The following is a 72089-nucleotide window of genomic DNA, read 5'->3' as shown; positions in this document are numbered from 1 at the left end:
AACTTGGTCAGAGAGAGGAGAAGTGACTTGTACAGAGTCACAGAGTTGATAAAGCTCTGTGAGGCAGGAAGTAAATATGGGATCTTGATGATCCAGGCCTGAGGTTCTACCCAATCTGCCTCCCTGCTGACCATATAACACAGAAGGCTAGAATCCAGTCCTCCTAACTTCTATCAGTTTATTGTCTTCCTAAGTTCATTGTTCTTTCCACTGCAGCATGACTGGAATGAACTAAAAGGAATCAATATAGAAAACTGATCAACCGCTACACAAACATTTATAAACCATCTACTATGGGCCAGGCAATATGCTAGGCACTCAGAATCAAAGGCAAGAAAAAGAGCTTTTGCCAGTTCTTGTTCTAATAGAATACAGGGTGATAGATGATAGATAGATAGACAGACAGACAGACAGACAGATAGATGGATGGATGGATGGATGGATGGATGGATGGATGGATGGATGGATGGATAAATAGATTACGGAGAAATAGATGATAGAGAGATGATATATAGATAGATGATAGAGATAGATAGACAGAGATAGAAATCATAGAGATACATATATACATGATAGAAAAAAGAGATGGAAATATAAATCAGAAAGAGGTAGAAATATAGATAAATAGGAAAGATAGATCAATAGATCAATAAATATAAGTATGCCACACATAATATACATGTGTACACACATGTCTCTATATTCATATTTATACATGTGTGTGTGTATATATATGGGAGTGGGTATGTATATGTGTGTGTGTGTGTGTTATCTTTGTAAGTTCAAATCTGGCGTCAAACACAACAGCAATGTATATGTATGTCAGTGTATATTCACTTGAACATTGCATATACATGTCTATATACATACAAACATGTATGTAGATGGAATATGTAAAAACTAATTCAGGAGAGTTGAGATGAGAGTGGAAACACTAGAAGCTAGGGGAATCAGCCAAAGCAAAAAAAAAAAAAATACACACATACACATTAAATCTTGACATTACATTGTTCTGGTTTTTTTTAACAATGATTTTCTCCACTCCTTCTCACTGCCCTAGAAAATTAGGGTCTTATGACTTAGACCAGGAAAGGACCTTTAGAAATCACCCAGCCTGATCCCTTCATGAAAGAGTGTGTAAACTGAAGCTCAGAAAAGTCCGGACTTGTCCAAAGGGTTCTTGTTGTTCAGTCATTTTAGTTGTGTCTGACTCTTTGTGACCCCATTTGGGGTTTTCTTGGCCAAAATACTTGAGAGCTTCACCATTTCCTTCTCCAGCTCATTTTACAGATGAGGAAACTAAGGCAAACAGGGTTAAATGATGTGCCCAGGATCACACAGCTAGTTAGTGTCTGAATCTAGATTTGAACTCAGGTCTTTCTGACTCCAGGTCCAGTGTTCTATCCACTGTTCCACCTATCTGGACTGTCCAAGGATATACAGGTATAACTAGTAGAAGTGAATTTTGAATCTTCTTCTCTTATTCCAAAGCCACTGTTCTCTACACTGCTATTTTGCTTACATGTAAAAAATTATTTCCTCATCTATTTTCAGTCATGCTTTTCCTCCTGTTCTATCCAGAGAGAAGCTCATGCTGTCTTCCTTCAATTTTACCCGCTCATTCCTTTTCTTCAAGGTTTTGTAAGATAATGAAGCCCTGTTTATCTCAGCTGTCACTTCAGAAGCACAGGATGGCTCACCTCACCAGTTGTAAAAGGTCATTTTAATTATTTCATCTTCCTATTTTAAATAGTTCTTCTCCAGGTTGAGAGCTAGTTAAAAGACTAACCTCGATTTTTTACTAAATTAAAGGTTCAAAGCCTGAGGCTAATTATGCTGCTTATGTCTGATTGTAGTGAAATGAATATGTAAAGCATATTTATAAAACCAGAAACCCGGCTCGATATCTTTGGCAATATGCAATGGTCTTTTAAAGGAAGAAAGGAGGGAGTGGAAGGTGGGAGTGGAGAACTGCAATCGAATCTATAAATGATGCCCATGTACCCCAGCTTGGAAGAGACACTTAATTTGGTCTCCTTAAAAAGAGGCTTCATCCTGCTGCTTCTAACTCCAATAGAGAGCCTATGACAGTCTGAGAATGGGAAATGACAGACAGGAAGGCAAAAACCTATGGAGATTTTAAAAATAAATATCACATTTCAAAGAAGTTTAATTAGCATACCAGACAACGCTAACTTTTTGATCTGGAAAATAAGGAAGCAAATGATTATAGAAAAAAGAGATAGGCTATGTTATGGGTGTGCAGTAGTTTCACATCCTTATGTACTGCTTTGAGGAATATAGAATGGATAGTTGGTGGTGACTCAGTGGTCAAGTACCAGGCCTGGAGTCAGGAAGACTCATCTTCCTGAGTTAAAATCCAGGGTCAGAAATTTATTGAGGTGAGGGAATTTGAACTGCGCCCTAGAGAATTTTTTTTTTTTTTGTGAGGCAATCGGGGTTAAGTGACTTGCCCAGGGTCACACAGCTAGTAAGCCTTAAGTGTCTGAGGCCGGATTTGAACTCAGGTACTCCTGACTCCAAGGCTGGTGCTTTATCCACTGTGCCACATAGCTGCCCCTTAGAGAAATGTTTTTAAACTTAAGTTTGGGCAAGATGAAAGATGGAAATTATTTTGAATTAAGCCATTACAAAGTTTTAAAATGTATCTTTTAGAAGGCATTTAGGTGAATAGAGCACTGGGCTTGGAATCAGGAAGTTGAGTCTTCCTGAGTTCAAATGTAGTCTCAGACACTTACTAGCTGAGTGACCCTGGGCAAGTCACTTAACCCTAGTTGCCTCTGTTTCCTGAGCTGGAGAAGGACATGACAAACAGCTCCAATATCCTTGCCAAGAAAACCCCCAATGGGGTCAGGAAGAGTTGGACACAACTGAACAACAGAATAGCCCTTCTTATTTATGTATCTGTGCCTATTGCAATTACTTGAGGAGGTAGCCAGAGATATTGAAAGTGATAATGGGAATGCAAAAGTTAAGCAGGGATTTTCCCATCTGGCAAAAAGGGACTCAATAAGTTGCAAGGTGAAGTTAGAAAAGAGAAGTTTAAAAGTTTTGGCTTGGAATAAAGGAAAACTTTCTAGCAATCCCCACTCCAACCCCACCCAAAGTTGGAGACTATGCCTTCCAAAGGGGTGACCATCTTTTTTTTTTTTTTTGAGGCAATTGGGAATAAGTGACTTGCCCAGGGTCATACAGCTAGTAAGTGTCAAGGGTCTGAGGCCGGATTTGAACTCAGGTCCTCCTGAATCTAGGGTCGGTGCTCTATCAACTGCGCCACCTAGCTGCCCCATGACCATCTTTTTGATGAAAATCTGAATGACCACTTTGGTTTACTCACTTTGGTTTACTGTAGAGGGGTTTGGATGAGATGACCCTTTGAATAGATTTCAATTGATCCTTTTCAATTCCAAAACTCTGTGATTCCCTTGGAAGGGTAGGGTTCATTGATATGCACTCAACTGAGTCCTGGAGTCTCACTTAAAGTAAATCATGAAATGCTTAGTCAATCAATCCACCATAGGCGTGTCCCAAAATCCCTTTAGAATGTAGTGTTGTTGCAGAAGAGATATTATCAGAAAGGATTAAAAACAAACAAAAAACCCAAAACAAAACAACAACAACAAAACGCACTTGACTAGACCTCAGGGACTGTCTATAAATTATCAGACCAGAGAACTAGAATTATTTGAGTTTCCACTTGTCTCCAAAATAGGCTTTTTTTTTTTTGTGGGGCAATGGGGGTTAAGTGACTTGCCCAGGGTCACACAGCTGGTAGGTGTCAAGTGTCTGAGGCCAGATTTGAACTCAGGTCCTCCTGAATCTAGGGCCGGTGCTTTATCCACTGCGCCACCTCCAGAATAGGTTTTTTAAAAGTCCTTTTCCTTACTTTTAACCAGCTATAGAGTCCCCATAATTATTTTTATCTGACCAAGCCACTCTTTCATATTCATCCTTAGTTACCTATCCTTGATTCTATCTTCTGTACACCTTGTGTGTCTATGTGTATATGTGTGTGGGTGCATATATTTAAGCTAACTTGGTTAACAAACTGCTATGTTAATTTCTTTAGGCAACTCTACCCTGCCCCCCCCCCGTTTTGTTTTTCCTTTCTTACCAGGTTCCTCTTAGGCAGCTAGGTGGATAGAACAATAGACCTCATATGAGAACCAAAGAAAGACACTTAGGAGCTTATGAGCTATGTGACCCTAGGCAAGTAACTTAACCTATCTGCCACAGTTTCTGTAAAATAGGATAATATAGCACTTGCCTCCCAGTTGTTGTAAGGATAAAATAAAATAAAATATTTGCAAAGGGTTTCAAACCTTAAAACACTATATAAATGCTCGTTATTGTTGCTGCTTCTGCTGTTGCTACTGCTGTTGTTGCTGTTGTTAATTTATCAGTAGGATTTTATTGCTGAGAACTTTAGATCTTTCCTCATTTGACTTCTGGAGAAACTTAATTCATTGTATCTTACCTCTCCTTTCCCTGAAGTCTTTGAAAAACCTCCATTGTAATTGACAAAATCCAAATGTGGGGTATGATTCAAGCAATCCCCAACAATGTTTTTCTTATATTTATTTCCCCTGAGAATCTATAAGCAACTTGAAGACAGCAACTGTACCATTTTTGTCTTCCTGTCTCCAGCACCTTGAATTTTTGTTGTTCAATTGTTTTAGTTGTGTCTGACTTTTTGTGACCCCATTTGGGGATTTTTTTGGCAAAGATCCAGGAGTGGTTTGTCATTTCTTTCTCCAGCTCTTTTTACACATGAGGAAACTGAGGCAAATTGGGTTAAGTGACTTGCTCAGGGTCACACAGCTAGTAGGTGTCTGAGGCAAGATTTGAACTCATGAAGATGAGTCTTCCTGCCTCCAGACCTGGCATGCTATCTATCCACTGTGACACCTAACTGTCTCAGTACCTAAAAGTAAGTTATCTGTCAAATAATAGGAAGTTAACAAATGCTTATTTGGGTGATAAATTCCCCTAGCATAAATGCCAAAATGTCATGTTAGTCTCCTCCCAATGTTTCCAACTTTTCTACTTTAGCAAACAGTTCTTACCCTTTGCTCATAATCTTGTCCCAAATAGAAATTGTCTTTCTTCCTTTACCTTCTAAAGAACAACTAATCAGCAAGTAATATCATGGCTAATGATCTAGTGCAGTATTGGATGTACAGTGAGTATGCATGTGTGTTTGAAGATGTAGGAATCATAAACTGTTTTGGATTTTTGTTTCATAAGAAATTAAAATGTGTAATGATTGGAATGACGCCACCTGCTGGAGAGTTACTGTAGGAAAGCTCCGCCATGAGGAGAAGACATCTGAGGGGAAGCCATGCGGCTTTTCCTTGGCATTGGGAAGTGATGTTTGCTTGTGGGTACTATCTATCAAAGCTACCAGTCAATTAGCTTGGAGCTGTGTGTGTGTTGGGCAGCGGGGGCGGGGGGGGGGGGGGGATGTTCCCAGTTTCACAGGCAGCTTCTGGAAGGAAGGAGGAAGTGTTGGTCCTTTTTGTTCCTGACCTCACCATGGCAGGCCAGATGATGGGGTCTCATAGAAATACTTAGTTTTTTACCTTTGTCTCTGATCATTAGATCCTAATGCTCTTTAATAAATACTTAAATACTCTTGTTAAAGCTTCTAATTTATTGGCAGCCACTCATTAGATATTTTAGACAGTATATCTAGAATTTGAGCCCCTTACAAATGGTTTTAGAAATAATTATACATACATACACACACACACACACACAGAGGAAAAGAGAGAGAGAGAACTACATGGCATGGCACCTAGGTGGAACATTAGATGATGGAGTACCAGGCTTGGAGTCAGGAAAACCTGAGTTCTAATCCAGCTTCAGACACTCATTAACTGTATGATCCTGAGCAAGTCACTTAATCCCATTTGCCTCAGTTTCCTCACCTGTAAAATTATCTGGACAAAGGAAATGGCAAGCCACTCAATACCTCTGCCAAGAAAACCCAAATGGGGTCATAAAGAGTCATTCCAACCAAAATGACTCAACAATAACAACAACAGCATGTCCTTAACTGTATATCTCTATGTCCACAGAAATAAAGGTGCCTCATGGTGTAATACCTAGAGCATCTGTCTTAAAACCAGGAAGACCATCAGGCATTCACCACAAAGTGATGATTGACAAGTCATTTGACCTTATAGCACTCTAAGACTATGAGTTGAAGAGAAGGTACCAATGTCCACTGATAAGGAAAGTTTCTTCACTTGGTAGTTCCCAAAAATGAGAAATTCACAGGTTTAGTTCCTCTATACATAGAGGTGTTTTGTTTTTTTTTTTCACATTCAGGCTTCCAACATTCAAGAATTGGAGAATTTTGTAAGAACAGAAGTATGTTACATAACATCTGCCCCATTCTATGCCAATAGGAGATGCCATCTATACAGGAAAGAATAGGATTTTTCTCAGGCACAGAAAAATTGTAACGGGGAATATGCTAATAGGTAGGTAAAACTGGGAATTCCTTATTGCTGCAAATTGCTTTCCTAATGTAGATAATACCAGAAGATAAATTTGTTGTTGTTCAGTCATTTCAGCCGCATCCTATTTGTGACCCCATTTGGGGTTTCCTTATTGGAATTGTTTGCCATTTCTTTCTCCAGCCCATTTGACACATGAGGAAACTGAGGCAAACTGGGTTAAGTGACTTGCCCAGGGTCACACAGCTAGTAAATATCTGAGGCTAGATTTGAACTCTGCAAGAGAAGTCTTCCTAATTCCAAGCCCAGTGCTCTATCCACCGCCCTCTAAAAAAAAACTTCCAAAACTTTGCAATGGCTTAATTCAAGATTACTTCCATCTTTCATCTTGCTAAAATTAAGTTCAAAACATTTGTCTAGGGCCCAGTGCAAATCCCCTCACCTGAGTAAGGTCTTAGAGATCTCCTTTCCCTCCCCCCTCCCCCCAATGATTGCTCCTACCTCAGAACTCCTCTAGCACTTTAAATCCGGGCATTCATTTAGAACTTAGGATATGATGGCTTATGCTTATTTGGTTAATTAATGTTTAATATGATGTGAGCCTTTCAAGGGCAGGAACTTCACTTTACATATATCCATGTCTATAGCACCATATAGAGCAACTTAGAATTACTAGGCCAATTGATAAGCTTTTATGACCGACCCTCTATGAGCCAGGCTCCAGACTAGGCAATGAGGACAGAAAGACAAAAATGAAACAATCTTTGCCTTCAAGGAACTTATGCTATGGTAGTAAACCTGCAGTCAGAAAGACCTGAGTTCAAATCTGATCTCAGATTCTTGCTAGTCATGTGACCTTGGACAAGTCACTTAATTTCTGTTGGCCTCAGTTTCCTTATCTAAAAACTAGTAATAATAATAGCACCTACCTTCCAGGGTTGTTGTGAGGAACAAATAAGATCAAAATTGTAAAGCATTTAGCATGATACTTGGCACATACTATATAAATGTTAGCTATTATTATTGTTATAGATAATATATACATTTATGTGCATATATACATATATATAATATATATAATAGCTAGTATTTGTGTAGTGCTTTAGAGTTTGCAAAATGCTTTACAAATATTACCTCATTTAATCCTAACAATAACCATTGTGGATAGGAGAATGTTCTTATCCCTGTTTTGCAAGTGAGGAAATCAAATAAGACAAAGAATAAGTGACTTGCTTAGGGTCACAAAGCCACTAAGTGTTTGAAGTTGGATTTAAAATTTTATCTCCCAGGGCTGCTGTGAAGATCAAATAAGAAGAAAGGATGAAACAAACAAAGAAATTAATCAATTGATTAATCAATAAGCAAATAAATATGTTATATGTGATAATTGTATTACATAATTATATAATGATCTATAATTGCATAACCACATGTAATAATTCTATATAATAATTACATAATAATATAAAAATATAGACTTCCATGTGCAGAACCAATATGGCAGAGAAAACACTCAGCTGAACTGTTCCAACATTCTTCTCCAAACAACTTTAAAATAATGCCTCAAATTAAATTCTGGAGTGGCAGATCCAAGAATGGTTAGGGTGAAACATGCCTTCAGTCTAAGGGAAGTGAAATGGATAGTTCTGATTACATGAAATTAAAATGCTTTTGCACAAACAGAACCAATACAACAAAAATTAAAAGGAAAACAGCAAGCTTGGAGGGGGTAGAACTTACAGCAAAGGTCTCATTTCTCAAATATATCAGGAACTGAGCCAAATTTGTAAAAAATAAAAAATTAAGAGCCATTTCCAGTTGATAAATGATCAAAGGATATGAACAGGCAGTTTTCAAAAGAAGAAATCAAAGCCATCAATAGTCACATAAAAAAAATGCTCGAAATCACTTCTGATCAGAGAAATGCAAATTAAAACAGCTCTGATACCATTTCATACCTTCAGATTGATTCAAGCTAACATGACAGAAAAGAAAAATAAATGATGGAGGGGATGTGGAAAAATTGGGACATGGTGGAGTTGTGATCTAGTCTGACCATTCTGGGGAACAATTTAGAACTACCTCAAAAGATCTTTAAAACTATGCATACCCTTTGACCCAGCAATACCACTACTAAATCTATATCTCAAAGAGATCAAAGAAAATGGAAAAGGACCTACTTATACAATAATATTTATAGCACCTCTTTCTGTGGTGGCAAAGAAGTGGAAACTGAGGGTATGCCCATCAATTAGGAAATGGCTAAATAAGCTGTAGTATATAATTTTGATGTAATACTATTGTGCTCTAAGAAATAATGAGCAGAGGGGCAGCTAGGTGGTGCAGTGGATAAAAGAACTGACCCTGCATTCAGGAGGACCTGAGTTCAAATCCGGCCTCAGACACTTGACACTAGCTGTGTGACACTAGGTAAGTCACTTAACCCTCATTGCCCTAAAAAAATAAGAATAAAAATACAATAAATGATGAGCAAGATGACTTCAGAAAAATCTGTGAAGACAACATGAATTGACACAATGTGAAGTGAGCAGAACCAGGAGGACATTGTACATGGTGATATCAATACTGTACAATGATCAACTATGAATGACTTAGCTAGTCTCAGAAATCAGTGATCCAAGACAATTCCAAAGGATTGATGATGAAAATTTCTATCCACCTCCAAAGAAGACCTGATGGATTCGGATTGCAGTTTGAAGTATGTATTTTTTGACTCTCATGATTATTCTTGGGTTTTTCGGGGGGTCTTCATTTTCCTTTACAACATGACCAATATGAGAAAGTTCTGCATGACTTCACATGCATAATCAATAGCAAATTGCCTTCTAAAAATGGGGAGAGAAAAGAAGGGAGAGAATTTGGAACTCAAATTTTTTTAAAAATCAATTTTTACATAATTTGGAAATATTTAATATTTAGCAAAATAAAGGAAAGCTATTTAAGATATAAAATATGTATAACATTGAGCACCATGCATGACCCTTGAGGGCAGAGACTGCTTCTTTTTTTTATTTTCTTTGTATCCTCAAACACTTACAATGTTTTACATAGTAGATTTTTTTTTTTCAAATAAATCTCTGTGGAATTGAACTGAATTTAAAGCCCCTTCTGGTCACACTAGTTGTGTGACCTTGGACAAATCACTTAATTCACATCTCCTTGACTATTGAGTTTCTAGATGTGTGTACACATGCTTTTTGAAAATTCTAACCAGTCAATTTTGGATCATTGGTACTTCATTTGTAATACTGCCCTAGGCTATATTATAACTTGTATGTATTACTATAAGGAAAGTCCTTATCTCATTGGTAATTTAGAATCTGCAAGAAAAAGCATTTGGAATTTGTAATCTTAGTGAACAGGATGTCACCATTTAAAAAAATTAAAAAGGCATTAATCATCCTAATTGGAAATGGATTTCACTTTAAATGTTACAGTTGATGAATATAAAATTATAAGTCATAGAGTTTAAAACTAGAGGGGAGGGGCAGCTAGGTGGTGCAGTGGATAGAGCACCGGCCCTGGAGTCAGGAGTACCTGAGTTCAAATCCGGCCTCAGACACTTAACACTTACTAGCTGTGTGACCCTGGGCAAGTCACTTAACCCCAATTGCCTCACTAAAAAAAAAAAAAAAAAAAAAAAAACTAGAAGGGACATTAGAAGCTATCTAATCTGATCTCCTCCCTTTTTTCTAATTAATTAATTAATTAATTTTATTTTTTTTCCATAACATGTAAAAATAGTTCTCAACTTTTGTTTATACAAGCTTTCCAATTTCAGATTTTTCTCCCTCCCTCCTCCCTGCCCTAGACAGCAGGTAATCTGATATAGGTTATATACACATAATAACATTAATCCTATTTCTGCATTAGTCATGTTATAAGAGAAAAATCAGAGCAATGATGAAAAACCTCAAAATAGAAAAAAAACAACAGCACCAAAAACGAAAGAAATAGTATGGTCCAATCAGCATCTATACTCCACAGTTCTTTTTTTTCCCCCTTGGATTTGGAGATCCTCTTCTATCATGAGTTCCCTGGAACTCTTCTGTACCATTGCATTGGTGAGAAGAATATAGTCCATCACAGTGGATCAACACTCAATGTTGATGATACTGTGTACAATGTTCTTCTGGTTCTGCTCATCTCACTCATCATCAGCCCACGCAAGTCCCTCCAGGTTTCTCTGAACTCCCCCTGCTCATCGTTTCTTACAGCACAATAGTATTCCATTGTATTTATATACCACAACTTGTCCAGCCATTCCCCAATTGATGGGCATCTCCTCAACTTCTAATTCCTTGCCACCACATAAAGAGCAGCTATAAATATTTTTGTACATGTGGGTCCCTTTCCCCTTTCCATGATTTCTTTGGGAAAAAGACCCAAAAGTGGTATTGCTGGGTCAAAGGGTATGGACAGCTTTATCGCCCTTTGGGCATAGTTCCAAATTGCTCTCCAGAATGGTTGGATCAGTTCACAGCACCACCAATAATGCATTAGTGTTCCAATTTCCCCACAGCTTCTCCAACGTTTATTATTTTCCTTCTTTGTCATTTTAGCTAATCTGATAGGTGTCAGGTGGTACCTCAGAGTTGTTTTAATTTGCATCTCTCTAATCATTAGAGATTTAGAGCATTTTTTCATATGGGAATAGATAGCTTTAGTTTCTTCATCAGAAAACTGCCTGTTCATATCCTTTGACCATTTCTCAATTGGGGAATGACTTGGATTCTTATAAATTTGATTTCATTCCCTATATATTTTAGAGATGAGGCCTTTATCAGAAGTACTGGCCACAAAAATTGTTTCTGAGCTTTCTGCCTCCCTTCTAATTTTGGATGCATTGCTTCTGTTTGTACAAAAAAATTTTAATTTAATGTAATCAAAATCATCCATTTTGCATTTTATAATATACTCTATCTCTTGTTTGGTCATAAACTGTTTTCCTTTCCAAAGATCTGATAGGTAGACTATTCCTTTCTCTCCTGATTTACCTATGGTATCACCTCTTATGTCTAAATCGTGTATCCATTTTGACCTTATTTTAGTATAAGGTGTAAGATGTTGGTCTATGCCTAATTTCTGCCATACTATCTTCCAGTTTTCCCAGCAGTTTTTGTCAAATACTGAGTTCCTATCCCAGAAGCTGGAGTCTTTGGGTTTATCAAACACTACATTACTAGTTTCATTTACTACTGCATTTCCTGAGCCTAGCCTATTCCATTGATCTATGATCTCCTCCTTTTATAGGTGACAAAACTAAGTCTCACCTTCAATGACTTGTTAAGTAAACTGAGGTCAAGTGACTTTCCCAAGGACACACATATAGTAAGGATCACAAGCAGGATTTGAACCCAACTCCTCTGCCTCTCGAGTCAGTTTTCTCTAGACTGAGTCGCACTATGTTTTCTCAATATCTCTCCCACCTTTCTTCATTCCCCCTTCCCATCAGTTATTTTTCTCATATTCTGGGCTCTTACTTTTAACTCCCTTACACTTATCAGGGCTACACAGTCACTGTGGGCTATGCAGTGGTTACTGAGCCACTTGCTTGAGATCACGAAAATGTCTTCATTTTATGAAGAAGGAAACTGAGTATCAAGAATCAGTAGCAAATGGTGGTCAGAAAGCAAAGGGTCAGAGGAAAGAAACCCTTGTGCCAGTAGAGTCTGCAGGAAAAGGGTGGGAATCAGGCATTGCCAGCTATTGGAGGACATAGGAAGTGGTAGACAGACAGAAGCATGAGCTGAACTGAGAGATAAGCAACAGGAAAACCAAGACAAATGAGATCCAGTCAGAAACTGAACACAAGTCCACTGATGGAGGTCATCAGGTCCAGCAGCAGCCCCAATAGGGCTCCCAGTGCAGCAGATTAGTACATCCTCTGGCCATGCTCCTTGTTCTATAAAGGGAGAAAACTGTTAAAAAATCTGGGCAGGCACTAGATCACAAATCACCCCAACTCCAATCTTGATCAATGGGTACTGATCACTTCCTATGTAGAAAGCATTTTGGGGGTCTTTAAAAAAAAGTCAAACACTTCCTCTTAGTCTAAGGTCTGGGGTGTTTGTTTTCATGTGATAATAAGGATAATTGCAATAGCAAAAATAATAATATCATTTACATATAATTTTAAGGTTGCAAAAGACTCCCACATTCATTTGCTCTTCACAGTTCTGTACTACTATTATCCGCATTTTACAAAAGAGAAGACTGATCCTGGTAGAGGAAAAGTGACTTTCTCAGGATCAAACAGCTAGTAAGTTGTCTGAGGTCCTAGGACTGTTGCGATGATCAAATAAAATAATAATTGTAAAGTGCTTAGCATAGCGCCTAGCACTTAGTGAGCATTTTATAAATATCAGTTATTATTGTTGACATTAGTAGGTTTCAAACTCAGTACTTCCTGACTCCGGGTCTACTCTGCCAATCACACCTTGACAATCCTAGCTGCCGCCCTTGTATCCCCGATCTCTTCAAACTCCCCTATCTCCAGACCTAACACATTCTATCACAAACAGGACACTGAATTCTATTAAACAAGTACCTGTCTATGTTTTATCTATGATGTAGGGAAGGAGTGTTTAACCTATGGTCTGTGAGCTTTTTTCTTAAAAATAAATTTTAATAGCTGTATTTCAACACAATTAACTTCCTTTGGAATTCTATGCATTTTGTTTTGTGAATGTAATGTACATATGTGTATACATATATACATGTGTTTATATATGCATGTATACATACATGTCTATCCATCTCTCTATGTATATATATGTATATATACCTATATCTATCTCTACATCTACTATCATCTATCATATATTTCCTCTTCATCTCTCTCTCTCTATTTCAGAGACATTAAGTGTCTTGCCTGAGATTACCCAGCTATTGTCAGAAAGAGACTTGGAATTCAATTCAACAGAAATTTGCAAAGTTTATGACACTATGCTAGGTAGATACTAGGGACTCAAAGATTAAAAAAATATCTGGTCCTTTCTCCCAAGGAATTTATATTCTGGAAAGAATAAATTAAAAACCATTTATTGAGGGGGCAGCTAGGTGGCACAGTGGATAAAACACTGGCCCTGGATTCAGGAGGACCTGAGTTCAAATTCGGCCTCAAACACTTGACACCAGCTATGTGACCCTGGGCAAGTCACTTAACCCCAGTTGCCTCAGCCACTCCCCCCCAAAAAAAATTATTGAGTGTTTACTATATGCCTGGAACTGTACCAAGTACTAGTAAGGAAATTACAAAAATGAAAACAGTTACTATCCTCAGGGAGCTCACTTTTTTTTTTAAATGAGGAAGACAATGCATACAGGGAAACAGTGGCTAGAGACCATAAGACAACAATCTCTCTGCTTTAATCTATACATATAAGTGCTATATGTGCATATACATACATTCAAATCACTGAATCTTGGTTTCCTCCTCTGTAAAATAGGGCAGTTAGGTAGCACAGTGGATAGATTACCTTGCCTGGAGACAGGAAGATGTGAGTTCAAATCTTACATTTTCTAGCTGTCTGACCCTGGGCAAGACACTTACCCCTATTTCCCTCAGTTTCCTCATCTGTAAAATGGCAAACTCTTCCAGTATCTTTGCCAAGAAAACTCCAAATGGGATCACAAAGAGTCAGAAATTATTGAACATCAATGACAACAAATTGGGGATGATGTCCAAACTACTCTCAAATGAACTTAATATCTAACTCAGATACATTTGCGTGTAGGAAGATTTTCAGACTAGTTCTTCACGTGAAACCTAAAGAACATTCCAATGACAAGAATGCAAGGAGTTGAAATGTGAGATCAAATATTAATTCTCTCATTTTGGGGGCTTCAGTTCCCTCAGCCATAAAGTCAGAATGTGACTGAATGACCTCTAAGGTCCCTTACAGATATAAATCTGTGATCCTATAATTCTGCTAAAACTTGGGAACGCAAGAAATTTACCTTTTTTTTCTCTCCCAATTCTTCTTTCTGCCATGGGCCACGTCTTCCTCCATTGGCAGGAGCAGGTCTTGGAAGGATGCCAGTGAATTCTTATCAAAGAAGGAAGTCCTATGGGTCCTTGGAAGCAGGAAACTGTTTCTTATGCTTGGACACCTTATTACAAAGAAAGGCAGCCAACTTGTTGAGTGAGAAATACTCTGTGATAAGCAACCTCTGAGTTCTAAAGCTTTCCTCCAGGTCTTGGGAGAATTAAGCAAACAAATTCCTTGCTGTGCAAAATGTTCTCCATGAAACACTGGGGACTTGGGGGGGGGGGTCAGAAGAAAAACTAGCAAGTTGGACAGCCCAATTACCCTCTTTGTGTCTCTAATTCTTTCCAATCATTAAATCCTACATTCCTTAGGTCTGGTCTAACTTCATGGCGTTATTAATTCTCATCCACTTCACAAAAGGACACCATCAGAATCTCAGTTACTAAGTGAGAAGGTGAGTAGGCCAAAGGATGTCCTGGCCTTGAATGCAACCTCTTTGCCTTCTGGGTCTTTTAAGTCTAAGAGATTAACTCCAAAGCCTTTTCAAAGTGCCAGGCAAGCACTAGGCAGATGCAAATATCGTTATATTTGCAATCGAAGGAGCATCAGAAATAATCTTTTTTATTTGGCATTTAAATCCCTTCACAACCTGGCCCCGACTTACCTTTCCAGGCTTCTGGAATCCCTTCTGTAATTCCCTCCATGTACTTTACAATCCAACAACACTGGCCTACCTGTGGCTCTCTCACGCAACAGTACACCCCAACTCCTTGTCTTTTCATAGGCTGTCCTTTATCACAGTTTTTTGTTTGTTTGTTTGTGTCTATATCTGGCTTCCTTTCAAGACTCAGCTCAAATGCCAGCTTCTGTAGGAAGTTTTTACCTGGATCTCCCTCCACTCTCCTTCCCTCTGCGATTATGTGCTATTTATCCTGCAAATATTTTGTGTGTATGTGTATGCGTCTGTGTTTGTGTGTGTGTGTGTGTGTGTGTGCATGTGTGTGTTTGTATAGCTTTACATATAGTCTCCCTATTAGACTAAGTTCTTTGAGGTCAGGGATGGGCTTTCCCTTTCTTTGTGACATCAGTGCTTAGTACAGTTTCCACAAATGTTTGTTTTGAAGTCATTTCAGTCACGTCTGACACTTCCTGACTCCATTTGGGGCTTTCTTGGCAAATACACTGGAGTGGTTTGCCATTTCCTTCTCCATATTATTTTACAGATGAAGAAAATGAGGCAAGCAGGATTAAGTAACTACATCCATAGGGTCACACAACTAGTAAGTGTATGAGCCTGGATTTGAACTTAGGTCTTCCTGATTCCAGGTCAGGTATTCTATCCGCTAAGCTATCTAGCTGCTTTCCTATAGGTATAAGTGCTTAATAATTGCTTATTGACTGATTTTTCTATCTTTCTACCTCCCCTTAGAAAAGGGGTGCTGGGCCATCACCAGTCATTTTGTCCTGTCTTGCCATTGAACTGTGATGACTCTGGAGGAGAGAGTGAGACTGATGACTCTGCACAGCTCTGCCTCACTTAAATTCAACTCACTTGCAAGTCAAGATATGATGTCATTGGTCCTCTTTAAGAATGAAGGGTGAACAACAACAAAACAACAGAAGTGTTCTTAACCTTTGTGTGTGTGTGTGTGTGTGTGTGTGTGTGATGACCCCTTTTGACTGTCTGATAAGTCTATGAAGCTTTTCTCAGAATAACCTCTTCAAATGTATAGGATTACAAAGGATATTGATGATATTAAAATACAGTTAATTATGTTAAAAAAAAAAAAGTTCACAGACCACTAAACTGTGGGCTCTTTGGAGGCAAAGACTATTTGTGCCTTCCCTTATAATACCAATGTTTAAGCACAGGGCCAGGCACATTGTGAGCACTTAATAAATCCTTGTTGACTTTTGACCAATTAACTATTTTAGAAGGCATGACAGGATATAGAAAATCAAATGTTACAGATGAAATTGTCCTTAGATGCAATCTGCACCAAACCCCACATTGAACAAAGAAAGAAATGGGTTCAGAACAGGTAAGTGATTTGCATGAGGTCTTAGAAATCCTTGCAAACAGAGCTGGGCTACAATCACAATGAGGTGGAGAGAGTTCAAACCAGAGGACCATGGTTCCAATCTTGGCTTTGCTATTTGGCTGGAAAATACTGAAGTGGGAGGAAGGAGTGAAGGGTGGGGAATGATATGATTGTGGGGAAGAGGGGAGTGGTGAAGTTGATTCAAACCACCTTCCTAACCATTAGAGTTATCCCAAAATCAAATGGGATTGCTCAGGAGGTGGTTGTTTTCCTCTCATTAAAATTATTCATTCAGAAGCTGTAAGAGCAATCACTGTATATGTTATTTTGTTATTATCCTTCACACACACACACTTTTTTAATGGGTGGATGGAAGAAATAGGATCTGTGTTCAGCATCAGTGATTCTGTGAGACCTTTGGTCTCTTCACCTTCTTCATCTTGATATTCCTCCTCTGTAAAGTGGGGTTTATTGTTCTCTTAGCTTCCTTCCATTTCTAAATTATATGAACATGTGAACCCAGATCTAAGGAACTCAGATCTAGAAGGGACCTCAAAGCTACTGGGTCGACAATTCCTGAGTGGGAATCCTTCCTATGGAAGATCAAGCAAGTTATCATCACTCTCATTCTGAAGACTGAGTGAGGGGGTCCCCACTTTACTGTTCTTTCACACTGAAAGAAAGGGAATGTACAGAAACTAGGAAACCTGCCACAAGGTAGCAGCTCCATCACATTCCTAGCTTCTCCCTTCCCCAAATCATACCCTTTATGGCATGGTGTACCTCCAAGACGATGCAAATGCTACTTCTAACTGATGACAGATAGTGTAGCAAATAGAGTTCTAAACCTCCAGTCTCCTCTAATAGGTTGCCTCCTCTGTCATCCATCCCTATTCTGTTATTTATTTTCAATCTCTCCATAACTACTAGTGCCTAATAAACATGCCCATATCTCTCCCTTCTTCAAAAACAAACAAGCAAAAACCCCTTCACTTGATGTCTATCATCTTATATTTCTTTTGTTTGTTTTGCAGGGCAATGAGGGTTAAGTGACTTGCCCAGGGTCACACAGCTAGTAAGTGTCAAGTGTCTGAGGCCAGATTTGAACTCAGGTCCTCCTGTATCCAGGATTGGCACTTTACTGCACCACCTAGCTGCCCTATGCTATATTTCTTTTGCATTTTATGATTAAACTTCTTGAAAAAACACTGTTGATAATAGTTTTCTCCATTATTTACTCTCTTCTTAACTCCTTACAAAACAGCTTCTGTCCTCCATATTCCACCAAAACTACTCTCTCCAAAGTTACCAAGGCTCTATTGATTGCCAAGCCCAATGATCTTTTCTCACTCTTCATTCTATTAGACTACTCAGTGGCCTTTGGTCCTGTTGATCACTCCCAACTTGATATGATATGATTCTCTCTAGACTTCAGGACAACACTATCTCCTAATTCTCTTTCTACTTATTGGTCCAATTTTTCTCAGTCTCCTTTGCTGGATCATCATCCTGATCATACCCATTTACAATAAGTATCCAAGAGGCCTCTAGCCTGGGCCCTCTTCTTTTCTTGCTCTATACTATTTCATTCAACAATATCATCAGCTCCTATGAGTTTAATTCTATCTCCACACTCTTGATTCTCAGACCTGCCTATCCTGCCCTGACTTCTCTGGGAACTGCCCATTTCACATCTCCAAATGCCTTTCAGGTATCTTGAACTGGATTCCAGTAGACATTTTTGATTCAACATGTCCAAAACTGAACCCATCTTAACCATCCTCCCCTCCTAACTTCCCTAGTAGGTCCAGTTAGGCTATTTCCCTACTCAATAAATTCCAAGGATCCCCTATCATTTCCAAGTGCATTCAGATCCCTTCAAACCATAGCTCCCCCTGAACTTTCCAGTCTTCCACTTTACCTCCCACTATGCACTCTTCAATCCAGTGACACTGGTCTCTTTGCCTCTCCATGAGCAAGACATTACATAGCTCACCTCTGAATATTTCCTCTGACTGTGTCCCATGCCTGGAATGTTTTCCTCCCTCATTTCTGTCTCCTGGCTTCTCTGGATTCTTTCCAGTCCCAACTAAAATCCCAATTTCTACCCAGTCTTTCCCAACCCTCTTAATTCTAGAACTTCCTCTCTGTTAATTATTTTCTATTCATTCTGCATATGGATTGTTTGTACATATTGGTTTGCTTAGTGACTTCCTAGATAGATTGTTAGCACCTTGAGGGCAAGGAATTTCTTTTGATTCTTTTTGTATCCTCAGCACTTGACACAGTACTTGGGCATACAGTAGGTGCTTAATAAATGTTTATTGACTGACTCTCTAGGGACTGACAAATGAGAGTGTGATACTAACACTTGTAAAAATGTTTTTGCATGGCATAAATACATATATGCATGTTATATATATATATATTCTATGAATTGATATGTATATATATACACATATATCTATATGTGTATTTTGAGAGAGAGAGAGAGAGGGATCTGTGAAACTCTCTGAAGCAATGAAATTTAAAATCTTAGAGTTACCTATGGCACTGAGAAATTAAGTGATTTCCCCATGGTCCTTCATGCAATACACACACATATACATACACACATACAAATATACACATGTGTATGTGTATGTATGTATATAATACTATATACACACTGTATGTGTATATATATACATATTATATATATGCATGTATATGCTATATATTATATATGCATGTGTATATAGAGAGACATATAAATATATATAGATACAGATACAGATATGGATACAGATACAAATATAGATGTGGATATGGATGTGGATAAAGATTATATATAGAGAGATAGAGACAGAGACAGAGACAGAGACAGAGATAGAGATAGAGATAGAGATGATAGAGATATATACCAGAAAGTAGAAGACCTGCACTCAGGTCTTCCTGACTCCACAGCTGATCCTCTGACCACTGTGCAACACTGTCTCTCATTGAACATACTGTATCTTTAAAAGATTGTCCATCTCTATAACCATAATAATAACAATAACAACAACAATGATAATGATAATAATATTAACAAAGCATCCCCTTAAAAAAGAGTTACAAACCTAGCCCTATGCACTAATACTGATTTAGTGGTCCTGAGAAGTGATTCCTCAAATTCATTTTGGTGGCATCATTAGAAATGATGGGACAGTGAAATAGGCCTCTCTTTCTTTCCAGCTGCCAGGAGCCTAGCTAGAGGGTGCTTTAAATCAACTTCACTGCTCTGCCATTTGTAATACTCGTACACTAGTTTGCTATATGCAGGGCAATGAAAGGTGGCAAGCAAGTAGGCAAGCTATTAAACTGTTGCCTTGGCTTTTCCACAGCTGCAATTAATGGAGGCAAGTAATTTAGCAGCTGTTAAGATGAGGCTGCTTGGGATAGGCTGGTATATTTAACCCAAGTGGTAGACATAGCTTGGGTGCAGTCCTTCACCCTGTCGCTACCATAGTCACTGGGATTTCGGATTAGTGAAAACAGCATGTCTCCTCATTGCAATTATCATTCTGATAAGAAACATCATAATTCCCTGCTAAGAGGAAAGGAAGCCCCAGGAGAGGAGAAGGAGCCTGACCTTGAAGTGATATTATTCATGCCTCAGCACCCAACTAGTCCACAAGGGCTCCAGGGGAGCGATCAAGGTAGCTTTTTCTATCCTCACTGCCATGGGGTGTTAATACCCAAAACATTAAAGAGGAGATAGGACAATTAAAGACATCAGGGAGGAAAGAAAAAAGGGAATGAACCTCAAACAGGCTTTAAAAAAAGGCATCTGAACTCAAGGCTGACTGTCTAATGAATAATACTGTTGTTTTTCTCCCCTTGAAGGATACCATTCGTCCATTTCCTGGACTTTCTTGGAAGGTGGCTAGATCAAAGAGAGGACATCCTATCTGCAAAGTGGTTGATTTTGAAACCAACTTTCTCTTTGTTTTTTGTTTTGTTTTGTTTTTTGTTTTTGTTTTTTTTGGGGGGGGGAGGGTGAGATTAAGAAAACAACACTTCCTGCTATCAGTAAGATTCTGCCCCCTCCCCTGACATCACCATTGTCAAAAGACCTAATGAGTCAGAGAGCCCATTCTCCATCTCCAAAGCAGGATGGAGATCATTGGTGGGCAGGTAATGGAATGCTGCCATTGGAAAATAGAAGAAAAGAAATAAAGGGAAATAGAAACTCATTGTGAATCTGAAATGGGAGTGGGGAGCTTTACCTCTAATGTACACTACTTAGAAATCATTTGGCAACATGCCATGTTAATCATTCTGTTTACAGGAAAATTATGTTTTAAGTGTAAGGGAAAAATGTAGCAAATGGAGGGTTGTTTGTGTGGGTCTCCCCCCATCCCACATGTGCTTAATGGAGAGAAAGATATGGGAACAGTCTTTCTTTTGTGCTTAAGTGGAGTGATTGTAGAAAGGAAATGTGTCCACCCACTGAAAGAGATGTTGGCTTTTCTTTTCAGAGAAGAATAAACCGAAAGAGCACTGCAGACTATACAAAAGCTTCCTTCTCTGTGATGTTGAGATGTTGACATGGTCTGTAGGGACTTGGCTAGAGTTGGGCCATCACATACCTGGGTGTTCCTATATAGTAATAGGGAGGCCCCACTACCCTTCAAAGGATCATCAGTTTAGAGGGGAAGGGGCCTAAGAGGCCATCAGGAAAGTAGGAATTGAAGACAGGAAAGGTTAAATGATTTACCCAAAGTCATACTGTCAATAATGAAGAAGCTGAGGCAGGATTTGAACCCAAGTCTTCTTTCAGAAAGGGCATAAAACTTATGTGAGATATCATGAGAATTGGGGGGGGGGCAGGGTAATGAGGATTAAGTGACTTGCCCAGGGTCACACAGCTAGTTTAAGTGTCAAGCGTCTGAGGTAGGATTTGAACTCAGGTCCTCCTGAATCCAGGGCCAGTGCTTTATCCACTATGCTTCCTAGCTGCCCCTTATCATGAGAATTTTTAAGCCCATATCTTGACACTATTGACTTTGTCCTAGCTCACATCCTCCTTGCTTGATTAAATAGTTGTTAAAAACAAAAACAAAAACATTGATTAAATGCTTGTTAAAATAGGGGCCGCTAGATGGCGCAGTGGATAGAGCACCAGCCCTGGATTCAGGAGTACCTGACTTCAAATCCGACCTCAGACACTTAACACTTACTAGCTGTGCGACCCTGGGCAAGTCACTCAACCCCAATTGCTTCACCAAAAAAAAAAAAAAATGCTTGTTAAAATTCAGCTAAGTGCCATGATACATAAGAGTGCTGGGCCTGGAATTAGGAAGACCTAAGTTCAAATCTGGCTTCAGAAACTTACTGTCTGTGTGACCCTGGACAAGTCACTTATTATTTGCCTTAGTTTCCTCATCTGTAAAATGAGCTGGAGAAGGAAATGGAAAAGTACTACAGAATCTCTCCTAAGAAAACCCCAAATAGAGTCCCAAAGAGTCAGACATAGCTATAAATGACCAAACAAAATCAACAACAAATATAGAGTTACAAAATTTGAGAGCTGGAAGGGACTTCAGTAGCCAGATAGTCCAACTGGAAAAGAACTCCCACAACAACACATCTAACAAATGGACTTTGTTTGAAGACATCCAGAGAGGAAGAATTCATTACCTACCAAAGTTCCCCATCCTACACTGAGAAAGCTCTCACTGCAGATGCGTTTGGGGGTTCTTTAGGGGGAGATTGTTTACCATTGGGGTTAAGTGACTTGCCCAGGGTCACACAGCTAACTAAGTGTCTGAGGCCAGATTTGAACTCAAGTCCTCCTGACTCCAGGGCTGGTGCTCTATCCCCTGATCCACCTTGCTGCCCCTTCTTTTCCTCTTTGAAACAATCTAAAATTTGCCTCTTTTAGCCATTGCTTCTAGCTCTACCCTCTGTAGGGCCAAGAAGAATAAGTGAGAATGCTGGCTCTAGGTAGATGATCTGGATTCGAATCCTAACCCTGATAATGCCTTACTGCTTGTGTAAACTGAAAAAAGTCACTTAACGCCCTGACCTATTTTCCCCTCTGTCCAACGGAGTCAGGGAGGGAGAGACTAGATGGCCTTGGCCCCTTCCAGGTCCAAATCTATGAACCTCTCATTACATGCTCCTTCCTAGTCTTACTTTCCCCTGAGGATTTTAAGCTCCTTAAGGGCAGGAACTGTCTTTTGGGTTTCGTTTGCTTGTTTGGTTGAGTTTTTTTGTTTTGTTTTGGGGGATGTTTGGTTTTGGTTTGTTTTGTTTGCTTTATTTTATCCCCAGGACTTAGCACAGTGAAAGGCACATACTGATTTAATAAATATTGATTGACTGATTGACTTTTCTAGTCCTTGGAGATAGCTCTCATACCACCACTGATCCCCCTCATTCCTCTGCTCAGACACACATGTCTATTCAGGACCACAGCCCTCTGAAGGTGTGGTACTTACTATTCTGGTAGTATTCCTCCTGAAGTTCTCTAGAATAGAGCACACTATTCCATATGTTGCATAATTAGGTACAAGGAGTATTGAATTGTTTTTTTTTCCCTAAGATTTTGATAAACTGTCTTAATGTAGTTGTTTTCCTCTATATTCCTATATGTTTTATTTTATGCATTTAAAAGCATTTATATGAGAAAAGGGTCCATAGCTTCACCAGAATGCCAAAGGGGTCCAGGACACAAACAAAAAGGTTAAGTATACCACTTTTTTGTCCATGGAAATGGTATCTTTCCAGACTACATAGAAATAAAAAATAAAGTGAAAGAAAGAAACAGAGGAAGAAAGAAAGGAAGGAAAGAAGGAAGGAAGGAAGGAAGGAAGGAAGGAAGGAAGGAAGGAAGGAAGGAAGGAAGAAGAAGAAGAAAGAAAGAAAGAAAGAAGAAAGAAAGAAAGAGAAAAGAAAGAAAGAAGAAGAAAGAAAGAAAGACCGAAGAAAAGAAAGAAAGAAAGAAAGAAAGAACACGACGAAATAAAGAAAGAAAGAAAGAAAAGCCACGAACGCAAGCCAAGAAAGAGAAAAAGAAAGAAAGAACGAAGAAAGAAGGAAACAACTAGCATGTTTCAATCTTTTGTTCAATCCAATATCATTCATTCTTTTGAGGTGGATAGTATATTTTATCATTAGTTCTTTGGGATTGTATTAGATTATTGTATTGCTGAGAATAGTTAACTCATTCACCGTTCTTCATCAAACAATATTGCTCACTGTGCACAACATTCTCCTGGTTCTGCTCACTTCACCATGCATCAGTTCATGTAAGTCTTTTCAGTTTTTTCTGAAATCATCCTGCTTATCATTTCTTATATCACAGATTGTTTAGCCATTCCCCAATTTATGGGCATTCTTTTGATTTCCAATTCTTAGCCACTACAAAAAAGACCTGCTAAAACCAAATTTGAACTCAGATCTCCCTGATTGCAGGTCTGGTGCTCTATTCACTGCACCAGTGCCACCTATATTTGTGCATTTATACATATGTACCCACACATACATACATATACACACCCATATATATGTGTATATATATATATACACACACCTACCAATATGTGCGTATCATGTATATGCATAGATACTATATGCATGTGTTTTTTGTAAATGTATGTATATGTATCTATATCTACATACATATAATATGTGGGTATACATATACATTGTGTGTGTGTGTGTGTGTGTGTGTGTGTGTGTGTTCCTTAATATATGCTGAATGAATGAATTGTCAGACAGGACTCGAGTCCTCCCTACCATCCTCCAGTGCTTGAACTGCATACTCTTAGTAAGTGCTGGTGGGTAAGAAGTGTTTGTTTGTTTTTCATGGCAAGGGGCCTCTTTTTCAGGTGGCATTTTTAAGTACCAGAATCAAGTATATGACAAAAAAATTGCATATTGATAGCTTTTTTTTTTTTTTGCGGGGCAATGGGAGTTAAGTGACTTGCCCAAGGTCACACAGCTAATAAATGTCAAGTGTCTGAGGCCGGATTTGAACTCAGGTACTCCTGAATCCAGGGCCAGTGCTTTATCCACTGTGCCACGTAGCCACCCCACATGTTGATATCTTGAGTCTGAAAACTCCATAACCCAGGTTGGCTTTATGCCTTTGTAACTGAGGTCACTTCCTGCTTGTGTTCAAAATATTATTTCTCATCAATATCAATGTGACAGTGAAATGCAAAAAGGAAATTCAGTGGTCAAATACTTTAGCCTCATGTTCCCAAGGGACAAACTTTCACTTACCACTTGGTCAGGACTTCACCTATCTTAGTTTGGATTTTCCTCTTTAGGGATGAGAGTGAATGATTTGTTTAAGTTAATGGCATGACACTCAGTAGGGCATCGGAATGTTCTATGAGAGGGATATCAGCCTTGCTAACATATGATTATTACACTGTACTGGAATTTTTCCTCTTTGCCATTAATAATATTTTAAGTTAAGGTTTTCAAAATGGACTGTAATAACTTCTTTTAATAATTAAAATACTTGTGTCGCATGTGAGAAAGATAATATTTCATGACACCCTGGAGAGTTTGTGAAGTCGATTGGGCAAAACACTAAACTTAATGTCAGAACAATAACTTATAATTGTTAGGCACTTTCTGGCTTACCTAATAAATTTGTTTTTGGTTTTTGTATTAGATTTGAATCAAAAGACAAGTTTGAACTAAGGGATTTTTTTCCTGTAGCTATAATGTTGTAGGCACTTTGAACTAACTTTGTTGTTTTCCCTAGGAAAGCATACATATTGATATATATTCCTATGCATATTGATATTTGGGTTGTGAGTAAATTACCTTCAACTCTCATAATGCCTCTGCCAGGGGAATATAGATTACCTTGGAATTTCATATACTAATAAGACTGTAAAGAATGGAATCAAACTGGATGACTTTTGTTTTATGATTTTGTAGCTATACTACATATATATTTATATATATATATGTACGTGCATGTGTATACACATACATGTACATGTATACACATATGTATACGTGTATTATATACACATGTGTATGTATATATGTTTATGTAAATATGTGTATATACCAGTCAAAGATACATGTCCTTCTCCAGCTATTTTACAGATGAGGAAACTGAGGCAAATTAGGTTAAGTATATTACCCAGAGTCCTACTGCTAATAACTGTATGAGTCCAAATTTGAACTCATGAATGAGACTTCCTGTATTCAAGCCCAGTGCACTACACATTGCCATCACCTAGTTGCCCATATAACAAGGATATAGTGAAAATTAATTTCTCTGAATGAAATACCCCTCATCTTCATATGGAAATGTATCTGATGTTGATCAGGCAATGTGCCACTCAGGACAGGAGGTACTGCGTAACTTGTGCTGTGGTGAAACATCCATCAAGTCAGATTGTATGGATGGGGTTTTCTGCCCTTAGGTGACCAGAAAGCACTGTCAAGTAAACAGGAGCCAATCAAGTCCCAAGGAAAGCTTTGCTGCCTCTTAAGGAAAATTAGTCTGTCTTGTGGGGAAATGGGGAACCCCGGGCCCTATCACAGCATGGGAGCAGGTTCCTGTATAAAATGTAGTGGTAGAAAGACTGGGTTACAAGTCTGAAGATCTATTTCCATTTCCTCATCTATAAAATGAGGTAGCTAGACTAGTTGGCTTTCCAAGATCACTTCCAACTCTAGGTCTGTGATGTTACAATCTAAAAATCTTATGCTAATCACTTAACCTCTCTGATGTACAATTTTTTCATCTATAAATTGACAGTAGGTTATCTCCAGGCTATCCAATAATTCTAAAATAATAATAATAATTAATATTAATAAATAATCTGGTAATATATCTTTTTGCTAATATCACTGTTTTCTATGAAATCTTCCTCATTTCCTCTCGGTCCATAAACACATGGGCCTCTTTCTTTTCCTTGTCTACCTTCATGTTATACAATATGACTTTGTCCTCTGGGGTTCCCAGGCACCAAAGAGTATATACAAATGATGGTGGTGGTGGAGGAGATGAGAGCTAATATGTAGATAAGTATTTGGAGGTTGCAAAAGCTCTTTATATATCATAGTTCATTTTATTCTCATAGTAACTTTTTGAGGTTAAGGTGTTATTATTTCTCCCACTTTACAAGCTTAGAGGATTTAGGTGGCTTTAATTGACAAGTAGCTAAATGCCTGAGGTAAGATCTGCACTCAGACCTGCACCTCAAGCTTAAGACTCAATAAAAAAAAAAAGGAATAATAGTTATTTGATCACAGAAATTCAGAGTTGGAAGGGACATCAGAAGCCCATCTGGTTGTTCCAGACAATACATGGCACCTAAGGTAATTCTTTTTTTTTTTTATCCATTTTTATCAGTTATCAAAAGGAGGCTTTTATCCATCTAGTAACAGAAGTGTCCAACTTCCTAGTGATTTGTGCCCAATTAACAGGACTTGGGCTTGAACAATTGTACTAAATTACTTCTGGATTTGTTTTTGTGGCTCTTATTAACACAACTGGCCCTGTTTTTTAAGACCTAGTGTATGGGTAAAGTTGGAGAAGACTGCTTTTCAATGAATGAGAATGAAAACGAACTGCTAACTGTGTGGTAAAGGCACAGCTGCTAATTCAAAGATCATGCCTTTTCAAAAAACTTATATTCTAATAAGGGAAGACAAAATAGAGAGTTGGGGGTTGGAAACTGGGCCTGGTTTAGAATGACCAGGTAATGCATGACGGCCTTGGATTCAGGAAAGATAAAACCTAGACTTCCAAATCAGGTGCTCAGAGTCCCAGGAAAATTTTCTATATCCTTTTCAACAGAGATGTGAAAGACTCAAGACGCAGAATGGGGACTTTTTTTTTTTTTTAATGGGGGCAGCTAGATGGCGCAGTGGATAGAGTACCGGCCCTGGGTCAGGAGTACCTGAGTTCAAATCGGCCCCTCAGGACACTTAACACTTACTAGCTGTGTGACCCCTGGGCAAGTCACCTTAACCCCAATTGCCTCACCAAAAAAAAAAAAAATGGCCAATGTGGAAAAAAATTGCCTATTGGTTTCAAGGAGTTCATTTTATTTGATTTGGGTTTTTCTTACTGTCATTTTTTTCAATTAGGGAAGTGATTGGAAAGACGATAAATGGTTGCTAATTGAAAAGAAATTAAGAACAAAAAAAAAAGTTTTCTTACCTCTGGTTTTTCTAGGGTCTCTCTTGGATTTGCTTTCAATGACATCTTCCCACGTTTCTTCTGATACCCTAGAATTAAAGAAAGCTCATAGTTAAAAGGGAATTCAGAGGTCATAGACTCTAACCATGAACTGAGAAGAAATCCTCTTAAAAGGCCCCCAATAAGTGATCCTCTGAGGCTTCAATGATGAGGAATTTACCTGCTTCCTGAGGCAGCACAATCACTTTTGGATGCCTCTAAGTGTTAGGAAGAACTTTGTTATGTGTACCTAAAATCTGCTTCTCTCTGCTTCTCAGCTTTCCCTCTTTAATCTCCCCACTTTGGGCCACAAGGATCACTTCTCATCTGTCTTCCATAGGAAATTCCATCAAATAAGGGAAGATAGTTATCAAGTCTTCCTTAGGTTGAACAATCTCCAGTTCTTAAAGCCAATGTCTCATCTTCTCACTATTCCTGTTAGCCTCGAGGTATACTCCAGGCTTTATATAACATAATATGAGAGGCACTCAAATGCCCTACCTACAACCTCTCCTACACCCATCTTCCCTGATGCCTGAAAGTTAACTCTTCTCTATTAAAGCATTTATCAAAGGTCCCCATTAAGATGAAATTTTTTATAGACTCATTTCCTTTTCTGATCATATGAGTATTCATGATGAGGAAATTAGATGAAATAATCAATAGAGCTTTAAACTCAGAATCAGGAAGACCTCAGCTCAAATCTGGCTTCACAAACTTATTAACTGACGCAGGTTACTTTACTTCCCTGGTCTTTAGCATCCTTAACAGTAAAATTGAGGTAGTGATAGCAGCTGCCTCATGGGTTTGTTGTGAGGATCAGATGAGAATCATATTTAAAGTTCTTCACACATCTTAAAGGCCTATATAAATGTTAGTTAATATTATCATTATGATCTGACATATTATGTAGATAGATAATGGAGAAAGATACATAGATATGTAGATGAATACATAGATACATGGATGGATGGATAGATGGATAGAAGATGGTGGATAGATGGTGGATAGACTGGATAGATAGATGGATGGATGGAATAGATAGATAGTTAGATAGATAGATAGATAGATAGATAGATAGATAGATAGATAGATAGATAGATAGATAGATGATAGATCAGGTTAAGTATTATAGAGGGGATATTATTACAGGATCATAGACTTGAGCTGGAAGGTTCTTCAATACTCTTATTTAATAGAAGAGTCATCTAAGTCCCAGAGAAGTTAATTGATTTTCCTAGGTCATACAGATTGGTAAGTGCAGAGCCAGAATTTGAACCCAGGCCCTCTATAACTCCAAAGCCTCTAAACCATAACCAACACTAAATTTTGCTCCTGGAGCTCCTATCACATCACAAAAGATACTAGGAATTTGCAGAATGTAGTTTGAGAAGTACCACTGTAAAGGAAGCAAAGGCAAGAATGGTAAGGAGGTATTTTCAGGGAGATCAACATACTTTCAGTGATAATATTTCTTTCTTTTTTTTTTTTTCTTTTGGTGAGGCAATTAGGGTTAAGTAACTTGCCCAGGGTCACATAGCTAGTAAGTTGTGTTGTTGTTGTTTTTAATATCTCATTATTTTTTTTTATTTTTAAAAATTTTTTGGTGAGGCAATTGGGGTTAGTGACTTGCCCAGGGTCCACACAGCTAGTAAGTGTCAAGTGTCTGAGGCCAGATTTGAACTCAGATCCTCCTGACTCCAGGGCCAGTGCTCTATCCACTGCACCACCTAGCTGCCCCTTGTGGTAGTATTTCAAAGAGATTCCTCTATAAGAAATATCTTTTTCTCAATAACAACAACAAAAAAGATTAAGCGAGTTTGGATGCAGCAATCCTTTCTGGGTTCAGGAGTGTTAGAGTCACAGGCTTTGCCAGAAATCCTTCTCCCCAGCATACTAGAGAAATGCAGAAGCAGAAACTTAAGCACAGTTTCATCTGAGCTGCTGCCATTACTAGGGATTGATATTGTTCAGTGGAACTCACCTACTGAGATGCTCATTGTCAGTGGCTCTGACTTTGTATCTCTGAGTCACTGACCTGGTGCCGTTTTAACAGAGATAAAATAATGGTGTCTCTGGATGTTCACAGCTGTCTGAGCAGGAGGTTTACCAGCCCAGTCACTCACCAAGAGCAAAGAAGGTGGACCAGCATATGACAGCAACGCCTTGTGAGGTGAAACTTGACTCAGACTTGTATGATGAACAGTAGACATTCTTAGTTTTTCATTATGCTGCAATGACAGCATTGTGTTCAAAAGGTGCATGTCTAGGAGGAAGCAAGCTAGATTTCCTTTAGGAAATTGCAGGATTCTTTTAATGGGCCTCAAACTTCTTCCTGAAATAAAAATCCCATATTTTTAATACAACATTCTATTAATGTGATAGTAGCACAGCTGTGCTATATGGAAGACAACAGTCTGGAGATTGAAAAGGAGGATCACCATAGGAGCAAATAGAGAGGTGTATAGGATAAATAAGTAGGTTGTGCCATATTACCAGCAGGGACTTATGAGGAAGGAATATAATAAAGGACAATATCAAAGGAATTTATGAGTCAAAAAGATGATAGGTTTATCACATATAGAGAATGAGGGATAACCAATGAATGGTGTTCATTCCACATTGGTATCATTGTATTATCAATTAAAATACGAAGGCAGGGGGGCGGCTAGGTGGCGCAGTGGATAAAGCACCGGCCCTGGATTCTGCAGTTCCTGAGTTCAGATCGGCCTCAGACACTTGACACTTACTAGCTGTGTGACCTTGGGCCAAGTCACTTAACCCCCCATTGCCCATAAAAAAATAAAATACGAAGCAGGTCCCGCATTTCAGGGGGATTCCCTGCAGTGAATGGTGTGGGAAGACATGAATAAGAGCACTCCAGGATGGTTTGAAATCTGAATGTAAAACTCCTGCAGACAAGATTATTTTTGTTTCCTTTTAGCACGATGCATGACACATAGTAAGCAATACTTGCTACTGCTTGAATGAAGCATTTATTAAATCGCTTACTATATGGAAATGAGCTGTGCTAAATGTTGGGGATCCAAAGAGAAAAGAAGATATGCCTTGTTCTCAAAGAGCTCACATTCTAAAGGGGTAATAATACATATGGAAGATTTAAATTGCAGTCAGATGAAAGGCCTCACGTCCTTTGGGGTATAGCAGCAAAGTAGAGGCACTGCCCTCTTCTTTAATAGCATTTCCACTGACAAAACCATATCAGTTTCTGTTGTTGAACCACTGGGGAGTGCCAAAGATTTTGGTGGCCAGATTGATTGCATCACTGGAGGACTGTTCACGTAGATGAGCTCAGACTCCACCGGAGTGTTTGTGGGGTACATGCCCTAAATGTTCATTCTAAAATATGGAAGAGAAAAATGAAATGGATGTTTGTCCAAGCCTTATGGAATGCTTCGGTTTCAAAAAAAAACAAAAAAACAAGCACAGCCCACAATAACTTCTACCTAGGACCAATCAAGCAAGCAGAAATGTCAAACTATGTAAGGCAAACCTATCTAGCAAAATACTATGGTCACAGAAAATATTCATGAAAAACCCCCTGCTGCTCTGGAGTGCCTCATCATGACATGATCTACTTGCAGTTTCTGGAACACACCACTCCATCCCCCCATCTCCTATACCTTTCTACTGACTGTCTTCCAATCCTTGAATAATGTGGCCCCATACCCATTGTTTTTGCATGAGGCCTTCACCCAATTCTCCTGGCTCCTAATACTTCCCCCCTTTCACATTGCTCTTCATCTGCCCTTTATATATTTTTGTATCTTTAGTGCTTAGTTCAATGCCTAGCACATAGTAGGTCTTAATAAATGTTCATTAACTGATGTTGCCTAATTATTTGCATGTTGCCTCTCGTATTAGAATATGTTATTTGAGGGAGGGAACTATTTTTCATTTTATTTTTATTCCCAGCTCTTAGAACATACCTTGGAACATAGAAATACTAATTAATGTTTACTCACCAATGACTAGAGTAAAGATGACCTCAGATCATCAACAACCATGCCAATGGAGCTCAAGCCTTGACAGATTCTATTAAGTAGATACAAGCTTCTAATATGAGTCTAATGATGGACTGTAAATATAACAACTACCTGAAGACTAGCCTCAGCTTAGAGTAACTTATCATTCTTCTCTCTAGTTTTTCTATCATGCCCCAGAAACCATTTCATCTTGTAAGCTCACTGACCCCAGAAATCACACATTGGAAGTAGCCTCAGCCTCTGAAATCTTTCCCTCTGATTGGAAACAGAACCTCCCAGATTGCCACGTCTGATTCTTCTCCAAGCTGCATTCTGAACTTTCTCTACATTTGTAATCCCTCTGCCCCCCCCCATTACATTCCATTGGAATGTAAGCTCCTTGGGAACAGGGATTGTCTCTCTGTATTTGCATTGCCAGTTGCTTGATGCAGGTCTTGTTGCCTAGTGGGCACTTAATAAATGCTTATTGATTGTTGTTGACACCACTAGATTGACTGCCAGATTATTAGGTTTGGGGCTACATTAACCCCTCTAATGCTGTCTATGAAGATGCAGAGGGACTCTGGTAAAGGGTGTACCCACACTGACAAAATAACAGATTTCTGACAAGTTGATGTATGTAATGCAAACATAGCCTCTTAAAATAGACCACCCAGAGACACTCATGACACAGATGTGAGAATCACAAATGTCAGGTCTCTTTAGTTCTCGACAAAGCACCCAAAGTTTCCTAAAGTTAAACTTTTTACTTGTTCTCCATCCTACTGGGCCCATCCACCTGCACAGAAACTCCTCCATTACTCTCAAATGATCTACTTTTTGTTGTTGTTGCTCTTTTAAATCCCCATTATCTCCAAATGGACCATGCTGCAGCACTAAAATGTGCAGAACTAAACTAATTGGAAGCTCAAGATGTTCCCCATTAAGGCAGAGTGAGGCTAGCATACCAATGGGTTTGGGTTTCACTTGTTAGTACTGCTGAAGGAAGGCGGTTGACCTTTAGAGCTCTGTTGTTTCCCAAGGAGATGCCCTGATCATTTTATCTGCTTTTGTGTTTCTGGATAGCTTGATAGGTCCTGGACAAAGGTTATTTTATGGGGTTGTGTTTTTGGTGAAATTTCAAATGACCCAGCAACATTTTGAATGAATGAATATATGTATGTATGTATATATACAAAGCACTTACTACATGTCAGACAGTGTACTATGTATTGAGGATAGAAACATAAGCAAGAAAAAGAGTCCCTGTATTCAAGATACTTACATTCTAAAGGGGGGAGGATTTGATATGAAAAGGGGAACTGAGTGTAGTACACACTTAGCCCCATGGTTTAGAAATGGCTTAAAAGCAAATGGAAGCCTAGCTCTAGGTAAAATAAGGTGAGAGCTAACCTTTCATAATCCAGATCAGAATCCAAGATCTATGGAGGAGAAAGAATGAGGAAAATGCCTCTCTTCCTATTCTTTCTATCAGTCATGGATTTCAAGCCAATTATCACACAGTACAAAATGTTGCTTCTTTTAATTTCCACTTGTCTATAGTTACTTTTCTTTTTTTTTTTTTTTTTTTTTTTTTTTTTTTTTTTGTGAGGCAATTGGGGTTAAGTGACTTGCCCAGGGTCACACAGCTAGTAAGTGTGTGTTAAGTGTCTGAGGCCAGATTTGAACTCAGGTACTCCTGACTCCAGGGCCGGTGCTCTATCCACTGCGCCACCTAGCTGCCCCTTGTCTATAGTTACTTAATAGGTATTCCATTCAACTATGCAAATAGTAAGCCATCTATGCCTTCCCATCCTATTCAATTATTGCTCATCATCCCATAATATATCTTTTGGGATCCAGACAACATGCTGAAAGTTTCCTCAATTTCCCTTGACACCACAGGGATATCAAAAGAGAACACATTCCTCCTATGATTACCTCTCTGTTTCACTACATGACCAGTTCACATTCTTTGTGTTCAATTAAATACACAAGATTCAAGGAAGGAAAATAACTCTTTTTCCCCTCTTATCCATGAGAGAAACAGAGAGAGAGAGAGAGAGAGAGAGAGAGAGAGAGAGAGAGAGAGAGAGAGAGAGAGAGAGAGAGAGAGAGAGAGAAAGTAAAAAAAAAAAGAAAGAGGGAGAGGGAGTCTTTGTATTTCTGTTGTGGCCAAGAGAAAACAATGAAAATTGATGCTTAATATAAATAAGATGAGAAAAAGAGAAAAGGGAGAGGGAGAAAAGGGAGTTGAAAGCTAGTCCAGAAGATGACAAGGATGATGAGAAAATGAGAATCCATCTATACAAGGATCCATTGAAGAAACTAAGGATGTTCAGCCTAGGGAAGAGATGATCAACAGAGGCTCCATCTTTTCCCTTCCACTAATGGAAGGGTAGAAAGAGTATATTAGCCCTGTGTGAACTCAGAGAATAAAACTGGAGCAATGGGTGAAAATTACAGAGAGATAGATTACCATGGAATGAAATGGAATCAATGAAAAATGCTTCCTAATATTAGAAGTTGACCCGAAATAGAATAAGAAGCCTTGGGAAGTATACAAACTTGGATACTTGAGAAGTGGAATAGAAGCTCCTCCTTTTGGTAATGAAAGCCTTTCACATTTTGATGGCAGCTGTCCTTTCCAGGATTATTCCATTTATCTTTCCTCACATATTCTATATTCTAATCAAACTGGCCCACTTTCTATTTCCTGTACAGGACCTCCTATCTCCCATCTCTGGGATTTTGCATAGGCTTTCCCCACTTTCTCTGTCTAGAGGTACTACATCATTTTAGAAAGTCTAGTGCCTTTAAAGTTTATATTGTGTCACTGCCTCCATGTGTATTCCCCCACACACACTATTTTGTGGGCCAATGAGGGTTAAGTGACTTGCCCAGGGTCACCCAGCTAGTAAGTGTCAAGTGTCTGAGGCCAGATTTGAACTTAGGTCCCCCTGAATCCAGGGTCAGTGCTTTATCCACTGCACCACCTAGCTGCCCCCACATCCCCCTTAGTTGTAAAGTAACTTTAGTACTGCCTCAAATTGATCTTATCTCCTCAGATCCATACAGACTTTTTTTTTTTTTTTATCTCTTGCATGTGACTTAAGGGAGAGGGGAAAGGAATAAATGCCTGAATGGCATGTCTTCTTATACTTAGAGAAAGAGAGCGACAGAGATATAGACAGACAGAGATAGAAAGAGTCAGACAGATTCAGACAGAAAGATACCAGCACCATCCCCTCCCAAATCACCATGCCGGGGTGGCACATGGGACTGTGACAATTGATACCCAACAACTTTCACACAGGTCTGTTTCTTTCCTGCTTATCCAGATAAGGAGTTCCTGATTAAATTAAGTCTAATCCCTTCATCAAAAGCTAATGAATGGTTTGTTGTCATACTAGTTGTAAAGGAAGTATTTATCCACAAATAAAATAAATTGACTTAAAAAAAAGATGGTTAGTTGGTTAATAGATGAGCACACAGGTGATTCTGGATCCCCCTCCCCAGATGAACAGGAGTTTAGGGGGAATGGGTGGTATAGGGGCAGATGAGGGCTAAGTCATGGAATTCCCTATTATTGTCTAATGGCAACAATCTAAAAGCAACCCTAAAGTACCCATAATGACCCAATGTTGGGGCATCCTAGAAGGAAGTATGCACGATGGCAGATCTGAGCTCAAATGAGCTGCTTATCATTATCCAAGTGAACCCTGACTAATCCCTTCATTTCCTTTGGCCTCCAGTTTCCATAAGTTGTCTATAAATACAGGTTTTCTCACTGTGCTGTTTTTCACATAGTTAAGAGACCACTCATAACTCCTGGTAACATGAGGAGGTTGGATGTTGGACTAAATTACTTCTAAGTTCTCTCCCAGTGCTGAATTCTATGACCTGTAGCCTATGGCTCATCTCCCTGGAAGCCCAAAGTGGGTAGGAGAATCACAATTCTCAGAATTCAAAGATGCCTGAAGCTCAATTTCTTCCCAGAATGTTTCTGATTTCTCACCATGGAAGGAAAAGGGCAAAGGGTTAGATGTCTCTTAGAATCCTTATTTTCCTCCTCCACGGCCTCCTAACCAATTCCCCTGTCTTTAGTGCAGGGACCATAAAACAAGAGGAGATTAAATTAGTCTGTCATTATTCCTGGTTAAGGGGGGTGCAGGTTGGGGTGGGGGTGCTAATCATAATACTTTATGGCTTCACCCTCAACCATCCCTCTAATTTTCTAGACAAGTGACCCTACCTGGACACCATAATTATACTTATGCTTCTCACTTGCATCTGAGTAAATTCTCCTTGAATATAGGACCTATCTCTGGTTTTGTATTTGTATGTCAGTACTTAGCAAGCAACTTGGTATAGTATGAGCACTTAAGGTTTTTTTGTTATTTTTTTAATGCATTCATTCAAAGCTCAATTTAAATGCCATGTTTTATGAGATGATCATATACTCCTCCAAAACCTCTCAAAATGTTAGTGTTTTTATCCCCCCAAATTACCTTATTTTGTTGTTTTTGGTGGTGGTCCTTCATTCTTTTTTTTTTAATTAAAGTGAGGCAATTTGGGTTAAGTGACTTGCCCAGGGTCACACAGCTAGTAAGTGTTAAGTGTCTGAGGCCGGATTTGAACTCAGGTACTCCTGACTCCAGGGCTGGTGCTCTATCCACTGTGACACCTAGCTACCCCGGTGGTCCTTCATTCTTAAAGAGGACTGATTTTTTTGGGGGAGGGGGAAATGAGGGTTAAATGACTTACCCAGGGTGACAGAACTAGTAAATGTCGTGTCTGAGGCTGAATTTGAACTCGGGTCCTCCTCAATCCAGGGCCAGTGCTTTACCCACTGTGCCACTTAGCTGCCCTTGGATTCTTTTTTGTATATAGTTTTTATATATTCTCTCACCCCTTCCCAAATTCAATCTTCCAAGTCCTGATATCTCCTATACACTCCTTTCTCTTCTCCGACACTACCCACATGATGGTACAGGCCTTCACATGGACTATTTGAATAGCCAGATGGTTCACCTTCCTGCCTCAAATCTCTCCCTACTCAAGTAGGGGCTGCTTGGTAGCATGGTGAATAGAGCACTGGCCCTGAAGTTGGGAGGACCTGAGTTCAAATTTGATCCCAGACTCTTACTAGCTGTGTGACCCTGGGCAAGTCACTTAACGCCAATTGCCTTAAAAATCTAGGGTCATCTACAGTCATCCTAATCATATATATTGCCACTGGATCCAGATGGCTCTCAGGGAGAAACTGAGGCTGGTGACTTTGTACAGCCCTTCTTCACTTAAATCCAATTCATTTCAAGTCATGACATCTGTCCTGGTCCTCTTTGAGAACAAAGGACAAACAACAATAACAACAACCCTACTCAAGTAAATCCTCTACTCAGCTATCAAATGCACCTCCCTAAAGCACAGGTCTATGTCATACGCACATCCCATTCAAACAACTCCAGTGATTCCCTATGACCTCCAGGATCAAATATAAAAATCTTCTATTTGGCTGTTAAAGTCCCCTCCTACCTTTCCAGACTTCTTAAATCTTACTCATGCCCCCATATATTCTGCAATCCAGTGACACCGACCTCTTTTGTCATTCCTTATGCAAAACATTCCACCTCCTGAATCTGGAAGTTTTAGCTAGCTGTCTCCCATCTCTGGAATTCTCTCCTTCCCCATCTGCATTCTCCTGCCCTTCAAGGCTCCTCTCAAATTCCTGCTGACATCTCAGCTTCTACAAAATGCCTTTTCCAATCTCCCTTCATGCATTTAATGCCCTCCACTAATTATTCCCAATGTATCAAGTCTATATCTTGTCTGCACATATTTGTTTGAATGATCACTATGAATTCCTTCAGAACAAATATTGGTTTTTCCTTTCTTTGTATCCTCATAACTTAGCACATTTCCTCACATATAGTAGGTGCTTAATAAGTGCTTCTTGGCTAACTGTGCTCATATGCTCTCATGTCATCTCTTATAAATCATAAATTCTTTGAGGACAGTTACTGATGAATTTCTGTTTTTGTATTATTATTACCTAGCACAGTACTCAGCACAAAGTGGTGTTTAATAAATATTTGTTGACTGACTGGTAGGGAAGTTCTTGGGATATGTGGTTCAAAATGATCCCCAAATAATTGATAATGTATATTTTATATAAATTGCAGAGATCTGGCTTTTCTTTATTCATTGGATTTTTTTTTAAAAAAAGAATACTTTTAGCATTTCTGAATCAATTAATCAGGGGTAAGCCAAATATGAATAAACATAGGGATTGGTAAATCCATAGAGTGGGAAAAACCTTGGATTCAGAGTTAGAAGAACTGTGTTAAAATCTGGGATTTAGTTCTTTAAATCTGTGTAATCTTCGACATTTAACCTCTCTGAGCTTTACAGCCCTCCTCTTTAAAATAAAGGAATTGCTTTAGATTACCTCTTAGTCCTTTCCAGATCTAGGATCCTAAAATTCCTTTGGTTTTAGATGCTAAAATTATTGACTCATAATTCTAGCTGTTTTTCTTTATATGCCTTTCACCTTCCTCTAAGAGGAAGGGGAGTGGCCTAAGCAGCATATATCACTCCTCTGTCCAAACTGGCTAAGCTATGAATAAGTCTGGGAACCCAGGTCAGATTCAGGATCTGGGATTGAGTCTACATTTTATAACAACTAACATTCAAAGTCATGATTTACATTTAGTACTTCCTTTCCCTTCAAGTTTCAGGCTGAAGCTAAAATTCATAACCCCAACACTTCCCTGGTGGATTATAGAAGCAAATGTGAACTCTTATCAGAAACCCAAACAAATGCCCAAGAGGAACTACTGTTATTGTTTCAATGGCTGATACCATAGTTCTCAGTCAATCAAATAATCCAGGGAACAAAGAGAGATGGGAATAAAGGATAAGAATAAACCATATAGCCTATTTTCATTTACATTATATTGAAGACTTTTTATGCATGAGTTAAATTAAATAGACAATCAGGTCCCTTCCAACTTTTAAATTCTGTGATACTGTGATTTTGTGAAATTGGGTGGCAACTGGGAAGCGGAAGAAGAAGCAGAAATTTCTCAGAATCATGGAATCTCAGTGTTGAGGGGAACAATGGGAATTCTCCAGTTTAGCCTATACCTGAAAAAGAATCCTTTCTACAATAAACTTATCTACTGTTAATCAAGCTTTTCCTGGAAGACTTCCAAGAAGGGAAACCTATTACCTCTAGGGGAAGCCTATTCCACTTTTGGACAGTTCTAATTGCTAGGAAGTTTTTGCTCACATCAAACATAAATTTCCTTCTTTGCAACTTGTGCTGATTGCACTTGATTCTGTCCTCTTTGCCCAAGCAAAACAAATCTAACCCCTCTTCCAAATGATCACTATCCAAATGCTGAAAGACAGTAATCATGCCTCTTCAGAGTCTTTTCTCATCCAGGCTAAACGTGTCCAATTTCTTCGATTAATGCTAATATGGTATGACCCGGAGATTTTTCACCATCCTGGTTACCTTCTTCTGGACTCTCTCCAGTTTATCAGTATCCTTCCTAAAATGCCATTCCCAGAAATGAACACAGTGTGACTGATGTGGTCTGACCAGATGAGTCTATAACAGCCCTCTTAGGTATTTATTCCTCTCTTAATACAACCTAAGACTCCATCTACCCTCCTTCATCTGCAGTCAGAAGTAATTAGCTGTCCATTACTGGTTGTTCCTTTAATTGAACCCTTTGCTAGAGAAAACACAACTTATTCTGGGTTCCATGAAAAAAATATTGTGTAGGGAGAGAATCTATTTATAGTAAAAAGGAACGTGCTTTAAGCAATATTGCTGCAAATTACTCTGCCTCAACCTGTGAACTTGATTAATGTTCTCAGAGCCCCCAAGGAGCCTCAGCAGGAAGCTTAGGTTGATCTTTCAAAGCAGAAAGATAATAGTTAGCATGGGGGGAGGGATGGGGACAGGATGGTTCAAAAAAATCAATTTTTTAGGATTTTCTTTATAAGCGTAATAAGAATGTGGGGATTGGGAGAGAATTATGGGTGAAAATATGAATTTAGGGATTCTTTCCATCGTACTATTGATAAATTTAAATGCAAAAATAGAAATAAATCTAAAAAATAATTAAATAAAATAATTTAAAATTTAAAACAAATTAAAATTAAAATTAAAATTTTTTTAAAAATAGAAATAAATCATTTGGGTCTGAAGTAAATTAATGGGTAAGTTATAAGCACTCAAACAAAGAGATAAAGAGTTATAGATGTGTTTATATTTATTTCTTTGTATATACAAATGTCCATATATGGATATTCATAATCTCCCCTTTTGATAAAGAACACCAGGACAGATTTAAGTATATCCAAGATGCATTAAATTTGACTCCTAGCTGGAGATGTGGGTAAAGGTGCACAGCTCTGCTACTGAAAAAGTTCCCACCTCCAGTAACTCAATGCAGAATATTTATTATGTGTGTAACATAGCCTTTGGAAGCAAAACTACAACTCCTTCCCTTTCCCCAACTGGGAAACACTCATGCTTGCTTTGTAAAAATATTCTGCAATCTGATAGATACATAATTTTTATCCAAACTCGGGGATGGAACACTAAGCCAGTTACTAATTAATGAATTACAGTGTCTACAAAGAACAGAACACCAACCATTAAGTTGCACAATCATCATTGTCTACTGTGGCTTAGAGACAACTGTTTCCATGGGGAGTTATGCTCACAGAAGGAGCTGTCCAGCAGCAGGATCCTGTTATCATCTCACTTTTAAACCCTGTGGCTATTCAGCTAGGACAACTCAATTCAATGATTAAACACTTATTAAGTGTTTAATGTTTGCCAGGCACCAAGTTGGGAATGGGGATATAATTTTAAAATTAAAAATCTCGTCTAGGGGGCAGCTAGGTGGCGCAGTGGATAGAGCACTGGCCCTGGAGTCAGGAGTACCTGAGTTCAAATCCAGCCTCAGACACTTGACACTTACTAGTTGTGTGACCCTGGGCAAGTCACTAAACCCCAATTGCCTCACACACACACACACACACACACACACACAAATCTCATCTTAAAAAACTTATATACTACCAGGGGTAACAACATATTCACAAGTGAATAAATAAACATTCACATGTACATAGACATGTGTGATTGTGTGTGTATATGTGATACAAAGTTATTTCTTTTTTTTTTTTTTTTTTTGCAGGGCAAGGGTAACCTTGATTGCCTCAGGAAAAAGCGTAGTCTACAAAAAAGAAGCTTAATGTACAGTGTTTTTTTGGATTTTTTGTTTGTTTGTTTGTTTTTAGTGAGTCAACTGGGTTGGCCAGTGAGAAGAGAAGGTAACTGCAACAAGGGCATCCATGGTCCTTCCTGATAAAAGAATCAGGGTGTTTTCTCATTTGGAGGAAAGGACTACCTCAACTAGTAGATTTTGTTGATGTTGTCCAATGATTCCACTGGTGTAGGGAAACTCCTAATGTGGAAACTCCCTCCACCAATGCAGATCAACAATTTTTCTGTCATTTAAAACCTTAGAGAGTCACCAAGCAGTGAAGAGGGGAGGGAATTAAAGGTTAAGTGATTGCCCAGGGTCACCCAATTGGTATGTCAGTAGTAGAACTTAAATCTCATCCTTCCTTGACTTGAAGGTGGGCCCCTAGCCACCAAGCAACACTGCCTTCCTTGAATTAATAAATAATCATCTGAAGAGAGTAGCACAAATGTTAAAATTGTATACAGGATTATGATTGATCACCTGCTGATAGCAACAAAGTAAAACATCCAGGTTAAAATATCTTCATCACTTCCTTTCTAACAAAATCCACACAAACAGAACTGTAGCTTTAAATATTGAGTAGTCAATAATAAACAGTAAAGAAGAGGTAAATGATCAAGTTTATTTGTTTGTTTTTCCAGCAAGAACAAAAGTTGAATTCTATTTGCTGTCAAGGTACAAAGGAAAGAAATTTCTGACATATACAAGGCTGTAGCTCCATCTATTCAACTGGACTCCTGGAAACATTCATATTAGCAGCAAAGAATGCAAATCTCCCCTTTTGAAGTCTTAGCGAGATCATGCCAGGGGAAGGAAAGGAAACCAGTGGGATTTTCCATGAGATGAATACTTCATTTGGCCAGCTCCTTAGAAGTATGGTGCTGGGAACAGATGCACTGTTCAGTTCTATTTCTTTGGCCTTTTCAGGAGTTCAGTTATTCCAATCAGGTAATTAACTGCTACTAAAATAAATGTGTCCTTGAGTGAAGCTCAGTGGAGGAAAGGGACTATGGACTAGAATTCCATTCCTGGTATCATGGATTACTTAGTTACACTAATGCAGAGTGCATGATGAAGTTGACCCAGACAATGAATGGCACTTTCTCTTGGGGGCAATGTTACAGACTAGAAGAAGTAAATCAAAAGCTCTAAATTATGGAAGTTGTTTGGTGCTTGGTTCAATAATTTTCCCCTTTGTTCTTCAATGGAAGAGTACACAGAATAAGTCCTATGTCATCTTTAGAGCAGTAGAACATCTGTATGCAATGTGAAATAAACTGAAGGGAGAAAATGGCCTCATTAGCCCTTCAATTTTAGGACAGAAGTTCTGCTCTTGATCTAAATAAGCAGCTGGACATTGTGCTCCTAAGTGCCCTGTTAGGGATTCCCAGGAACTGTCTGGTTTGAAGGCATATAAGTTCACCTTATTTTTTTTATCCCTTGGAATTCTGTGTAAAAATCATCCTACTTTTCAAACACTGATCCTGCTTTCCACATGTACCCAAAATGTCTAACATAGCAAAGTTCCCTTGATTTTGATGTGCTTCTAAGGTCCAGCTCCCTCCCCCACCTAAAGTTCTCATAGGAGGGGGAGATAGAACTGAAATTGAGCAATTATCTAAAAGACACCAATGCCCTGAAGTGTTGGTGATTATCACAAAGATGGCTGCCCACTTTTGTCAGAAGGGAAAAAATTTCAATCTCTCAAATAACTCACAAGGATTGTAGATACTATATGTCACTATATATTTGAGAGCCAATCTGAATGGTAAAAAGGAAAATCCACCTTATATTATTTTATGGTATCACTAAGCCCAGACAGTGTGGTAGAGCAAAAAGAATCACTCTGGAGTTAGAGGGCCTGAGTTCAAATCTCACTTCTTTTCCTTACAACCTATGGAATCTTGGACTTCATAAAATGAAGATATAACATATGATCAGTGAAATCGTCTTTAGCTCTAAATATATGGTTTCCAATGATCCTCTATGACCTAGAATCTTCTCTTCCTTCTCCATTTCAAAAGAGATGGTCATATGCCTTTCTTTGGTCTAAGCAGGTGAAAGGAGCACTCTCTTTAGCTTTTTAATTCACTGGGTTTCTCAAATGGGCAGGGCCTGGACAAGATGGCACCATAACTAATTAATCAATGTTTTGTACATTTTTTCCATTGGATTTGTGATTTCTTTATTAGGGAGATCCCATCATGAAAACTTCTGCAGATGTATATCAGCAACTTTTCTATAAATTATAAGTGGGCAGCTAGATGGCACAGTGGATAGAGCACTGGCCCTGAAGTTGGGAGGACCTGAATTCAAATCTTACCTCAGACACTTACTAGTTGTGTGACCCTGGGCAAGTCACTTAACCTCCAATTGCCTTAAATATCCTGGGCCATTTCCAATCATACCGATATATATATACACATATATACATATATACATACATGTGCATATGCGTATATGCATGTATACACACATACACACACACACACATATCTTGCTATTGGACCCAGAGGGCTCTGGAGGAGTGAGTGAGGTTGGTGACCTTGCACAGCCCTCCCTCAGTTAAATCCAATTCAGTACAAGTCATGCCATCACCCTGATATCATGGGCCTCTTCGATAATGAAGGACAAACAACAACAAAAATAACATAATCATTTTGTAGATGGGGAAATCAATCCCTTAGATCACTACAACCGTAGGTCACTAGGAGGTTGGGTGACTTGCTTGAGTCATACATGCTAGCCATACAACTAGTGGGTATCAGATACTGGATTTGAACCCAGAGTCTACTGATTTCAAGACCAAGTCTTCATCTGCCATGGCATGCTGTCTTTCTTATTTTGCACATATCAGACACAATAAATATTGAATGCTTCTCTCTATTGTATCTCTTCCTCTCTCAATCATCTCTGCCTGTTTCCTTTTCTCCTTGTTTCAGATTCTCTTGTTCACTATGCCTTTCCTGCTCCTTTCTTCATAAAATTGCAAGATCTCAGAGTAGGAAGGGACCCCACAGGCTACCTAGTCCAGTTCATACCTCAAATGGAATCCCCTTTAGAACATCTTCCAAAAGCCTCTATTTGAAGATCTCAAATGACAAAGAGTCCATTATTCCCTGAGGCAGCTCATTCTATTTCCAGATAGTTCAAAATATTGGGATCCTTCCCCCAACATTGGCCCTAAATCTTTTTAATTGCCCCCCTATTGCTGTTGCTTTTGATCTCTGAGACCCAAGACAAATCCCTCTCTCAAATGAGTCTTTCAAAAAATGGAAGTCAGCCATCTTGTCTCCCCTAAATCTTCTCATCTCCAAACAGTTGATCTAAAAGCATTTAATAGTTGCCTATTAGGTGTCTGACACTGTGGTCCATAAGATCTTAGATGTAAAGCTGAAAATCAGCTTGGGGACCATGTAGTCCAATCCCATAATTTTTACAGGTGAGGAAACTTAAATGCCAATCAAAGGATTTTGTATTTATCTTTGAGACAATGAAGAGGAAAGTCACCAGAGCTTCTTGAGCTGGGGATCAACATAGTCAAGTCTGAGGTATAAGAATATCACTTTGGCATTTGTGTGGAGGATATAATGCAAGAAGAAGTGACTGAATGTAGAATTACCATAATCTTGGCCAATGGTCCTCAAAATTGGCATTCAAATAGCCCATTAGTAAATTTTGTTTGCTCACTTACGTTCAATAAGTGTTTGTTGGTTTCTTTATAAATTCTAAATATGTACTGGTATTCTAGTACCTTACAAAATGCAAAAAAGAGAAATTTAAAACATGGTAGTAAATTTTAAATCGCATTTGGTCCTACAGTTAATAGGGAGTCACTAGTGTTTATAGAATAAAAAAGTGACATGGTAGGGTATCTCAGAATTAGGGCAAGGAGATACTGAGGGGCAGGGGGATAGAGAGGGTTGAGTAGAAAATTCCCTGAAGAGATATTGTTGTTATTGTAGTTTACTTCTGTCAGACTCTTTGTGACCCCATTTGCCATTTTCTTGGCCAGAATACTTGAGTGATATTTGATATTTCCTTCTCCTGCTCATTTTATAGATAAGGAAACTGAGACAAACAGGGTTAAGTGAATTTCTTGGGGTCCAAGAGCTAGTAAGTAACTGAAGCCAAATTTGAACTCAGGAAGATGAGTCTTCCTGACTCCAAGCCCATCACTCTATCCACTGTGCCACCTAGCTGTCCTAATTTGGGTTAGATTATAACTTTAATTGGCTAAATGCCAGTACAATGGTTAAAGGCCAGCTATGGGAGAGAACAGAGTGGAAGAGTTTTCAAGGCAGTGATTTGCTGTGTTAGAAACAAGTCCAAGATTGGCTAAGAAAGTTGAGAGAAGGGGCAGCTAGGTGGTACAGCAGATAAAGTACTGGCCCTGGATTCAGGAAGACCTGAGTTCAAATCCAGCCTCAGACACTTGACACTTACTAGCTGTGTGACCCTGGGCAAGTCACTTAACCTTCATTGCCCAGTGCAAAAAAAAAAAGGAAGAAAAAAGGAAGGAAGGAAGGAAGGAAGGAAGGAAGGAAGGAAGGAAGGAAGGAAGGAAGGAAGGAAGGAAGGAAGGAAGGAAGGAAGGAAAGAAGGAAAGAAAGAAAGAAAGAAAGAAAGAAGGAAAGAAGGAAAGAAAGAAAGAAAGAAAGAAAGAAAGAAAGAAAGAAAGAAAGAAAGAAAGAAAGAAAGAAAGAAAGAAAGAAAGAAAGAAAGAAAGAAAAGAGAAGAGAAGAGTAACATGTGATCCATCTTGGCACCTTTTGATTGGTTTATCACTCCCCTTGGACTAATCATATTCTGCTCAAGCTCATTCCATGGCTTCCCAGTGGACCCCAGACCATACTGTAGAAATCACCCATTCAGGCAAAAAGATATGAAAAGGGGGGGTCACAATTAGGTGGCGTAGTGGATAAAGCCCTGGCCCTGGGTTCATGAGAACCTGAGTTCAAATCCAACCTCAGACACTTGACATTTATTAGCTGTGTGACCCTGGGCAAGTCACTTAATCCTCATTGCCCCCCCAAAAAATAATAATCATAATTATAATAATAAAATAAAATTAGATATGAATAGGAACTGGAATAGGTGTTTGTGTGCAAAGTGTCATGAAGGGGAAGAAGCAAAAGATGTAGATAAGGTGATTGAGAGTAAAGGGTTGAGGATGACTCCTAAGTTATAAATTTTTGAGACTAGAAGAACTATTGTCTTCTTGGTAAAACAAAACAAAACAAAGCATGAAATTTAAGAGGAGTATCAAGTTTAAAGGGAAAAATAAGGAGCTCTGTTTTGGACATACTGAAGGCAAAATATTTAAGTAAAATTTCGGTAGAAATGGTAAGCAGGTAGTCGAAGATACATATTGAAGCTCAGGGTTCAAATCTGCTTCAGATGCTTATTACTTAAGTGACCTTAGGTAAATCACTTAATCTCCATGGCATTAATTTCTTCATCTGTAAAATATGGGTATTGAACTCAATGGCATCTAAGATTCCTTCAAACTCTAGATCTCTGGTTATTTATGAGAGAAATAAGATTTGTAGACTTTGACTCATTGGCATAGAAATGGGAGCTGATGAGATCACCAATAGACAGCATGGGCTAAAACTTCTTATTTCTTTCAAATGATTCCCCTATGGCATAACATCCATTCCCTTCTTCTTCTTCAAAACAGTCATCTGAAGAGTCCTTCTCAAGATGTGATTCCCAGAACTGAATACAATACTACAAAATTGGTCTGGCCGAGGCAGGAAATAATAAGACTATTGCCTCATGAGAGTTATATAATAAGTCCTCCAGAGAACTCTAACAAGGCAGATGCTCACATGGTGGTCAGAAGCTATACAAGGATACTCTCAAGGTCTCTCTGGAGAACTTTGAAATTGATTGGGAAACACTGGCAAAGGACCACCCAGAATTGCATTCCTGCATCAAAGAAGGCATTTTGCTTTATGAGCAAAGCTTGCAAGAACTCAAAAGATACATGAGATGCACAAATTTAGAGACATCTCCACTCCAAATGTTCATATGTACTATTATTTGTGCTTAACCTTGTAGATCCTTCCAAGCTCATTCTGGTCTTATCAGTCATAATCAGACACATTTCACCTTGATTCCAAAATAGTGATGTCATTTTGGTCCTCTTCAAAAATGAAGTACAACAACCACAATACATAGTAAATGACTGATGGGACAAAACTTCTACTTGGTTATCACCAGCATGGTTATCAGATTGAATGAAAACAGAAAATCCGGGTTTCATTTTGGTTCTGCCACTTACTAGTTATGTGACTTTAGACAAGTCATTCAACTTCTCTGGGACCTCAGTCTCTTCATCTGTAAATCAGGGGTTTGGACTAAGTGCTCTCTGAGTTCCCATCTAGGTAGAACATTTCCTGATTTTAAATTCAGAAATATTTATAAATCCTAATAGCTCCTTCAGAGCCAGCCGGGAGCACAGATAGGCAGCACAGCTTCTGTGCTGACTGAATAGGAATGAGGCCAGGTCTCTACAATGGAATCAAAGCAGAGAGTGGAGTCCATTGTATGAATAATTCAGAGGGAAAAAAATCCCTGTGGGTATCATGGTATTGGCATTCACTTGACTCATATTTCTAATCTGAAATCACTATACTGAAATGTGAACTGTATCTCCATTGCTTCCCCCCAACATCTCATTTTCCTGTGGAAATTCAGTCTTTTTAAGAAATCAATTGATTTCTAATTTTGTTCTGATCAGAAATCCCTGAGCTATGGACTTGAGTAGAAACTATCCATGTACCACCAATCAATCAATCAATCAATCACTCAACCAGTCAATCAACAAACACCAATTATAAGCAACAACTTTGAATCAGGCCCATGCTGGATTCTGATGATACAAAGATCAAAGTGGAACAGTTCTTGCCTTCAAAGAGCATACATTCTATTGGGGAATATTGCATGTACATAAATACACATGCACAAAATAAATGTGAAGTAAATTTATAGGAAAGAAGGAACCAGTTGATACAAAATGAGGGATGAAGAGAATGAATAGACAGTGGCATTTAAGCTGAGTTTTGAGGGAAACAAGAGATTCTAAGAGTCAGAGAGCAGGTAGGAGGGCATTCAAGGCATGGGAAACAGCTAGTATGAAGGGATGGAGATGAGAGTTGTTGAGTCCTGTGTGAGTGAGGAAAGTCAAATCAGTCACCAGTGGAAAAAAAAGCCAATTACATTTTCTGTTGTCTTAATGGAGTTGGGAGAAAATGGCATACAAACAAAAAAACTGAAATAAAAAGCTTATCCTATTCCCAAGATCCTTTTCATTATTCCTTTAAATACATCATCCTTTGAAACATTCAAAAAATAAGCAAGGCAGAGGAAAATTTCTCCCATGGCCTTCCATGAAATCCAAAGGGTTGACTATTGGATTAACCATTGTCGATCAATAGGTTAACCATCCAATGGGTTAACCCCTGAGCACTCCTATGACTCTCTCCTCAGTCATCTTGACAGGCTGCATACACATTCAAGTAGGTTCTTTGCTAAGTTTCAGAAAGCTAATACTGAGGCTATAATGTACCCTGTATAAGGAAACCAGAGGCAAAGGATGTCTGACCTAAGAGAGCAGTAGCATGTCCCTATCCAAGAATGTGGGGACTAAACTCAAGCACTTAATGCAGCTTAATGGAAGCTTCTTTGCATAAGCTAGTGAAAAGGTAATCAGAATTATAAATTCAGGCATTTTGTCCTTAAGAATTGGCAAACGGGGGCAGGGGCTTATAAGCTTTGCAAATTAAAAATTTCAAGCATGTCTTGTTTTCTCCAATAGCTGAAAATCCTAATGAACTCCTCCTGCTATCTTACAGAGGACTGTAGATTTAGAGGTGGAAGGTACCTTGGAAGCCAATTTTCTCATTTTGCAGATGAGGAAACTAAGGTATAGAGAAGGTACTTGCCCAAGACTACACAGTCTATGCAGACTATACCTACAGAGATGAAAGCTAAACCCAGATATCATGATTATGAGCCCATTGGGGGGGGGGTTCCCTAAGTTATATTATCTCCTTTAGCCTGGGAGTTGCAATTATTCTCACTTTTATTTTCTTTTTATTTCTTATTATATGGAGAACTGGGGGAAAGAATGAATCAAGTCCTTTCCTCTGCCCCATACTGGGATAAGACCCTAGCTTATGGTACTCTCCTACATTGTTGAAGAAAATTTCCTCACCAGGGCATTGCCTATTTGAGTGAAATTATAGGCTCAGGCACTATCCCTATCCTGTATACATTCAGTGTGTATAACAGAAAAATGAGGGGGGAAAAATTTAAAGATTTACACACCAGTGCCTATAAAAAGAAAGCAGTGGTTATTTCCTAAACTTAGAGGGAAGTATCTAAGTCTATATAGATAGATATGTGCATCTGTCTGGCTATACCTATCTACATGTATATATTGATATTGATTTTAAATTAAGATACCATCATCACTCTTCATGAAAATCCAAATGTGTGGGCTGCCTCTATAACATACGCTGCCCAGGAGGAGGGGGACTTGTATTGCTGAAAAGGTCAATCTTCATCCTCAAGACAAGAAAAGAGAAGAGAAGAGAAGAGAAGAGAAGAGAAGAGAAGAGAAGAGAAGAGAAGAGAAGAGAAGAGAAGAGAAGAGAAGAGAAGAGAAGAGAAGAGAAGAGAAGAGAAGAGAAGAGAAGAGAAGAGAAGAGAAGAGAAGAGAAGAGAAGAGAAGAGAAGAGAAGAGAAAAAGAAAAGAAAAAAGGAAACAAAACCAAAAAAACCACTGGGATTTTTTGTCAACTTCACAATGAGGCCTTTCTATAATACTCTTAGTCCTTTAAGGATCTTTAATATCACTTTGTGGGTGAGCACTTTTAGATATGGCTAAAGGTTCTCCAGTGTTATCCCTCTAAGGCAAGAGTTCTTAATGTTTTATCATCTTTTTAATGTCATGGACCCCTTTTGGCAATGTGGTGATGTTTGTATATCCCTTCTCAAAATAAGGCTTTTAAATGCATAAAAGAAAATATATAGGATTACAAAGGAAACCAATTATATTGAAATAATTATAAAAATAATTAAGTGAATGGACTTCAAGTAAGGAACCCCTGTTTAAGGAAAACACATTAACATCTTTAAATGCCTTCATCCTTCTTAGGCATGCACATGGCCCCCCCACACATGTTGTGGCACTATATCCAAGATGGATTCTGCAGTACTTTGCCCTCCTAAGAAGCCATAGCTGTTCTGTGACCCCAGGATGAATGACAGACAATGGGCTACCTTGATAAGGAGGGCCTTCCTGACATCCCTTCATAATTTTCAGCACACCAGTGTAAAAATACCTCCTCCAACTGAGAATAATGACTCCCCAACTTGTCTATGATTTATCTTAGTATGTTGCCTTGGGCATTGAAAGGTTAGATGACTTGGGGTAGTCACATGGCTTTTGTGTGTGTGTGTGTGTGTTTGTGTGTGTGTGTGTGTGTGTGTGTGTGTGTATCAGGACTAGAACATTACTCTTGGAGATTTTCCTGACTCCAAAGCCAGTTCCAGACTGCCTCTTACAGGTTCTGGGAATAGAATGAAGATTCCCAAACTTCAATGAGTTACATAATACAAGATCTCTCCACTAGTCCAGACTGCCTCCCACATGGACTGAGAATAGAAAGATAAACAAAATTGTCTCTAACCTCAAGGAATTTAAAGTTTACCTGCCACAATATGTCCCCAAATCCCTAGAATACTGTTCCATCCACTTCAATCTCTCCCCTTGCCAAAATGCAAATATTACAAAGCCAAGAGTACCTGTTCTGTCTTCTTGGTTACTCTACAGAAGAATAAAATTGTTTGAGAGATGCTGGTAAAGAAAGAAGAGGTTTCTGAGAATCTCAAGATTGTTGATTGCATGTGTTAAGGCTAAAAAGTGCTAAGGTGTCTTCACTGCCACACAAGCAACAAGTAATAAAGATCAACTTGGGAAAACTAGAATTTTTCCCAACAACTTGAGCAAAAAGCTCTCCCAGAGTCCACAGGAAAGAGAGCGAGTCAGAGCGCCAGGCTCCCCCTTCTTCCTCCCACAAGCAAACATCACTTCCTAACACCAAAGAAAAGATGCATGGTCTTGCCCTCAAAGACCTTCACCTCATGGAGGAGCTTTTCTACAGTAAGTCTCCAGCAGGTGGCGTCATTCCATCTTTACACATGATACCATCTCTTTTTTCTCCTTTGGAGTGGCTCAATAGGATTGGAACTTGTGATGGGACTGGTTGGCAGTATGACATAGGTGCTTGAAAGCTACATGTTTATTGCAATCCAAAAGGTTATAGAAATGTCAGATGTTTAATTTATTTCCTCATTTCAGGGAGTGGAGTTAAAGAGATTATTTTTTTTCTTCTGTGAAAGAGAGAGTGTGTGTTATAGGAACTTTTAAAAGGGTACAGAGGAAAGGAATATTATTCCCAAAGTTGCAACTAGCCATAGACAATTCCCAATGGGCTCCAACACCCAATTGACCCACTTTATTATTTTTTCCAAGTGAATGAACATATGATGAGGCATCTCATCCTTTCTAGCATCAACATACACTGTCACTATGTAAGGCTTAATAGCCTCAGATGGAAATTGAGCTAATGAATACATAACTCTGCCAATTCTATTTATCTCTTGGTGTCAGGGAAAAGATAAACCTTGGTGATCATGTGGTGTTCTCACATTTAAAGTCTGGTCAGAAGAAATATTCCCAAGCTATCCAAAACTGCCTGGAAGGTCTTACCTCAACCCAATTCCATTCAAAGAGTTTCTTTAATGTACTCACTATGTGCTGGGAGCTGTTCTAAGCACTGGGAACAGTAAAAAAAAAATTAAAAACAGTCCCTTCCCTCAAGAAACTTAAATTTTACTGAAAGAGACAACATGAACATAGCTAAGTCAGAGGAAGTGGTTTAAAATCCTAGCTCTGCTATTCATTACCTATATAACTTCAGGCAAGTCACTTAACCTCAGGTTTCTCATCTGAAAAATGAGAACATTGGCTTGTTTTATGTGATAATATGTTTGTAATGGGTTTGTTTTTCTTGCCTTTGTGGGGGTGGGGGAAGAGAAAAAGTATATGGACATAAAATAAAATATATATATATATAATATATATTTAAAATTTAATGAAACAAGAGGACCAAACTCTATGTGTCTGAGGTCCCTTCCAGTTTTGCATCAATGATTTTATTATTATAGAATTATTGATATATATTTTGAATGGACTACTGAGACCAACGAGTCTAACACTCTCACTTTGTAGAGGGGGAAATCAAGGCTTAGAAAGGCAAGGTGACACAAATTAATTTAAGGGAATGCATTTGTCTCTGACACTTTGTATTTCTATTCACCTCTTTTTTTTTGTATTTTATATTTATGTGCATACACATTGATTCTCCAGATCAAATGTAAGCTTCTTGAGGACAAGGACTGCTTTGTTTTGCTCCTTGTATCCTCAGCACCTAGAACAGAACAGTACCTGGCATATGGTAAACCCTTAATAAATACTTATTGATTGATTGAATCCAGTTATCTGACATATAAGGTCCTACCCTGAAATTAAATTTATCATTATTAGACTTGGTGCTAATCCAAGATCCACATTTCAAATTGGCTATGCAATAAGTTACATTACTCACTTAGCGCCATTATTGGCCATATCTGTGGACTTTATCTTGATCCATATGAGGGCACAAATTTCTCCATCATTTCCCTTATTTCTCCAGTTATTGAAGATGTGTGCCACAAACATCTTTAATCAATCATCAAGAAAGCAAAGAGTGAGAAACAGGATGGTATACTACAGAGAGCACTAGACTAGAATTTAAGAGACCCAAGTTCTAGTCTAGTCTTTGTTGCTGACTTACCATCTGACTTTGGACAAATCATTTATCTTCCTTGAGGAGGGTTTCCTTAGATAATTTCTGAAAGTTTCTTCCAACTTCAAAATCCCATGGTTTTATGCCCACCTACATGTGCTCAACTTTTAACTTTTTGGTAGATACAGAAAAAGCATACCACATAACCCTTAGCCTTAAAGTGCTTACTATCTAGTTGAGAATGTAAATTATACAGATACTGAAGAATCAGTGACCCTATTAGCTGAGGAAACACCAATGTGGGACTTGTCTTCATCTTCAAAGACTGAAAATTCAGAGCTCTTAAATTTAGAAGTAGAAGACTTGCTCTTTTTGTGGTGGCAAGGAATTGGAAATTGAGGGGTTGCCCATAAGTTGGGAAATGGCTGAACAAGTTGTGGTATATGAATGTAATGAAATTCTATTGTGCTGTAAGAAACAATGAGCAGGAGGAGTTCAAAGAAACCTGGAAGGACTTGCATGAACTGATGATGAGTGAGATGAGCAGAACCAGAAGAACATTATACACATTATCATCGACATTATGTGTTGATTAACTGTGATAGACTGGATTCTTCTCACCAATACAATGGTACAAGAAAGTTTCAGGGGATTCATGATGGAAAAGGCTCTCCAAATCCAGAAAAAAAAAGAACTGTGGAATATGGATGCTGATTGTACTATAATATTTCTTTTGTTCTTGGTGCTGTTGTTTTTCTATTTTGAGGTTTTTCCTTATTGCTCTGATTCTTCTCTTATAGCATGACTGATGCAGAAATATGTTTAATGTTGTTATGCATATGTATGTGTGTATATATGTGTGTATATGTGTATATATGTGTGTACATGTGTGTCTATATATACATATGTATATATACACACATATATATAAAACCTATATTGGATTGCCTGCTGTCCAAGGGAGGGGGGAGGGAGGGGAAGGAGGGAGAAAAATTGGAAATTGGAAATCTAATATAAACAAATGCTGAAAATTATCTCTACATGTAACTGGAAAATAATAAAATACTTTTATTTTTAAAAAAAAGAAAGGGAAAAAAAGAAGTGGAAGACTTGATGGTCTTGTCCAACATCTTCATTTGTATAGATGGAGAACCTAAGGTCCAAATAGATTTAGTGATTTTCCATAAGGTCGACAGGAAGTAAGTAGTAACCTGGTCTATGGCTACAGCAAATAGAGAATTCAATTACCTAAGGTCCAGAAAGGTTAAATAATTTTGTGTAGGGTCACACAGCTACTAAGTGCCAGAGGCAAAATTTGAACCTAGGTCTATTGACTCCAGACTCAATACTCCATCCACTATACTCTACCCATAAAATAATGACAAATAATATCAAACAACAGGATCATAAGATCACAGGTACAGAGCTGAAAGATATCTCAGAGTAAATCTAGTCTAAAGCCTTCATTTTATAGGTCAGAAAACCAAAGCCTAGAGGGATTCAGTGCTGTCTCCTGTATAAGGTATTCTGAAACTCACCTTTAATCAATTAAAACTGCACTAAATATTTTGGAACACCGTCTATAATTCAATGGAGTAGTATTTTTATCCTTAGACCCTAGCATGCTGCTAGGCACACATTGATGCTGTTGTTGATATTGCTGTAGTTGAGTGGAATCAGTCATCTCTAACTCTTCATGAGTCAATTTGGGGTTTTCTTGGCAAAGGTTCTACAATACCTTCTTCTCCAGCTCATTTAACAGATGGGGAAGGAAGCTGAGGCAAACACAGTTAAGTGACTTGCCTAGGGTCACATAACCAGTAAATGTCTTAGGCCAGGGAGGCAGAGCCAAGATGGCAGAGAGAAGCCAGGAAGTTGCCTGAACTCTCCCAAGTTTCCCTTAAAAACAACATAAATCAAGCATCTAAATGGATTCTGAAACTACAGAACCTACAAAAAGACAGAGAGACACAATGTTCCAACTTAAGATAATTTAGAAGACTTCAGGAAAGGTTGGTCTCATCCAGGCAAAAGGGAGCACAACACAGCTCACAGCACAGCACAGCACAGAGGGGGTCTGGGCAAGTCAGCAGGAAGCTTTGGTCACAGCAGAGCAACTGAGGCCCATTGATCCTGGCTCACCAAGCGGGTGGCACAGCAAGCCAGTTGTGAGATTCATCATCTCCAGCTGAGAGGGCAGGCTACCAGCTGTAGGGCCACCCATGGGACAGGCACAATCAAGCCTGGCCACCCCAGCACCTGGAGCAAGCTCAAGGAGCAAGTCCAAGGTAGTGAAAAATCCACAAGCCATAGAGACCTCAGAGTAGAAGGCCAATGACATAGCCCCTATCCCCAAGCACAAGAAGCTTGAAACTGTGACGCTTGTGCCTCAGGAGCAGACCTCAACTTTAAAAAACATAAACTGCAATATGAGTAAGAAACAGAAGAGGGTTCTTATCATTGAAAGCTTCTGTGTGGACAGGGAAGAGCAAAACAGAAATTTAAAGGAGGACAATACTCTTAAATCACCTACATGTGAATCCTCAAGAGGGAAAATGAATTGGTCTCAAGACCAAAAAGCCTTCTTGGAAGAGCTGAAAAGGCATTTTTAAAATGAATTGAAGGGGCAGCTACATGGCTCAGTGGATAGAGCACCAGCCCTGGATTCAGGAGGACCTGAGTTTAAATTCAGCCTCAGGCATTTGACACTTGCTAGCTGTGTGACCCTGAGCAAGTCACTTAACCCCAAATTGGCCCTCACAAAAAAAAAAACAAAAACAAAACAAAACAAAGAAAAACAAAAAACCAAAAATGAATTGAGGGGGGCAGCTAGGTGGTGCTGTGGATAAAGCACCCGTCCTGGATTCAGGAGTGCCTGAGTTCAAATCTGGCCTCAGACACTTGACATTTACCAGCTGTGCGACTCTGGGCAAGTCACTTAACCCCCATTGCCCTGCAAAAAAAAAAAAATGAATTGAGAGAGGTAGAAGAAAAAAATAGGGAGAGAAATGAAAGCAACACAAGAAAATTATGAAAAAACAATCAGGAAGATGGTGGAGAGGAATCAGCAAACTGTCTGAGCTCTCCTTCTGTTCCCTCAAAAAGAACATTAAACCAAGCCTCTGGACAGATTCTGAAACTATAGAACCTGCAAAAAGACAGTGAGACACAGTCTTCCAACCAGAGATAATTTAGAAGACTTCAGGAAAAGGTCAGTCTGACTCGGGCAAAAGGGAGGCGCAGGGCAGCAGGCCAGCACCGAGGGGGTCAGCGCAAGTCAGCAGGAAGCTGCAGGCCACAGCTGAACAACTGAGGCTCCTGGAACCTGGTTCAAAAATCTGGTGGGCCTAGTAGGACAGTGGAAAAAACCTACCTGCACCAGCCGAGAAGGCAAGTTGCCAGCTGTAGGGCCACGAACAGGACAGGTGCAACTAGGCAAACTGATGTAGCACATTCAGACAGGAAGTGCAGGGGGGCGAACTGCACATACTATAAAGGCCTCAGAGTAAAAAGCCGGTCACATAGCACTATACCCATGCACAAGAAGCCAAAACAGGGACCCTGGCGTCCCCAGAACAGACCTCAACTTAAAAATAAATAAATAAGCTGCAATAATGAGTAAGAAGCAACAAAGAGCCCTCTCCATTGAGAGATCTGTATCAATAGGGGAAGAAGCCAACGCAAACTCAGATGAGGACAATACCCTCAAATTGCTACATGTGAAGCTCACAAGGAAGGTGAATTGGTCTCAAGAACAAAAAAGCCTTCCTGGAGAGCTCAAAAAGGATTTTAAATATCAATTGAGAGAGGTAGAAGAAAAAATGGGGAGAGAAATGAAAGCAAAACAAGAAAACTATGAAAAAGAATCAGCAGCTTGGAAAAGGAAGCACAAAGATTGGACTGCACAAAACAATTCCTTAAAAAATTCATCTGGCCAAATGGAAAAAAAAGGTGCATAATCTCATTGAAGACAACAATGCCTTAAAAATTAAAATTGGACAGTTGGAAGATAAGGAATCCATGAGACACCAGGAATCAGTCAAGCAGAATGAAAAAATAGAAGAAAATGTGAAATACCTCATTGGAAAGACAACTGATCTGGAAAACAGATCCAGGAGAGACAATTTGAGAATCATTGGACTGCCTGAAAGCCATGACAAGAAAAATAATCTTAGACACCATATTCAGGAAATATTAAGGAGAACTGCCCCTGATATCATAGAATCAGAGGATAAAATCATCATTGAGAAGAATCCACCAATCACCTCCTGAAAGAGACCCCAAAAGGAAAACTCCAAGGAATATTGTAGCCAAATTCCAGAATTATCAGGTAAAGGAGAAAATACTCCAAGTAGCCAGAAAGAAGCAATTTAAATATCATGGAGCCACAGTCAGGATTGCTCAGGACCTGGCAGCTTCAACATTAAAGGACTGAAAGGCTTGGAATATAATATTCCAGAAGGCAAAGGAGCTTGGATTGCAGCCAAGATTCTATTGCCCAGCAAAAATGTTCATTCTCTTTCAGGATAAAAGATGGACATTCAATGACATTGGGGATTTTCAATGTTTCCTGAGGAAAAGACCAGAATTGAATAGAAAATTCGATCTTAACATACAGGATTCAAGAGAAGTTTAAAAAGGTAAACAGAGAGGAAAAAAAAAGTTACTCAAGTAGGTTAAACTGTTTACATCCCTACACAGGAAGATAATACGCTTAACTCTTAAGAATTGTAAATGTAATTGGGCAGAGAGAAGGATTTTACACAGAGGGTATAAATATAAATTGTCTTTGATGTGATGACACAAAGAAAATTAAGGGGTTAAAAAGGGAATCTGTGGGGAGGAGAGGAAGGGGAGGTGGAATGAGGTGAATTATATCATATGAAGAGGTGAAAAAAAACCTATTACAATAGAGGGAAAGAAAGAAGGGGTGAACATTGTTTCAACCCTACTCTCATTAGATTTGATTCAAAGAGGGAATAACATATACATTCACTGGGATAAAGAAACTTAGCTCATTCTTTAGGGAAATAAAAGGGTAAGGGGGAAAGGGGGGCAATGATAGAAGGGAGGGCAGAAGCAGGGTAGAAAAGGGTAAAGAAAAGGAAGGGGAGGCTGATAAAAGGGAGGGCAGATTGGGGGAGGCAGGGGAAAGAAACAAAATGTTGGTGAGGAGGAAGAGGGGAAAAGAAATGGGGGAAGGCACAAATAGGTGTAAATAGAATGGAGGGAAATAGACAGTAATAATAACTGTGAATGTGAATGGGATGAACTCTGCCATAAAATGGAAGGTAATGGCAGAGTGTATTAAAAACCAGAATCCTACAATATGTTGTTTACAAGAAACACATTTGAAGTGGAGAGATACACACAGAGTAAAGGTGAAAGGTTGAAACAGAATATATTATGCTTCAGCTGAAGTAAAAAAAAAAGCAGGGGTAGCAATCCTTATCTCAGACAAAGAAAAGGCCAAAATAAATCTAATTAAAAGAGATAAGTAAGGAAACTACAACCTGCTAAAAGGTACTATAGATAATGAGGTAATATCAATACTAAACATGTATGCGGCAAGTGGTATAGCATCCAAATTCTTTGAGAAGTTAAATGAGTTACAAGAGAAAATAGACAGCAAAACTATACTAGTGGGGGATCTGAATCTTCTCCTCACAGAATTAGATAAATCTAGCCACACAATGAATGAGAAAGGAGTTAAAGTGGTGAATAGAATGTTAGAAAAGTTAGATATGATAGATGTCTAGAAAAAATTGCATGGGGATAGAAAGGAATATATATTTTTCTCAGTGCTACATGGCACATATTCAAAAATTGACCATGTATTAGGGCACAAAAACTTCATAGTCAAATGTAGAAAGGCAGAAATAGTAAATGCATCCTTCTCAGATCATGATGCAATAAAAATTACATGTAATAAAGAACCATGGAAAGGTAGACTGAAAATTAATTGGAAACTAAATAATTTCATTCTAAAGAATGAGTCGGTCAAAGAACTAATCATAGAAACAATCAATAACTTCATCCAAGAGAATAATTATAATGAATATCATTATTATGAGACAATATACCAAAACCTATGAGATGCAGCCAAAGCAGTGCTTAGGGGAAAATTTATTATCTCTAAAGGCTTACATTAATAAAAAAGAGAAAGAGAAGATCAATGATTTGGGCATGCCACTAAAAAAGCTAGAAAAAGGACAAATTAAAAATCCCCAATTAAATACTAAACTAGAGGTCCTGAAAAGCAAAAGAGAAATTAATAAATTTGAAATCAAGAAAACTATAGAATTAATCAATAAAACTAAGAGCTGGTTTTATAAAAAAACAATAAAATAGATAAAATATTGGTTAATTTGATTTAAAAAAAAAGAAAAGAAAGAAGAAAACCAAATTACCAGTATCAAAAATAGAAGGGATGATTTCACCACCAATGAAGTGGAAATTAAAGCAATAATTAGAAACTATTTTGCCCAACTGTATGCCAATAAATTTGACAATCTAAATGAAATGGATAAATATATACAAAAATATAAACTGCCCAGGTTAACTGGAGAGGAAATAAAATCCTTAAATAAACCCATATTAGAAAAAGAAATTGAAAAAGCCATTAATGAACTCCCTAAGAAAAAAATCTCCAGGGCCAGATGGGTTTACAAGTGAATTCTACCAAACGTTTAAAGAACAATTAGTTCCAATATTATACAAATTATTTGGAAAAATAGGGAAGAAAGAGTTCTACCAAATTTGTTTTCTGACACAAATATGGTGGTGATATCAAAACCAGGCAGAGCAAAAACAGAGAAAGAAAATAATGGACCAATTTCCCTAATGAATATCAATGCAAAGATCTTAAATAAGATAGTAGCAAGGAGATTACAGCAAGTGATCACCAGGATAATACACTATGACGAGGTGGGGTTTATACCAGGAATGCAGGGCTGGTTCAACATTAGGAAAACTATTAACATAATCAACCATATCAATAAAAATACTAACCAAAACCATATGATTATCTCAATAGATGCAGAGAAAGCTTTTGACCAAATACAGCACCCATTCCTAACAAAAACAGTAGAGAGTTTAGAAATAGGTGAAGCTTTCCTTAAAATAATAAACAGTATCTACCTAAAACCATCAGCAAGCATTATATGCAATGGAGATAAATTAGAGACCTTCCCAATAAGATCAGGGATGAAACAGGGATGTCCATTATCACCCCTATTATTTAATATTGTACTAGAAATGTTAGCTATAGCAATCAGAGAAGAGAAAGGAATTAAAGGAATTAGGCAAGGAGGAAACAAAACTATAAATCTTTGCAGATGATATCATGGTATACTTAAAGAATCCTAGAGAATCAACTCAAAAATTACTTGAAACAATTAACGACTTTAGCAAAGTAGCAGGATATAAAATAAATCCACATAAATCATCAGCGTTTCTATACATGACCAACAAAGTCCAGCAGCAAGAGATAGAAAGAAAAATTCCATTTAAAGTAACAGTAGATAATATAAACTATTTGGGAGTCTACTTGCCAAGACAAACCCAGGAATTCCTATGAACACAACCTTCACACAAATCAAAATCAGATCTAAATAATTGGAAAATATCAATTGCTCATGGATAGGCAGAGCTAATATAGTAAAAATGACAATACTGCCTAAATTAATTTACTTCTTCAGTGCCATACCACTCAGACTACCTAAAAATTATTTTATAGAGCTAGAAAAAAATAACAAAATTCATCTGGAAAAACAAAAAATCAAGAATATCCAGGGAAATAATGAAAAAAAAATTCACAAGAAGGTGGGTTAGTGGTACCAAACCTGGAGCTTTACTATAAAGCAGCAGTCATCAAAACTATCTGGTACTGGCTAAAAAATAGAGTGGTAGATCAATGGAATAGGCTAGGCTCAGGAAATGCAGTAGTAAATGACACTAGTAATGTAGTGTTTGATAATGGAGTGTACCAGCTTACACCAGTGCCAAGGCATTAAGGGATCATGAAGAATTGTCTTCTGAAAGTAGTCTGTTCCAAGGCTCAATCCTCAACTTGCATCAAACAAGTAAGAGGATTTATTCATTAACTTCTGTATCAAACAAATGGAGAAATTATTGTGGAGTAACTTGAATTGGTTTTGGTTGTTGTTCAATTCAAATTTACTTCAGGATGTCTGATTTATGTCTTTAATTATATAAATACAATATCCAGTGTTTTCAAACGTGTAAAAGAATGATTTTATGTTTTGAAATGATTTGTGTTTGAAAAATAGGTGTTGAATAAATGACTCCTGATGCTGGTAATGAGGAGAGAGACATAGAATTAAAAAAAGAAATAGACACACAGAAACCAACTCAAGTCTACAGACTGGCTTGAATCATCTCTCTGCCTATGCATTTCAACTACAGTATATCCATTAGATAATATCATGGATATGAATCATTTTTCTTCCAATGTTTTCAACTAGAGTATAGCCATTATACAGTATCATTGATAGTTTTATTACTAGGCATTGGATTCCTTGTCTTTTCTTTTATGCCCCCAAAAAGATTCAGTAAAAATGTCTATGGTGGCTACTTTGTGTCTGTGGCAAACCTGGGAAGGTATCTCAATACTATCTGAAGAATACACACACACACACACACACATACATGCATTATATGGAAAGAGAAGGGAATAGATATGAAGATAAGGGAAAGGCATGGCAAGGAAGGGAAGAAAAGTAGGAGGACAAGGGATAATATAAAATACTTGGGAGTCTACTTGCCAAGACAAACCCAGGAACTGTATGAATACAATTACAAAACACTTTTTACACAAATCAAATCAGATCTAAATAATTGGAAAGATATCAAGTGCTCATGGATAGGCCGAGCTAATATAATAAAAATGACAATTCTACCTAAATTAATGTACTTATTCAGTGCCATACCAATCAAACTACCTAAAATTATTTTATAGAGCTAGAAAATGCATGCATTTTTGCTCTGATTCTTCTTTCACAGCATGACTAATGCAGAAATATGTTTAATGTGATTGTACATATATAAACTATATCAGACTGCTTGCTGTCTTGAGGAGGGGGGACAGAGGGGAGGGAGGGAGAAAAATTTGAAACTAGAAATCTTATTAAAATGCTTTAAACTATCTTTAAATGTAACTGGAAAATAATAAAATATTTTTATGAAAAAAAAATGTCTGAGGCCAGATTTGAACTCACAAAGATGAGTCTTCCTGACTCCCGGCCTGGCACTCTATCCATTGTGCCATCTAGCTCACCCAGGGAATAGTTATAAGCTTCAAATAAAACTATAGTTGCCTGGAACGTATTAGATTTTTAATAAATACTTCTTCCTGAAGTATCAGAAGATTGTAATGAAATAATTATAGCCTTACAGACTACAAATTACACAATGACATTCTGGGAAATAAAGAAAAAAACATAGTTGGTGGCCTTGGTGTGTATGTGTATATGTGTGTGCATACACACAAACATGAACACATATGTACACATATATTCATATAGACATATATACATGTGTATGAATATAGATTTCCCATGTGTATGCACATACATGTGTGTGGTAATATGTGTGCATGCACACATGCATATATAGAACCATAGATCTAGATTTAGAAAGTATCTCAGAGGCCATCTAATTCTACCCTTTCATTTTACAGATGAGGAAACTGAAGCTAAATGAAGTTGATTGCCCTCCTCAAGGTCCCATAAGTAGTAAGTGCTGAGGTGGGATTTGAAACCAACTGCTCTGACATTAGAGCCAATGGTCCTACCATTAAACCTTGGTTCCCATATACCATACCTGCTGAAATGGAACTGAGACTGAGGAGCATTTAAATTGTACAGATAATAAGTACTATCAGAATTCATCAAAGAGAGAAATCAATGAATGGGGGTAAGACTAGTGAGGAAAAGGATCCAAAGAGGGGGTGGGACTTGAACTGTTCCTTGAAAGGGATGTGACCAGGGTTGGACTTAAGAAAGCCCCATGAAATAATAGCAAAGAGTGAAAGAAAAATTATAATACTGAGAGAAAAATTACAATGATTTTTACAGTGGTTGAGTCTTTATATTTAACATTTGAAGAGTGTATTTCCTTGGGAGTTTTATAACCAGCTAACTTGGAGATATTAAAAAATTCTTTCTCACATTAATTTTTCCCATTTGTTGACTTTTCAATGAAAAATCTCCTTGTGCCATGAAAGGAAATGTGGATGGGTAGAAAAGGTCAGAAGACCTGGGCTGACATACTCCTGGGGCACATGACAGTCTCTCAGAGGTTAGTTTTCTCAGCTGTAAAAATTAAGATAATAATCCTTTTGCACTGCAATGAGCATTAATCAACATAGGGCATATGGATTATTCTGTAGACCGGAAAGCCTATATCTCAGCCACTGAATCTTTGAGGATACTTTGGGTTTTAAAAAATCCCCAGATCAGATGCATTTTCGAGAAGTGGAAATCTCATCTTTTCCAAAAGTACTCTAAGTTAAAAAGAGATTGAGGGAAGATAAATACAGCTAATTGAACCAAATTGTTTCCAAATGAACTACTTTTCAGAGTTGTTCATAAAGGGACAGCAGTCTTTAAACAAATAACCATGTAGATTTTTGGCAGGGCATGACCATGAATAATTTGTTTCTTTAATTAACTCTGATTTATTAAATAATTTGCCTTCTGTTAAATTAGACTATATTTCCATCTGAGGAACTACGAATTTATGGGTTTTCCATTATCATTAAGAAGGTAATAAGAAATAAATTCTGAGTAGTATCAATGTCTAGTGTATAGGAGTGGAAAGAGAGTCAAGGAAAGACCCAGGCATAGTTTTAAGGTATTAAATCTTTCTACCCACGACAAGAGCTTTACATTTTTAAAACCTTGAATCTGCTAAAGCTTAGAGCTACACTAAGACTTTTGGGACACACATTATTGCATGGTAGTCATGCATAGTGAGTAGAAAGCTGTTCTCAGAGGTGGGGAGACCAAAGTTCAAGTCTCACCTCTACCACACACTGGCCGTGTTTCTTTGGGCAGGTTGCTTAACTTCTTGTGGCCAGTTGCCAGGCGTCCTGACTTTTCTCTTGCCACTGGACTGTGAGGACTCTGGAGGAAAGTGGGAGGCTGGTGACTTTACACAGCTCTGCCCCACTTAGATGCAATTCACTCACAAGTCAAGACATCACCCTCATGTTGTCATTGGTACTCTTTGAGAATGAAAGACAAACAACATTAACAACCCTTAACTACTCAAAGGTCTAGAGAACTCTCAATTAATACAAAGTACAAAGAAGGTATTGACCTTAAATTTCTCATTCAGGAGTGCCCTAGAACAATGAATGAAATCACATGTCAAGTTCCTAGTCACAGTTCATGTACAAGGGTCAGGTATTTACACTGTCAAAGCAAAAATAAATTAAGCTTCAACCAGGAACCATTGAATTGGTATATACTAGTAAATGCACTGGATAGAAGGTCATTGGATAGAGATTGTGGAAATTTATTTTGATTTGAGGACCCTACCTTTAGGCTGAGATTACAGAGCCTTAGGCCCTAAGGGTCTCTCCCCCTCCTCCTCAGCTTCAGCTGAGCAGAAAAAGCCCCGTGGGCTATACAACACCCCAGGTCAGACAGCTGGGGGGAAAAAAAGCCCCCAGCTCCCTCCAACCTGAGTGGAGCTATCTGAAAGATAGGCTGTGCTGAGGCATGAGGTTCGAGAGCACACCGCCCCCCCCCCCAGCTGCAGCCCTGGCTGGTGGATTAGCTTGGTCTGTGGGGGCGAAGGAAGCCCCGAGATTTGAGTGGAGAGAAGAAAAGGTATATATAGACCTGGGAGGGAGACTAGGAGGAGAGACAGGCTAGTTAGAGGAAGGAAACTCGAGGACAGATTAAGGAGAGGGGCTAACTACAGGAGACTGACTAGATAAAAAAAAAAGAGGAGCGAGGACGGACTAGATAGAGAGACAAGATTGGAGAGGGGTGACTGGAGGGGAGGGCAGACAAGGATGGAGCAGAGTTCAGTTCGGAAAAGGAGAGACGGGGCTGACAAGGTTACAGGCCTTAATACAAACCAGGGAAAGTGTAACGTGCCCTGAGGCAGGAGGCAGCTAAGACCCTTATTGTATTCAAGAAGTTCAAAGCGCAGCAGGTGCGAAAGAGACTAAAGAGACCAGGAAAGCAGTCAGGTTGTACATTTTATTTCCCTGTATTCCTAATTTGAAATCGTATCTTATAAATAAACTCTGCTTTGATTATTTAGTTAAGAGGCTTCTTAATCTTTAGCTAATCAATTTGGGAGTGGAGCAGTGTGGTGGAACTTTATAAAGGGCCCACATTAAATTAACGAAGTCAGATAGCCAAATAGTCAACAGACCCAGTTTAGTCATCCATAGCATCAGTCCCCCCAAATTAGGCCCAGTCAAGTCAAAAATATTGCACAAGATCTAGCCTCAGTGTCAGGAAGTTTAGCCTATAGTATCAATTCATAAACATTTGTTATTTATTAGTATGGTAAGTGCTAGTCTTGGAAAGAGAGGAGGTCTCAGAGTTAGAAAGAAATAGGTCAGAATCCTGTCTCTGACATATAATAACTGAGTTTATACTAGGCAAGTCAATTAATGTCTCAGTGGCCTTGTAACAAAGTCTAGAAATTACAGAAGAATTGCTTATACAAACAATATGAGAGAAAGTTGAGTCTGGTACTCAATTATCCTGACCTTAGTTAGGGGGAGGATGTAAAGTAGGAGATAGAAGGTACAGCTAGATGGCACAGTGGATAGAGTGCCAGGTCTGGAGTTAAGAAAACTGAGTTCAATTCCAGCCTCAGACACTAGCTGTGTGACCCTAGGTGCAAGTCACTTAACCCTGTTTGCCTCCATTTCCTCATCTATAAAATGAAATCAAGAAGATGATAATGGCAAATGACTCCAAGTATCTTTGTGAAGAAAACCCCAAATAGGGTCACAATGAGTTGGACACAACTGAAATAACTGAACGACAACAGCAAAAGTTCGCACCTGCTCTGTAGATTTCTGTCCATATAAAAGGGGAACACAGTTGACTAGCCAGGTCTGTTGTCAGCACACCCTGTGGGCTGTATACAGCTAGGTCTTCTAACTTATCTCTGTCTCTTTTATTTTGACAGCAAGATGAATGCCACCCCATCAGAGAATGGCATTTCAGGCTTTAATGGAAACCATTCCTTTAACCCAAAGGTTAAAGGTGAGAGGAAGCCACACCCCCCAGAGAGGGGTGGTATATTGTACCTATAAAGAAGTCAAGGGTTCTTAAAAAGATCTGGAGTAGTCCCTACCAGATGTAAACCCTCTCCCCTTCCCTATCCATCCCCTGAAAAAGAAGAAAGAAAGACACAAAGAAAGGAAGAGAGAGAAAGAAAGAGAAAAAAGGAAGAAAGGAAGGAAGAAAGAACCACCAATTATGCTCCCTCTTTAGCAACAACACTCAGGTTATGGCTTGGCGTACCTCTCAAGCTTTAGGTAAGAAACACCAGCATAAGGTTAGAGAACCCAAGATCTAAATCCATTTTCTATGACAGAGGAATGAAAAGAGCATTGGATTTAGAATCCAAGGACTTGAGACAGAAGTCCGTTTTGTCACATTACATTTTTGCCCTTGGCAAATTATTTAACCTCTGCCTTAGTTTCCTAATCTTAAAAGGTTTGGGTGGGAGAGAGAGCAGAGTAGATGTCTTCTAAGGGTCTTTCCATTGCCAAATCTATATCCCCAGAAACTTCCAAGGAAGAGCTAATTCTAAGATCCATTCTAGCTCTAAACATATAAGCCTATGAGCCAAATCTGTGCTTCTTCACATTTGCAAAAGAGGTCTCTGTCTAAGATCCCTTCTACCTGTAAACATATGACACTATGAGCTATGATGAGCTGCTCAGCCTTTCTGAGCCTCAGTTTCCTCATTTTTAAAATAAGAGTGTTGGATAAGATGACCTCTCAGGTCCTTTCTAGCTCTGAACATATGAGCTTATGATGAGTTGCTTAGTCTTTCTGGGTCTGTTTCCTCATTTGTTAGATTAAATAACCTTGCAGGTTCTTTTTTAGCCCTACATTTTCATTCCTCCAAACCTCCAGGCTAAATTTCCTTCTGGTTATCTAAATGGTGGGCTATCCTTTCTCTGAAGTTTTCATTTTGACTTTGAGTCATTTAGGGGAAGGAATATGAAAAGAAACCTTTTAAGTAAGGATGTGTTGTTCTGTAGTCAGCTTTAATAAGCCTCAGTAGAGTGCTTCTGAAAGCTAGGACCAAGTAATCAAATGAAAGCTAAGTGCCTCTAAAATCCCTGATACCTACAGAGAGACATTTGCAGTGGGGGTCAGAGGAGTAGAAGAACTTAAAAGCGGGGAGTTTGGTTGTAAGAGGCTTGTATTTAGCACGTATGTCTTATACAACAAAGTGAAAATAAATTTATATTAGTTTAAAAAAAACAGCAACCCATCTTTGAGGTTGTTTTCCCCTCACAGGGTCACTAACTTCAAAGAAATCGGAAGTTTATCATTTATTAAGAAAATAGTAGCACATATAAGCCATTTTTCAACTTTCTGTAATCACCCATTTTCCCACAACGGAGTGTTTAGATTCCAGGGACATTATTTTTTTAAAGGCACCTCCAAACCCAAAGACCATGTTTATTATTTTAAAAGATGATGTGTGTGCAAGAGGCAAAAAAAAAAAAAAGAGGAACAAGATAGAGCTACGAAGATGTTGAAAAAAATCAAACACCTGGTAATGATGGAAGGATGAGGTCAGTTTGGGGTGGGAGGTGGGGGGACCAGGAGAGAGCAATCTGCCTCATGCTTTTGACTTGGTGAATTGATTCGGTGATGCTCAATTTTAATGAGTCAAAGGCATAGCCATTCATTATGTGTTTGTGCCTATTCTAGGGAAAAATCAAGGTTTGATTAATCTTTCAATCAGCAGGAATTTTGTAAGCACCCACTATGTATAAGGCACATGGTAACAGAAAGAAAAAGATAACAAGGACCCCTTCCCTCAAGAGGCTAAATCTAGCCAGGGGGGACAGTATGTATATGGATAAACATATATTAAAGTAGATCTAAAAGAGATACAAGGTGGGGAGAGTGCCAGGTATAAAGTAATGCTAAAAGTTCAATTTGGCTGGATCTCAGCTTTGATACAGGACTGCAATGGAGAATAAGGTCGATCATACTTCTTCCAGAAAGCCTTCTGGCATCAGAAAGAGAAATGATTTCCCTACTCCTGCCTCCTGGCCTTGGAATTTTCATTCTACATTAATCATTTTCCCTCACCTTTCTCCTCAAAATGGACTTTTTCCCTCAGAGGAGAGATTTAAAAGCTATACTGCCTATGTTTATAGTTTTGTTCATGTGATCAATAAGCATTGACTCAATTCTTACTTGCTACCTGGAAAAATTCTCAAATCTCTGAATTCAAATCTAGCTTCAGATACTCAATGAGTTGTGTGACCCTATACAAGTCAATTACCTCTATTTTCCTCTGTTTCTTCATCTGTGAAATTAGAATAATAATGGCACTAGCATCCCAGGGTCATTATGAGGATCAAATGAGATAATTATTGTAAAATACTAAACACAGTGCCTAGCACATAGTAGGTTTTTTATAAATATCATCATCATCACCACCACCACCACCACCACCACCACCACCTTACCACACACTGTGCTAGATGCTGGGAATACAAAGTGAAAGAAAAACGACCCTGCCTTCAAGAAACTTATATTCTGTTCAATTTCTTATTTAGCCTGTCAATAGCTGATTTGTGCATAGTTGTTTTCATGTTCTTCCCCCCATTAGATTGTAAGCTCCTTGAGGGTAGTGACTGTCTTTTGCCTTTGTATTCCCAGCACTTAGCACAGTACCTGGTATAGAAAACATGCTTAATATATGCTTATTGACTTATTGAAAACAATAATTGAAATACTAAACAACAACTGAAAAAATAATTGAAATGTTCAATTCAAATGATAATTGAAATATTCAATAATCAATTTATTTAAAACAATGATTGAAAACAATAAAAACATATTGAAAACAACTTATTGAAACAAGATAGATTCATTGAGAGGAAAACGATTCCTGCTCAATAATTCCCTGGAACTCAGCAGCAGTGATGTGTCAAAGGCTCATTTATTGTCATTCTTGTGAGACTAGTCACCCAGTGTGCAGTTTGTGGGTGCAAAGAATGGAGGCTCAAAGAACCCGTTTTAACCCCGGTCCCTAACACAAATGAACCTTCCCTTTTTTCATCACTGGTCAAGTACTGAAGGGTTACAATCTATGTGCAAAAACTAGCAAATTGGAATGCAGTATTCTTAACCTTAATTTCCATAATTAATTATTCTTTGGCTTCTTAGCCATTGGGGGAGGTGACACAAGGAAATTTCTTCAATCTTTCCTCATATGAACACAACCCAGAAGAGGACCTTATTGAGACCAGCTAAGGGCTCCTTGATCCATGTGATCTTCTTTGCTGGAGGGGAAGGAGGGGGGCTGAGACCTTTGTCCTCAAATGGGTACAAAGGAGTATAATTTGAATGGTGACTGTTACATCCTTATTGAGAGGAGACCATTCCCCATTTCCTCACATTAATATAAATTACATGCAGAGTAATTTTGGTGAGGGATAGGAAACTAGAAAATGGGAAATTTGGGAATAGCCTTTTGTTGAAGGTTATATTTGGACCAAGCTATAGATCTTTGCCTGGGATTCTGAGAGATAGAGTTCTTTGGGTATGAGAGGGAAAGCACTGAGATAAGATGCAGAGTATTATATGTAGGGATGGGAAATAGGATTGCTTGGCTACAGGATAGGGAGTGTGGAGGGGGAGCAATGTGCAGATAAGGGTGCCTCAGAAAGACGATGAAAGACCTTAAAGGCCAAACAGAGATGTCTGCATTTTATCTTAGTGGAAATGAGTCCTTGGAGCTTCTCACTCAGGGAAATGTCATGATCATCAAGCCTATTCTTTAGGAATATCAATTGGATAGTTTTGGAGAGCTGAGAAGCAGGGAAATGAGGAAAACCGGAGTCCAAGTAAGAGGTAGTGAAGGGTTAAGGGTCTGAATTAATCTAGCAGTTATACTGGGGGAAAAGACACAAAAGGTGCTGTGGCGTTAGAAATTATGAGACTTGGCTACTATATATGGGAGTGAGAAAGAGAGATGAGTCAAGGATGACTGCAAGATTACTAATCTAGTTGGCCAGAAGGATTGAGGTCCCACCCTGGATTGTTGTTGTTGTTACTCCTTCTGCTCTGGAAGAGGACCAATGACATCAGGAGGGTGATGTCTTGACTTGCAAGTGAATTGGATTTAAGGGAGGCAGGGCTGTGTGAAGTCACCAGCCTCACTCTCTCCTCCAGCATCATCAAAGACCAGTGGGGAGACATGGAGTTCTCACTGATTGGCTGATAATAGGCCCCAGCCCAAGCTGGGCTGGCTCATTGGTTTGGGTTTTGATGGCTCAGAGGGAGTGTAAATAGCAATTGTTTCCACTCTGGCCAGAAACACTAAAGGTCTTCCCCTCCCAAACTGATTCTTTTGTGAGGCAAACGAGACCTTCTTTTGCCTCTTCAAACCTAGACGAAGATAAGGTAGTTAGATTGGAGGACTTGGGAAGAAAGATGATGACTTATGTATTAGACTTGGGGAGTTTCCCATTGCCTTTCTTTAGTCATAGCCCCCATCCTTTTGATTCAAGATTCAAAATCCTGACCTTCAACCTTCCCATTAGGAGGTGCCATCTGGGAAGTCTCTTGTCTCACTTGCCCATCCCTTCCACTGGGACCAGTCTTCTTTTCCTATTTGTCCCCTGGGTACAAAGCTCTAAAAAAGCATGCCCTGCCTTCTCAAAGGGCACTCCTCACAGCTGGAATATACTTCCTCTCCTGAGTAACTAAGGGCCTTTTCTCTCCCCTCCTTGAAATACTATCTAAAATCTCCCTCCTTCCATGAGACCTTTCCCAGCCAAACAGCTATGAAGTGGGGATTCCCCCTCCCATCTCTTGGCACGACCTACCTCCTGATTATTGCATTTAAAAGCCTTGCATTCCTTATATATTTAATCAGATTCCTCAGCACAGCTGTTTATGTACCAGCTTCCCTTGTTTTCAGTGTTCTAAAGTCAATGGAATTATGTTAACATGATAACTAGAGATTTCAGGGATTGATTGAGTCAGTCAACAAAGATTCATTAACCATCTACAGCATGCCAGGCACTGTGCTAGGCACTGGAGATACATGTACCAAAAAAATGAAACATTCCCTACTAACAATGAGCTCACATTCTAATGGGAAAAAGTATATATAAAACTATATATGTGTGTATGTATGTATGTATGTATGTATGTGTATGTATGTATACACAGATGCATGTATATATACATATACACACTTTGATGACTGTATGTGTATATATGTGTGTATGTGCATATATGCATGTTTATATATAGGTGTATATGTAAGTATATGTGTATGTGTCTATGCATGTGTGCATGTGCATGCATGTGCATGCATGTATGTTTCTGTGTATATGCATGTATATGTATTGTATATGTGTGTATGCATGTGTGTATTGTATATGCATGTGTCTATGTGTATGTTTATATATAAGGTGTATATGTACGTATGTGTGTATGTGTATGTTTATATATAAGGCATATATTTATGTGTAAGCAAATGTACATGTGTATATGTTTATTGTCTATGTATGTGTATATGTTTATATGAACATACATGTGTGTATGTATATGTTTTACATGCATATATTTATGTTTATTTCATTTATATAAACTACATTATATATAATTATGTTATAATTATATATTACTAATATATTGTATTTGTATATATTATATACATTATAATTTTAAAGTTAAGAAATATAACTCATTTTACAACTGAAAACATTGAAGTTCAAAGAGGCATGTGACTTTACCAAGATCATACAGGTTATAAATTCCAGGAACAGTTCTGAACGCAGGTGCTCTGATTCAGGAGTCATTGTACATTCATTCCCCAACACCATACTGCCCCTTCTTCTTTCCCCTATATCACCTGCCTGCCTTTTTATTCATTTTAAACCCCTAAAAGTTAAGTGTGACCCTTTTGAATTAGGACCATCATCTAGAGTTAGGTG

This window comes from Dromiciops gliroides, chromosome 5, assembly GCF_019393635.1.
Source record: "Dromiciops gliroides isolate mDroGli1 chromosome 5, mDroGli1.pri, whole genome shotgun sequence".
In the NCBI taxonomy this organism is placed as follows: domain Eukaryota; kingdom Metazoa; phylum Chordata; class Mammalia; order Microbiotheria; family Microbiotheriidae; genus Dromiciops; species Dromiciops gliroides.
Note: the sequence above shows the minus strand (reverse complement) of the source record.